This window comes from Electrona antarctica (genome assembly GCF_951216825.1).
Source record: "Electrona antarctica genome assembly, chromosome: 16".
In the NCBI taxonomy this organism is placed as follows: Eukaryota; Metazoa; Chordata; class Actinopteri; order Myctophiformes; family Myctophidae; genus Electrona; species Electrona antarctica.
The window spans coordinates 28,238,030-28,292,126 of NC_136797.1; the positions used below are offsets into that span (position 1 = coordinate 28,238,030).

At 43.1% G+C, this 54,097-nt stretch overlaps 2 protein-coding genes and 1 pseudogene across 3 annotated transcripts; 1 reads left to right on the top strand and 2 right to left on the bottom strand.

Annotated features, from left to right (window-relative positions):
- The first annotated feature begins 15,483 nt into the window (after nucleotides 1-15,483).
- On the top strand, nucleotides 15,484-24,977 carry LOC306939717 (alpha-methylacyl-CoA racemase-like). The gene is made up of 6 exons (XM_079524404.1): nucleotides 15,484-15,547; nucleotides 16,028-16,309; nucleotides 19,133-19,276; nucleotides 20,262-20,422; nucleotides 20,909-21,099; nucleotides 23,479-24,977. The coding sequence occupies exons 2-6, from the start codon at nucleotides 16,063-16,065 to the stop codon at nucleotides 23,876-23,878; spliced, it is 1,143 nt and encodes a 380-aa protein (XP_079380530.1). The 5' UTR covers nucleotides 15,484-15,547; nucleotides 16,028-16,062; the 3' UTR covers nucleotides 23,879-24,977.
- A 3,318-nt stretch (nucleotides 24,978-28,295) lies between these two features.
- Nucleotides 28,296-29,059, bottom strand: LOC306939382 (inhibitor of growth protein 4-like; annotated as a pseudogene). Its single transcript has one exon. The product of its transcript is annotated as an inhibitor of growth protein 4-like (transcript).
- Nucleotides 29,060-31,937: 2,878 nt separating this feature from the next.
- On the bottom strand, nucleotides 31,938-36,102 carry LOC306939383 (caprin-2-like; the record flags this gene model as incomplete). The annotated part of the gene is made up of 5 exons (XM_079523969.1): nucleotides 31,938-32,495; nucleotides 34,062-34,196; nucleotides 34,712-34,789; nucleotides 35,754-35,939; nucleotides 36,057-36,102. The coding sequence occupies 5 exons, from the start codon at nucleotides 36,100-36,102 to the stop codon at nucleotides 32,215-32,217; spliced, it is 726 nt and encodes a 241-aa protein (XP_079380095.1). The 3' UTR covers nucleotides 31,938-32,214.
- Nucleotides 36,103-54,097: the final 17,995 nt, after the last annotated feature.

The window sequence follows — 54,097 nt, forward strand, 5'->3', positions numbered from 1 at the left end:
GTACACTCCTTTAATTTGGATTTTAGCCACCCAGGAATTCCCAGTGTTAGCCTTGACCATGGTGGAAGGATGAAACATGATGGTACATATGGTACGGCAACCCGACCTCACAGCAATACCTAAATATGTACGGAATTGCAATTCCGTACATACACGCCTATAGAAAACCCTAAAATCCATACATATTACACGACTACTATTTTGACCGCGATGGAGGCGTGGCTTTCACTAGTAGCCTACGGAAGTGCTATTTTTTTTCTTATCCTTTATTTACCCAGGGTAGTAGCTGAGCACAAGTGCTCATTTTCAGCAACACCCTGCACATAGAAACACACACACACAGAAACACATTCAAACCTGGGAGCTGACCAGTACAACCACAGTCTTATACTGTTGGCCACTAAGCAGCTCCAGGGGGAGCAGTTGGGGGTTCAGTGCCTTGCTCAAGGGCACTTCAGCAGTGTTGGGTGAGTGATGACAATCACTTCCCCACCCAGATTTTCCTTGCCCGTCCGGGGAATCGAACCGGCAACCTTTCGACAACAAGGGCGCTCCTCTAACCCTTAGGCCACCGCTGCCCCACCGTGGCCACCGTGGCTGGGTCGGACTGGGTGAATTCGGGTTTGACATTATTTACTATTCTATCAGTTCAAGTTCGGTAGAGACGGCGCCCCTCCATCATTCTCTATGGGGAGGATTTCAGTGTCATATGTACGGATTAGAATTCCTGGAATTGCAATTCCGTACATATTTACGTATTTCTGTGAGATCGGGTTGGGTACAGATGGGCCAAACTGACCAGTTACTGGACACTTCACCAGTAAGAGACCAAACTTCTACTTAAGATTAACAGTTCATTGAAACGTAATGAGATGAATGTGGAACGGGATGAGAGGAACCCAAAATAGGGCGAGACAGGCGTGACAGACCTCTATTGATGCTCTACTGATCAGGGAGCAGTCGGTCGTCTCTGCTCCGCCACAGGCCCCCTGGATTCAGAGAGAAATACTATAGACAGAAGGAAGCAGAGTGAGAATGAGGAGGAAGGAGGAGGTTGGGGTGTAGAGGAATGACACAACTTGAAGCAATTAATAGCATAAATAGACGATCTACAAGCGCCGTACTCCACTCACAAGCCATGTTTGGTCTGTCGTTGAGCGGAACAAACAAGTTGGTTGAGATATCACACAGGTGTATTTATATTTTGGTGATTTCAACAAGGATTGGCTGAGGTGAGTGGAGGTACAGTAGGTGTAGCCCATAGAGTATATATATAATAGAGACTGAACTGGCGCGAAGCTCCGCCCCCTCCGCTATTCATGTCAGTGGAAGTTGCTCAGCGGCGTTTTGAAGCACCCGGAAGACTGCCGGAAGTACCGTCTCAGAACGTCTACTTCCGCATTTGACCACCAAATTTTGGTGGTCAAATGCGGAAGTGCAACCGAGCGCTCAATGTTAAAGCCCAGCTGCACGGGGTTTCCCGGTCATGAATCCACGGGTCCGCCTGTAGTCCCTCCTCCTACCACTAGGGAGGAGAGCTTCAACGTTGGAAAGCCTGCCTGCCCCCTTGGTGTAGCCACAGATGAGGGGACTGAGACAGGATATTATTAGCCTTAGGACATCAACATGGATACTATTACTGATGCTGGATGCTCTGATTGAAACACCTTGTGATTGGTAGGTAAGATTTCACTCTGTCTACCTTGTTAAGGAAGGGAGTATATAAGCAAGCAGAAACTACATGGATCGAAGCTTGATTGCTTGATTGCTATCTTAGCTTGTCTGATGACCTAGAACTAATTTGTTGTAAAATGTACTTTGTGCTGGATAATATAGTGAGATTCCACAACACAGGCAATTTAAGGTGAGCATGCTCCAAATTGTGATGGAAAGTCATCAGACTTGATTCATTCAAGATTCAAATTATTATTATTATTTTGTCACACTCATATACAGGTACAGTATGAGCAGTGAAATATTGGTGGAACAAATTGTAGTAGGCAATAAAAGGTAAGTTTATTGTGGTGACACGTACTGTCTCTTTATGTGACTTTCAGGGGGAAATTCAAGGTCCACCCAGCCAACCCAATCGCCAGAGAAGAAACATTACTTACCATTGTACATTTCTGCATTTTCTGGCGACAGGTTGTAGGCATTTAGGCTTTATCAACAACAAGGCAATAAACCAAGTTTCACATCTTAATCATAATCCAGAACCAGCTCATTCTTGGAACCTTACACAGCTAGCACAGGACAGAATAATATGTGATTATGTATGTCTATGTGTGTGGCATTAACATTTTATTTGTAGGTGCCAAAACACACTTTTTGTTAGCTTTATCTGTAAAGATGCTTCTCCAACAACATTAACCTCACTTCCTATTGTTATTCGTCCAGCTTGAGAATACACGATAGGCTCAGCCTATAGTAAACGTGCCGATGACTGATAAACTAAACAGCACCCAATGAAAACAAGGAAATGGTCTGTTGGAAATGGTCCAAGAAAACAACCAACTGAAGTGGTTTGCACATGGACATTTTGCCCTATGGGTAGTATGATATTTGATAGTAGAGTACGAGTAGGGTTCATCTTGCAGAGAGCATGAAGTAAACTCCAGCATGAAGTAAAGCATGAAGTAAACTCCATGACAATTCAGCCAGTACTTAATTTGTGAGATAAAAAACTTCTAAGACAAAGACACACTGATGATGTTTTCTAAAGGGAACATCATCCCTTCATAAGAACACAAATTATAACCAATTTCATTATATTTCAGTATCTTTCAATTAGTCTAGTGAAACAAATCTTTGTCCAGATAAACCTGTCTCTCACTGGCTTGGATGGATGATTAGATCAGAATTCCTAGTCAGGTGCAACCATTGTTCTAAACAATCTGTATTATACTTTTTTTTGGACACAGCTTTCATTAATTCTTAAAGACCTATTGTGTGATGTGACATGTACTGATAAACAAGAAGAATGCCATTGTCTGTCAAAACATGCTGGCTCTTCCCCTTGGCTGCCCATAAGTCTGGCCTCCTGTTAGTCCAACCTACGTGGCCAGTTAAGACTGAGGTTAGGGTTAGCGATCTACATGCAGGGCTGTCAACATTGGAGTGTCAGAAATCAGGAGATTTCTTTTGGGGGGGGGGGGGGGGGGGGGGGGTAGCCACACCTTCAAGCCACACCCCCAGCACCCTCACACAACATATACAAAAATTCAGGCAAGACTTTGAATTGAAAGTAAAAATGACTTTTTTGTAAGGCTATATTTGCCTATTTGGTGCTATAAGGTCGGAACAATGACATGCTACCGCTTTAACACAGGCTCAACACTGCTGTTGCCAAAAATCTATCATTAACAATGGCATTGGGTTACTTCAATGTTCGGGATGCCTATATGTTGCTGTGTTATAGTTGAATTTCAACCCTGCTAATCTTGGCTATCCTCCTATTTATGTAGTTGACTAATAACAGAGAGTACCAAGCGACAAAGTAAATAGTACAGCGGCTTATACCCCAATACAAGAGGTATTGTGCACTTTTTCAAAAAAGCATGAAACTTCTACCATAGTTAGATGATATCATGAGGTGTATTTTCAGATGTGGAGTCAAGTCAGATTTGACCCCTGAGGCCCGGTAGAGGTCAAATTCTAAATGGCTGCCGAAAATATTGAAAAATGCTTAACTTTGGAACCAAACACAGTAGAAGAACATTTAAGGTGTCATTTCCCACTAATGTTTGGGTGCCCAGTCAGTTGGTGATACTGAGATCAATAGAATTCAAGAAAATGCATTTATTTTAAGGTCAAGGTAAAAAATATCTAAAAAAAGACAATACATATTTATTTAATTGTATCCATGTTCCCCATAATGTTCTTCTATACCTTTGTAAAAAGGTAAGGATGCTTTTTGTCACAAATCTATAAAATAGAGCCATTATTGCCCTATCGAATGTGAAATTATCTATGTTTGCACATGAAGTGTAGCTGCTGTAGGCCGTTCTTATATATGACGTCTGTATTGGCATCCCAAGACTACTGTCAATAACAGTAGGCGGATATTTGTATTTGCGCTGGTTAGTCCTCAATATGGGAACTGGGAAGCATTGAAGGGGTGAATACCAACGGAGGGCCAAAGTGTTGCAACAGATGTGCATGGAAGCAGCTTGGAGAGGGTATAGCCCAAACCCTTATAGGAAGAATGTCCAACATCTGACACATTTTGTTAGCAAAGGAACCAAACCATGCACAAACAGTAGCCTACTGGTTTATAACTTTAACTCAGGGGTCAGAATCCCCTTTGTTGGGTGGCTTAATATCCCAATTTTTCTTATGTTCTGCATGACAGGGGTGTTAAACCTCATGGGGGGTCTATATGTGAAAAATATGAAATTTCGGCGGACTGCATGTCATTTGGACCCTGACAAAGTCACTTACAAATGCATCGCATTACAACATCTTTATTTTAACTACAGTGATATATAAATTATAAATAATACATTTTAGGACGGAAGTCACAGGCCATGTAAAACCCCCGGGCCATTGTATTGTTTTGAGTGGTGCTAACCGCTCCAACGCGTGGCTTTGTGTTTACACCCCCCCCCCCCCCCCCCCCCCACACACACACACACACACACACTGTGACACACACACACACACACACACACACACACACACACACACACACACACACACACACACACACACACACACACACACACACACACACACACACACACACACACACACACACACACACATACGTCATGTTGTTGACATCATCACTCATCAGACATCATCATCATGTTAAAAGGCATTGCTCACTTCACACAATACTTGGTGTGAATGCTGCAATCCACTTGACTTAGAACAATATATTTTATATTTTAAAACAATAGTTTTATAGTTACAGTGTTAGTGCTAATGTCATGCCCGACAAAACTCCCACATAGTAGCATGTTCAATGTGTTGCACTCGCCTCTCAAAATAGTTGCAATGCTAGCATGTGTGTTGTCAAAGTCAGAATGAATTATTACCAATGGCCAACACATAAGTCATGTGAGCTGCTCTGATTCTGAGTGGGATTCAACCCTTAAATCATTCCTACTACATAACTACACCTTTGACCTCTGCTAACCCTCCACTGTGCCACCCTGTGAAGTCATAGTATGCAAGACTAAAGCAATATATAGTCCAAGATTTGCACATCTTGGACTAAAGGGAAACATTATTTCTATCATATTATCACATGGTGAGTCATGTAATCCAATAAAAAGGATTCGAGTTCAAGAGATATTTTGTTTTTAATGAGAATGCCAACAAATTAAACAAAGAAGACAATTAAATAGTAGATATTTGCTGGCTTATCTTGACAACATTATAATCATGTATGCATATATCGCGTATCGGCAGGGTTTCAATATGTCCACAGACAAATGTATCCGTGGACTTAAATTTAATTGGCCTCGTCCGGGACTCCGGGGCAAATTCTACATTTGGTTTTCCAAATGTCCAAATGACTGAATGTCAAGTCTCCAGGTTTTATTCAGAATACTGTATGTAGGACACAGTATGTATGACTTACTAGGAGTCCACTATATACTGTAGGACAGTGGTTCTCAGACATTTTATTTCCAAGGACCCGTTACGGGTTAATTTGGTTCCATTTGAACACTGTCACAGTTACAGACCTTCAATGTCCGTTTAGGGCTGTGTTTGTGTACTAATTTTGTATGTCCGTTGCAAAAATATAATTTTTACAAAAATTGTCCAACACAAGCTAGCATGGCGTCCATAACATTAACACCTTTGTTTTAGAAATATGATCTTAATATAGCCTACTAAATGAGGGAATTTTGAATATTATGCTAGTCATCTGATGTTATACAAGACATGACAATAGTTTAATTTAACAGAAACATGAGCATATCCTTGGCCCAAGGCCACAGTGGCAATGGTAACTCTGTGTGAGGAGGACAAAACAAGCAAGTGTAGTTGATAAGAATTGTACTGATAACCTTTTTTAACAGAAACGAAACAAAGTTAAACTAGAAAAAGTGCCCTTCTGGGCACAGGTCTCCACCAGGAGGATAGGAGTGTGTGTGTGTGTGTTGTGTGTGTGTGTGTGTGTGTGTGTGTGTGTGTGTGTGTGTGTGTGTGTGTGTGTGTGTGTGTGTGTGTGTGTGTGTGTGTGTGTGTCGCGGCTTGGCCTGTTGTAGCGCCACCATGAGGCTGATTTGAAAACGGTCAAGTGGCATTTCTTCCAAAGCCTAGTGGGAATATGCATGTACAGTTTCACCACAATCGGACGCTGCGTTGAGTAGTTGTGGCGATTTGTACAAAACGGGTACAAAGCGGGCTACTCCTGAAAAGTTTAGGAGCCAATCGTAGCCAATATCGTAGAAATCAAACAAACCTGTCTTGATCACATGACTATGGAGAGCATGTGTACCGATTTGCGTGAAATTTGGATACAATCTGAAGGAGTAATATTAGAAAATGTGTTTTACATATGTCGGCCTCCTGGTGGCGCTATAAAGAGCAGATGTGAAACATTCCAGGCAAAGGTTTTTCCTTGGCCTCTAGGGAGTTGGCATACAAAGTTATTCACAGATCCGTGCAGTTAGAGGTAAAAACACTTTTCGGCCAGTTATAGCGCCACCATGAGGCTGAGTTGAAAATGTTCATGGGGCATTTCTTCCTCTGCCTAGTGGGAATGTGCGTGCACAATTTCACGGAAATCACATGATGTGTTCATGATTTGCAGCATTTTGTTTGAAACCGAGCACTCCTGCAAACTTTGGAAGCCAATCTTAGCCAATCAGGATGGAGTCTGAGAAATCTGAAAGACCCGTTTCGTTGAATGGCTCTAGAGAGACTGTGTACCAATTTGCGTGATGTTTGGACAAAATATGTAGGTGTACTGTCCAAAAACTTGTTTTGCACAAAGCGGCCTCCTGGTGGCGCTATAACAGGCCATTCTGGAAATTTTGGGGCAGAGGTTCATCGTTGGCATCCAGGGAGTGTGTGTGCAAAATTTGGCATCGACCGGGTTAACGGTGCCGGAGATTAGCTGTTCACAGACGGACGGACACACGGACGGACGGACACACGGACGGACGGACACACGGACGGACGGACGGAGTGCAAAACATACTCTCTCCCCATGCCTTCGGCCTGGTGGTGGAGACAATGAATAAAACCCTGTAATGCCGTTATGCCGATGTGAAACATGCAAAAAAAAACACTTCATGTGTAGCTACATGAGGAAGTAATAAAAATGTATCTGCAGGAGGAGGCTACTGTTCAATATTAAGTCAACATTTTAATTAATATAATTTTAATTTAATTATAACACATCAATCACTCAATCACTCAATCAATCAATCAATCAATCAATCAATCAATCAATCAATCAAACAAACAATCAAACAAACTGCTAAACTGTACAGTTATTGGGATAAAATAACAATATGAGTAGGGCAATGTCTTTATTTTGCTTTTGAAGAAATAGGTGGAACTGGAGGTGGTTATGCCAAAGTCAAATGAGAGAGTGGGGTCATGGTGGGTCAGAAGAACTTCAAAACGTCCTCCTGCAACTTCATTGACAATCTGCTTAGTGGCCACTGACCAGTGATGGAAGTAGTCACATGTACTCACATGTTGTAAAAGTATCAATACTGCAATGTAGATACTCAAGTAGAAGTCCTGTATTCAAAATACAAAAAATATACAATGCACATCAAAATATACTTAAAGCAGCAAAAGTAAAAGTAGTCATGCATTGTGCAGACTGTTCCATTTTACGAGATCAAAATGTATAACAAAAATCTTTTGAAAATAGCTGATCTACAACATTGTGAGCTTGTAGATCTGCTATTTTCAAATGGACAAAATATATATACGGCTGAAGTGGTTAATGTGTTTTTTAATAATAATAATCAAAATCTACAAAGTAGATTAGTAGGTGTGTTTTAACCAAAATCTACAAAGTAGATAAAAAAGCTACTCACGTGGAAGGGTTTTCAAATATGAATTTACTTATATTGATCCTATAAACAATTTAATGTAGGTATTGTTTTGCCCACTCAATTCATAATTAATTTTGGAGCTCTGGCTCTGACTAAGAACCAAAAAGAACTGAACCAGTTCAACCCCGGTGGAAATGGGCCTCTGACACATGGAGGATGTCCGTAATCGCATTCCATTGCTGGTGCAGATAAAACTAGAAAAAGTGCCCTTCTGGGCACAGGTCTCCACCAGGAGGATAGGAGTGTGTGTGATGTTTGGCAAAATGTTTAGGAGTAATATAAGTGTGTGTGTGTGTGTGGGTGTGTGTGTGTGTGTGTGTGTGTGTGTGTGTGTTTGTGTGTGTGTGTGTGTGTGTGTGTGTGTGTGTGTGTGTGTGTGTTTGTGTGTGTGTGTGTGTGTGTGTGTGTGTGTGTGTGTGTGTGACACGGCTTGGCCTGTTGTAGCGCCACCATGAGGCTGATTTGAAAACTGTCAAGTGGCATTTCTTCCTCAGCCTAGTGGGAATATGCATGCACAGTTTCACAGAACATACTCTCTCCCCATGCCTTCGGCCTGGTGGAGACAATAAAGAAAGGCTGTGTGGTAGGCTCCTACCAAAACACCAATAAAATTCAAAACAAACTTGAAGTGTAGTGTGACACCTACAGCAATCTGAGATCCCATCATCAAACAGCACCCTCTTTTGTCTGTCTCAAGAGACTACACCTACAGTAATGAAGCATGGCCCTCAGCATCACACTCCTCTCATAAAATCACACCCGTGTGAACTGAGTGGTGCAACTCTCCCCCTGCCTCTCTCGCTCTCTCGCTCTCTCTCTCTCTCTCTCTCTCTCTGTAATAGGTCTATCTCACAGCCCCCTTTCCACGCCCCCTTCCGGAGCTAGTGGTGTCATTTAACCATTAGCATTTACACTTTTTTTCTCTGGAGAATCTAAGTACATTTCCTAATGTTAAAATGTCAAAGACCGATAATAATATGAAGAAAACACAATGGTATAACAACTCAAATAAGTAGAATAAACCTTACCTTTACAAAACAGTAGTTTGTGGCTTGTGAAAATACCTCTTTTAACATGGAAGCCTATGGACCGCAGAAAAAATAACACCACTAGCTCCAAAAGGGGCGTGGAAAGGGGGCGGGGAAATGCTGTGAGATAGGCCTATTAGCCGGCAACACTATCTCTCTCTCTCTGTTTCTAGCACAACAGCGCCACTTTTGCCCCTACTGGTACTCTAAACATAGTCACATAGGTTAGGACGGACATTGAGGTTAGGACGGACATTGCTGTTCCTTGGAGTGGTTGCACCACTCAAAAACACCATCATCCTGTCACACAGCTGTTCCCTCCAGACTAGTCTGTATCTTTTGCGGAAGGCTTAAAATTGAAAGTGTTGGGAAAGACTGAACGATCAACATATCCTGCTATGGATGGACCTTTGCTAATCCATCCTGTTAAACTGTGGAAGTGAAACGATAGTGAGGATTGTGGGTGTGTGTTCCCTATCACAAATCAGTTGACTCAGTGGTCTGTTTCACTTCCACAGTTCACAGTTCGAGAACGGTAAATAAATAGAACGTGAGACATGCTAACTGTAATGTAATGTCATTTGTATGCTGGATTCAGGCACAAATTATAAGCCTATATTTCCCGGTAGAGGGGAGCGTCAAATGTGTCTGAATGTAGCAGACTAGCAGTCTGATTCTGAACCCTATAGCCCCATGCAGAAAATCCGGATTCAAAGTGTTTACACACACCATCCATGATCCAATTACCATGACACTCCAAAACCAGAGTCTTCTACCAGCAACAATCACAGCCTGTACTGGCCAGTGGCCACCACATATTCTTATATGTGTCCAAATGTCCTCCTACAATGACCATGCCAAATGCCACAATATGATCTTCTATACTCACTGGCCACAATAACATAACTGTTCAATAGCAGGTTTGGGTGGTAAGGTAAATTTGACCTGAGGCCAATTCTACAAATCCTACTAGTTTTCTGAAAAACAAAACAAAAACCGCCCACCCAAAGTGCACTCTGAGGAGTGCACTTTTATAGTTTATTTTTCCCCCCTGGACCCCCCTGGGGTTTAAGAGGTTAAAACTTTGAATGGTTTATTATGGCTGATTATCTGTTGACTGTTTTAATCCTTTCGGATTTACTATGATGTGTGGTGTGTGTGTGTGTGTGTGTGTGTGTGTGTGTGTGTGTGTGTGTGTGTGCGTGTGTGCGTGTGCGCGTGTGTGCATGTGTGCGTGCGTGTGTGTGTTGATTGAACCATATGCTGCAAACCAAGTTTCCCACAGTCAAGTCTAATGGGATTCTCTCATCACTGTGTAGTTTTTTCCTGATAAGACAAATACATTTCCCATAATAGGAAATGTATTTGTCTTATCAGCAAAAACCAAGGTTACTTGGAAAGAGACTGACACACCACAATGCATTTACTTTTGCTGAGAAAAATAATAAAGAAATTGAAATCTCATATGTGTAACATGGCATACCATACATGAAACTGGATCAAGTGCTTTCACTGCACAACAATGGTGAATGTAGGGAACTATACACTTAATGGCAAATCACAAAACATTTCACAACCCCTTTCTAACTGAGACTAGTGGACTGTTTTGGTTCAGCTTCTGAAATTCAGATTCTGGAACAGTGGGCCTCAGTTGACCCAATTTCCTAGAGCAGGGGTTTTCAACTGATTGTGAACCAGGAACCACAACCCTGGGGACCACTGGTGTGTTGGGTGGGGATATGTGGGTTTAAGATTATAAAGGTGGGTTGGGACTTGGGGTGGCCCTTGAAAATTGCTTGAAATATGCTCCAGAGCAAAAAAAAGAACCAACCACTGATCTATTCCTCTTACTTGATCCAACCTTCCATATTAAACTCATGGTAACTGATTGCGACCAGTCAGTCCGCCAGTCAGTCCGTCCATCACGCCACCATATATGGCCATCAGTCCGTCACGCCTCATGACATGTCACGCCACCATATGGCCATCAGTCCGTCACGCCTCATGACATGTCACGCCACCATATGGCCATCAGTCCGTCACGCCTCGTGGCACGCTCCATATGGCCGTCTCCATATATGAAGATCACAACACTGACCTCATCAAACCCTGGATAGCCATACACGGAGAAGACTGGATCATCACCTAGATCTGCATAGGAGCTGGCCAGCAACTCTACATCTGACCTAAAACCTCAAACCCTTATATCTCCATATATGAAGCTGACCGGTTCTGACATTCCATATGTTGATCCACCCCCACCCGTCCTTCCTCCTCGAGGTCTCCCTTTTGACTGATACCTACCTGACCTGTCCATTCAAACTCTAGACGGGCCCGCCCCAAAGTTATTAAGACAGCCACGCCCGGCAGCCGGCGAAAACTAGAGTTCTCAACAGGCCCGACAATTAAGGCCCGGCCCTAACTGGGCCCTCATCAAACCCTGTACACTCAAGACACTGCCCCCGCTGCCACCCTTAGATCTCCATATATGGAGCTGACCTGTTCTGATATTGCATATGTTGATCTGACCTCATCAAACCTGTACACTCAAGACACGCTCCATATATGGCCAGTACAGAATTCATTCCATATGTTGATCTGACCCCCCATGCCAAAGCGCCAGCGCTCGCCCAGCAGTCTGCCGTCACCAAGGCGGATGCATTTATGAGTAAGCAAACACAAACCATTAAATGGCCACATTTCCTAATAATGATGACACTTAATTTCCCTTGAAAAAACAACAGAAAACCACACTCGTGTGAAGTGAGCGGTGCCTTTGATCGAGTCGATCTGCCACAGACAACACACACAGCCACACGTTGGAGCGGTTAGCACCGCTCAAAAAGAGGAACAGCCTTTATTTAATTAAAAGGCAACTGCCAACATGTTTCGACCTTGGGAGATCTTCATCAGGGCGATAATTAATGAAATTCCCTCGTTGAGATTCTAACTCCCTTGGAATTTCTTGACCTCAGACTTCCCAAACAGTAACTGACTTCATTGACTCGTCAATCTTAGGTCACCAGGTCATTTAGTCATTTTAGTGCACTGCTTCTCAAGTAGGCTAGGAGTCCATGGACCACTATAATGGTTCATGGCATGATTACAGGTGGACCTTGTCTGTCTTTTCTTGGCTATAGTGGTGGTCAGTAGGGGGTTGCAGCACCTCACACTAAGTTCAAACCTAACCTAGTTATAGCTTAAATGGCTTTTAAGTCAAGATTTATGCATTAAAAGCCATTTAAGCTATAACTAGGCTAAGAACTTAGTGTGAGGTGCTGCAACCCCTACAGGGACAGTCTCATGTATTTGTTTGGCTCCAACCTTGCCCTGTACATAATACTGTTATGTTATTATACTAATATTCTTCAGGTATGCAAGTGTGGCAATACCTCTCTCGCAGTGATAGCCTAAAAGCTAAATGTAATTTACCTTTTGTAAAGATGTAGGCCCTACATTGATCATTACAAAAGGTCAATTACATTTAGCTTGCCTTTTACTGTCTGAAAAGTGATAAGCTGATTCTCTTCCCGTAGCTTTAAGTACTTTTGGAATTGAAACACAAGTCTCCAATCTCCCAAAACATAAATAAAAAACACTTCACTTTATACATGGCCAGGGACCACATGAAATACCATCATGGACCACCAGTGGTCCACCAACTGGACACAGTTTTATGGACATCATGTGAATTTATACAGCAGAGATATTGTAGCAATTATAAATTGAAATGGAGAAATAAATGTAAAGTTCACTTGCATGGAAAATATTATAGTGCCATCTAGTGGGATCTATTAGAATCCTTAACATCAGCAATGCAGACAGAATGAAAAAGTAAAGAAAATTCACCAGGAGATAAACAAAACCCTGATTTTGCAATATCTGTAAATATATGGCACATACCAGGAAAATGTGTAATAAGGATTTCTAATTATATTCGTCCTTAATATCCTCAGAAAAGTTTACAATATATTTACACAATATTTTATTTTATTGCCTTTCATTTAGCACTTGCATACATGCATACATGCATGCATACATACATACATACATACATACATACATACATACATACATACATACATACATACATACATACATACATACATACATACATACATACATGAAAAAGATGTTGATCATGTTGAAGTTTAATTATGCAAAATATGGACAATGTAATTTCATTCAACATGTTAACGCATAAAATAAAAACTACGGTATGTTGTTTTGGCTCTGAAAAATTTGAGCAATGCAGAGCAACACACCAACAAAGAGTGATTTATGTAGCATGCAAGATCCATTACCACTTCTTCCCTGTGACCGTCCAAAGTGCATGTTGGCAGGTGTTCTGCTGCAGCAGAGCACACAAACATTAGTGTGTTTCAACAGTGAAAATGAACTCCTCCAATGGACAAAGCAGCTGTTCCTCCTCACTCACATAAGCGTGGCCCCCTAAAGCATAATTTATACTTGTGTCGCACCCCAAAAATAGCCGATCTACAAGCTCACAACTTCAGGCTGAACTGAAACGCAGAAGTGGCTGAGAAACGTATGTTTATTGTAACAAATATACTATGTAATCCAGGATTTGATACATATACAGCCTAACTGCAAAAGGGGGATACCAATTTCGTTCAATCAGAAGAAAGAACCCCAAAAAGATCATCACTTTCAATAGAGGGTATGCGTGTGACATCATCATCATACCCGGAAGTTATGCGGGAACACAGCAAAAAACTACTTTAGGAAACAACGTTAAACAACGTTAAACTCACTTTGCCACTCACTCAATTTGCCACTCGATTTGCCATTCACTTTATGCATGCGCATACCCTCTATATTGACTTCTCTCTCCTGCCCTGATTGGATGAAATTGGTATCCTGACCTGAAAATGGATTCAGGTTTACTAAATAGACGTGGAGACCACAGCTATACGGAACACACACTTTATACAGTATGTGTACAGTATATGCAATGATTACTATCAGAACATAGAGCTATTTAACACTTATTCATATATTACCTACACCCCCTTTAAGACCATATGTACTACACATCATGGCTCTATAATTAGCTTGACACTCAGTCAAGAACAAAAATACTTCATAACGTTATTTATAGACCACGAAGAGCCACATATAAAGCTTGTACATGTGCCTGACCAACTGAACATTCCAGCAGCTATACCAGTAGGACTGGTTTTCATCTGGCATTGGAGTGGTTTATTTCTACATTCAGTTATTTTTCTTAAAAGTGTGGAACCGGTGCTTACTATCTCATGTCATTGATGATTCCATCTGAGCCACAGATAATGTTTTACAATACTCACATTAAAGATGTAACAATAAAAGATACCTTGACCTTTGAACTCGATTTGATAAAGACGCAACAGGACTATCTATGGCTGACACTCTAATGGTCTTCTTGTTGGCCTATATCATTGCATAGCCCAAAAATGTGTTCCTTTTCCATACAATATGAAGGTCGAAAAGTAGTATAATTTACATTCTCTTGTTTTTTTGTCTGTCTGTCTGTCCGTCCGTCCGTCCGTCCGTCCGTCCGTCCGTCCGTCAGCTCTATATCACACTCAAAATTTGGTCTGACTGAACAAGTGGGCACCCTGCACAACTTAAGTGACCAACTGGCCACCTGGATGAGTGGGCATCCGGACAACTGGCCACCTGGATGAGTGGGCACCCGGACAACTGGCCACCTGGATGAGTGGGCACCCGGACAACTGGCCACCTGGATGAGTGGGCACCCGGACAACTGGCCCTAACGAACCATCATGCAAAAAATGACGCTTTTATCCGCAATTGCACTATCCTTTCACTAAGCCTCCGAACTAATAGCCTCTCTCCATCGCACGCACGCACGCACGCACGCACGCACACACACACACACACACACACACACACACACACACACACACACACACACCTTAAGATGATAGCTGTCGGTAGACTTTATTGCCTACATTTACAACGACAGCTGTTGTAAAAAGATTTGTTGTTTATTTAGGCCTATTCATTTTAGGGTCATTTCCTGCTTGGTGTCTATGAAAGACTTTATCATGTTGTCCAACCAATATCCTACATTAGTTCCGATGCACAGAGGATGAACTGAAGAGTCCTGCAGACTAGAGAAATTGTTGTTTTAAGGGTGCACCACTCCCTGTATTTAAATATTAATACATACAGACATTATAACCTAATAAGTAATGGTTAAATTGCTGTGGAAGATGTAAGCTTCTTCTAAAAATCACAGGTTACATTTCTTACTTCAGAATGCTGTACATTTACAAAGCTGTGGACAAAAGCATGAGTCCTTGGTGTACATAGCTAGATTTAGCATCAAAGTTTGCCCATCCATTGATTTAGCTATGAAAACTTCATTTCCCAGAAATCTTGCAGCCTAGTCTGACATCACCAAGAAGCTACAGGAAAGCCAGAGTTGCTGTTCATTCATGTAGCCTGTACCTAAAGGTAAGCACCTGTCATTAACATTGCTTGATAGACCAGTTATATCATTTTGTAAACCTATGTCATTCACTGATATAGATATAATACTATATCAATATGCAGCAGGCAGCAGTCAACCCCAGCTCCTTGTATTGGGTGACTTGGGTCAATCTAACATTTTACTGTTGATTAAACAGCCAGTGTTTTATTAAGTGTTATATTAAATGCATTACAGCCTTGCCATGATTCAAGATGTAAAATTAAACTCTGGGTGGTTATGTTTAACACTGTCACGGTAAATCAGAGACAAGCTTGCACCACCTTTGGACTTTGCCTTCTTAAAGCACAGGCCAACTACAACTTTCAAGTTCGCTTTATTGGTCAAACATAGATCTATAAACAGAGTTTCAGGAAGCCCAAGTTATGCATGCGACAGCCCGACAGGCACACACACAGGTTTTCTGCTATGTAGGTATGCATTTATTATTGTCTGATTTCCCACAGCTCTGTCCCCTGCATCTGTATCTGTCTGTGTTGTTATGGCACTGGCTGGCGTGAGGGTCATTGAGCTGGCAGGCCTGGCTCCGGCACCGTTCTGTGGCATGATTCTGGCGGACTTTGGTGCCGAGGTGATCCGCGTGGACCGCACTCGGGTTGCCATGGCAATGGACACGTTGGCACGCGGCAAACGCTCCATAGCACTGAATCTGAAGACTTCCGAGGGCGTGGCCGTGCTCCGGAAACTCTGTGTCCAATCGGATGTGGTCTTGGAACCTTACCGAAAAGGTCAGAAGAACTCATTAACCACTTAAAACCCAGAGTCCCTCACGGCGCTATACTAGTGTTTTTTCTTTTCGCTCTACATGAATAAATATCTGATAGCTGATTTTCTGTGAAAGTTTTCCCAGAATACGGAAGCTTTGGTATAACTTAACACTTAAAGGCTATAAGTGACATTTCACTGTTAAAACTCTTAGCCTGCCGCCATTCATTAATCCCTCGATTGCGTATTGCCATGGTTTAATCACGCGTGACACTTACTTGGTCAGGCTCCTACTTGATCTAGCCCCCCGAACCCACCTCACCCCTGCCCACTTCGACAGGCTGGAATGGCTTAGGGTCGACGACAGAGTACAGCATCTTGCAATGGGTCTGGTCCACAAGATTCGATACACCACCAAGATACCCATGTACCTGTCTAGATACTTCCTTAATGTTAACGAAGTCCACACCCACAACACCAGAGGGAGTGCAACGAACCATGTACAACCCAGATTCGGCACAAACAAGGGACTAAATTCTTTTCGCTCCTATGCCACCAAAATGTGGAACGCCCTACCAACTGTCATTAAGACATGCGAATCCCTTGACTCCTTCAAAACCGCTCTCAAAGGGCACCTACGGATGGCTGCAATTCGAAACTGGCCCCCGTAAAATCTGAATCCCCCCCCCCGCCCCCCCCTTTTTTCCCCTCACTGTATATATTTCTTTTCCCTTTTTACCTCCTTTTTGATGAATTCTTTTGTGATGAATTCCTGTTCTGTCTATAGAAGTGTCTATTTGTACGTCTCTAAATGTTTTGATGATTTGAACATGGTGGACCCTGTTGGAAACAAGTGTAATGCTTAATTGGGTCGTCCACTCACAGTTAACAGCCTTTGTATTGAGTTTGTGCTTGAAATGTACTGTAATTCTGCAAACTGTTAATAAATTCTTCAATCAATCAAAAAAAAACTTTGAAGAGCCAAATATCCGTAATCGCATTTTACTATGAAACCATTCCGTGTGTGTTGACGAAGCTGGTGCTCGTTCTCTCGGTCGGTGGTGGAAAAAGTGGACCGCGAGTATCACAGCGCCTGCTACAGGCCGTTGAAAACGCTTGTCTGGGACAAAGCGTCCTCTGCAATGTCGCTTCTGTGAGATAAAGCCGTCTGAAAACAGAGCCGACAATGTTAGTGGATGCGCGCGCATTTTCAAAATGGCCGCGCCCATTGTGTCAGAAGCATAACAAAGCTAACTGACGGTAGATTTCGATACGATCGTATTAAAACATGCATTAATGAATACATCGCTGTTAAAACGGCTTTTCCGTTTGTGGCAGGCTACAAGATTCTACGTTTTAAAATTCCTATGTTCCTGGCGGGTAAACGATTAACATAAGAGTTAAATAGCTACATTCTGATGGTAATCATTGCAATTGAGTTTTCTTTTTCATTTTTTTCCAGTTACAGGAGTATCCCTGTCTCTCCAACTCATAGAAAATGTATACAGTAATCGTCAGGACCACTTTCATCATGCACTTTTGTTAAAACCACAAAATATCACTTACAGTACTTTTTGCACATTTTACTCATGATGGAAAACATTATTTGGCATTATATTATTATTTATTATTAATATTATTGTGTTACAATAACTCCTGACAAGTTAGAACCAAAGATTGACAACTGAAAACAGAAAAAGAGGTATTACAATATGCAGTAGTTCAGTAGTAGTAGAATACCTAACCTTACAAAGAGGAAGATGAAATGCTGATGGACATTTGTGTAGAGTTTTTGTTTGCTGCTCTAAAGTTATTGTAGTACAGCTCCAAATGTTCTCTCATTGACTTCATCGGAATCATACGAATTGAAGAGTCACGTCTGTGTCTGTCTGCATTTGAAAAGGAATGAGTGACCACCCTTGGGTCTTTACTGTCATTCAGTCATTAAAAGATGTTGGTTCTTCTAAAGAAACCAAAGTTTAGGCCCGGGTGGGTGGCTAGTGTGGCGGTCCGGGCACCTAGGCTGCTTAGTACGGCCTGACGGCGTGTCGCGGATTCGACTCCCGATCCAGACGACCTTTGCTGCATGTCGCTCATCTCTCTCTCCCCATTTACTGTCAGCTAATGTTCTCTATCAATAAAGGCAGAAAAATCACACCTGTGTGAAGTAAGTGGTGCAACTCTGTGTGAGCGTCCCCAGGGGGGTCCCCGAAACTTCCAGACCCACAGGAACACGCCCAGGGTGCCGGCCCGGTTCCGGTGAGCCGCCCGCGTCCAAAACGGTCGAGAAATGACAGTGTTACCATGTGGGGGTCCCTAGGGGTGGCCCGGGGGGTCCCCAGAACACCCAGACCCCCAGGAACCAGCCCAGGGGGCCGGGCCGGTTCCGGCGAGCCGGCCCGCGTCCGAAACAGTTGAGAAATGACAGAGTTACCGTGTGGGGGTCCCTCTACTGTACTGTACTGATACACCTGAAATCATCATATATACAGTTAATATGTATGTGTGTGTTAGGCTGCAGTAGACAACAGTGACACTTTGTTTTGAAAACCAACCAAATGGTTGGGAAAATAGTTGAAAAGAAAGCTGCTGCCATATTAATCTGGTTCCAACAGAATGTAGTTTACAGTGGTAGACAGTAGAGAACCTCCACTCTAAAGTGTTCTATGCAACGATGTACTGTAGCCAGCCCATGTTGTGCCCTGTTTTGAAACCTTTGGCACCATTTATGTAAACAGTTTCATAGGATTTTATTGAGGTACCAAAGTCCTGTGTGTGTGTGTGTGTGTGTGTGCGCGTGATCATAGAATGGTTTTGAATCATTCATCTTGTATTTTTCCATGCAGGCGTGATGGAGAAGCTGGGCCTCGGTCCAGACGATCTGTTAAAGGAGAATCCTCAGCTGATCTATGCTCGTCTGACAGGCTATGGACAGACTGGCTCCTATGCCACTGCTGCTGGCCATGATATCAACTACCTTGCCATGTCAGGTACAGACATATGTTGTGGACGTTTCTTTGGTTGATTGATACGTTTTGTAAATAATTTGTAAATAATACATCACATAACCACTTTCGATTAACCTACAGTACCTGGCGGCCCTCTTTTGGGCATGCCATTATAGGTACCTACTTATACCTGGTTATGGTAGGTAAGGGGGCACTATACGGTCAATGATACATTCATTAATTGCTCAGTTCAATAAATAACATGCCCGATATGGGTACGTCATGTTGAAAGTGGAACGCCAATGGCCGAGTGTTTAAGGCGTGTATGTACAACACATATAGGCCCTAAGGTCCCAGGTTCAATTCCCAAGCCCGGTGGATCCTGCTGCGTGTTGCACTCCCTGTTCCCCATCTCCTCCACTGTACTAAAACCAAAATTAAACAAAAAGTATCACTTTCTTGGGATTCCTCCATTTTGCGTCCTCTCTGTGTGCTACTCATCCATCCATCTCCATACAGGTTCTCTGTCTAAGGTACACTTAGGTACAATTTTGAGAATTTGTACTTTACTTGAGTATTTCCAATTTCCAATACTTTTACATCTACTCCACTACATCTCAGAGGCAAAATATTGTACTTTTACTACACTACATTTATTTTAAAACTTTAGTTGCTAGTTACTTTTTTTTGGGATTATTATTACAAAACATTACAAAACAAAAACATACATTAAAACAGTTCAGCCCTACAGTATATACATTTCGGCTATTTGAAAATAGCCGCTCTGCAAGCTCACAATGTGTCACGATGCGACACATTGTGAGCTTGTAGATCTGCTATTTTCAAAAGTTTTTTATATACATTTAAAAACTTGAAATGGGATTCTGCACGAGTACTTTAAGCACATTTTGATACTAAAACTTGTGTACTTTCACTCAAGTGAGTACTTCTACATTACAGTATGGATACTTTTGCTTAAGTAAGAAGTGTGGGTACTTTTTTCCACCACTGCTTTCTTCTGCCCTAGGGCTTTTATCTAGGCTTGGTCGTGGTGGCGACAGACCCTACGCACCGCTCAACCTGCTTGCAGACTTCGCAGGAGGTGGTCTGGCCTGTGCACTGGGTGTGGCCCTGGCGCTGCTGGAGAGGACGTCGTCAGGGAAGGGACAGGTTATAGACGCTAGCATGGTAAGCTTTATCATTATGACCACTCCATGAGTGCACGTCTGCACGATACCTTTGTTTCTATAGGCTAAATGTCTTTGCACGGTTTTTGAAGATTACGTCACGTGGCAGCCAAGTCTATGGACTTTCATGTTTGTTAGGGCAGTAAATGACGACGTAAGATGTCAAGTGGCCAATATAAATACATCTTGTGACTCATTCCGCTGCATTCATGTCTCGTGGAGGACGATGAGGATGATGATAGCAGCCACTGTGGGTGCCCCTCATTTCACATGAGTGTGTGTGTGTGTTTCTTCCTGGCTTTGGTCTTTATCTAACTATCAAATTATCACTGTCCAAAGCTTGACATTGTCATGCGACAGTGTCGTGTGCCAAAAATAGTCAATCTACAATAGCTTGTAGATCTGCAATTTCTGGCTTAAACATAACTTTTTTGTGTGTGTGTGTGTGTGTGTGTGTGTGTGTGTGTGTGTGTGTGTGTGTCTACAGGTGGAGGGAGCAGCATACACAGGTTCCTTCATATGGAAGTCCCGTCACATCGGTATGTGGGACCAACCCAGGGGAGAGAACATGCTGGACGGTGGAGCTCCATTCTATGAAACCTACAAGACCTCTGATGGAAAACATGTGGCTGTAGGCGCCATGGAACCACAGTTCTACAAGCAGTTCCTTCACGGTTCGTGGGTGGAACACACTATCGGAGAAGTGGGATGAATGAATGTTTTGTGTGGGCATTAGCATTTAGCAGTCACCACCATAGAGTAGGCCATTGGCATTTAGCAGTCACCACACACAGTTGGGTAATCTTGTCTCTGCTGACCCCTACTGGTTGGTCTTGGGACTGTTGGTCCTAGGGATGGGTTTGGAGTGAGGAGCTAAACCAGGAGGACATAGCGTTTGCATCCACTGACCAGCATCATATTTCTTGTATGCAGGCAGCAGGCCCAAGAGGACCTCAATTCTCTTGTAATATTGTAATAGCCTACTGGTAATTTTAGAAAGTTATAATGGAATAGCAATCATCCCTCCAGGATATGGGAAAAGTGGGACAATAAAGTCTATTATTAAACGTCCCACCACTCAATGGAGAGAGACAGAGAGAGAGTGTGTTTTCAGTACTATGTCAGACAGTATGAGGCTGCTGCTTTCATGTCGGCTTAATCTAGTTTTCAGTGAGAGGATGTACATGGATCACATGTGTACGTCATGTGCCTTTTGGTAGTTTTCTCCAGAGGGAGTTCATACGGGCCTGCTGTTTAAGATTCCTACATGAGCTACAAGTTGCGAGGAGACAAAAGAAACTCATTATGCCACCAAACTACAACTTGTATTGATTAATTTCTGCTGTAGGCCTACTGTACTGTTACTGTGCTTTTAACAAAAGGGTCATTATTGCGGCTAGCTGTTAGCATAAATCCCAGTTCCAGGTGCCACCATACGCGTTCACTTTAAGAGTCAGAGTTTTCCCCCCACACACACTCACTACACACACGTTAGTATCATTGGCACAAGCACACACTGTTTAGTGTTTACCTTTCGTCAGAAGCTTTTACATGGTGGGCCAGGCGGGAGCGTTGTGGTACAAAGGCACATATTAAATCCGAAATTTGGATGGCAGAAGATCCACAAAGGACAGCTCTCCTGGATTACGATTTATGGACGTTTGAAAATCCTCCTAGTGTCAACTGCTTTAAATGGTGATTATATTTTCATCCCATAGCTGGAGTGGTGGGGCGTTGCCATAGCAACCGGACCAATGTTAAAAGCTAAGAGTATACATTGGGGTCCGTATATATACAGACCTGGGATATGACGTCCCCTAGCGGCAGGGTCCGTATATATACGGACCTGGGATATGACGTCCCCTAGCGGCAGGGTCCGTATATATACGGACCTGGGATATGACGTCCCCTAGCGGCAGGGTCCGTATATATACGGACCTGGGATATGACGTCCCCTAGCGGCAGGGTCCGTGTATATACAGACCTGGGATATGACGTCCCCTAGCGGCAGGGTCCGTATATATACGGACCTGGGATATGACGTCCCCTAGCGGCAGGGTCCGTATATATACAGACCTGGGATATGACGTCCCCTAGCGGCAGGGTCCGTATATATACAGACCTGGGATATGACGTCCCCTAGCGGCAGGGTCCGTATATATACAGACCTGGGATATGACGTCCCCTAGCGGCAGGGTCCGTATATATACGGACCTGGGATATGACGTCCCCTAGCGGCAGGGTCCGTATATATACAGACCTGGGATATGACGTCCCCTAGCGGCAGGGTCCGTATATATACAGACCTGGGATATGACGTCCCCTAGCGGCAGGGTCCGTATATATAGACCTGGGATATGACGTCCCCTAGCGGCAGGGTCCGTATATATACGGACCTGGGATATGACGTCCCCTAGCGGCAGGGTCCGTATATATACGGACCTGGGATATGACGTCCCCTAGCGGCAGGGTCCGTATATATACAGACCCGGCACAAAAATAATTAACGATCATAATCACAACACACCACTTTGTGTAGCATCCAGATGACCAACCTTTCGGACTTTATCTTACTGCATTATTTGTTTAAGTGGCACTTCGTAATGGGGAACTTAAAACGACAGTATGTCCAACAGCACATCACAGCCTTATGTTCCACTGTATTTTACAATTTGTCCTAGAGAGGGAGCCAGAGAAAGAGACAAGATCAGTTTGACCTAATGTTACTTCATCAGACTATATTAGTATTATTAGTATTAACCACTTGAACCCTAGGGACCTTATTCTGGACATAATATCATTAGAACATTTGGCAAAAATATTGTAGGTGAGTATTTGGCAAAAACAAATCAGGCAATCTACAAGCTCACAATGCATTGCGACATATTGTGAACTTTTAGATAGACTATTCTTGACTATTCTTGATATTGGGCGTATAGGGGGCAAAAAGGAGTACAGACCTCTTGGCCCCAGTCAACAAAGTAAATTATATGGGTTTACATGAATGCCTCCTGATATAGATTTGAGCTCTACTAAGCACACCTTTCTAGTTTTTAGTTCCTCTTACTTTTTGCCTCCTCAGATGAGCTCTGGCAATTGGCCTGAGCTCAGGCGGATCTTCACAGAGCGTTTTGCCTCTAAATCCCAGGCCCATTGGTTGAGTGTTTTTGAGGGGACAGATGCCTGTGTTACACCTGTGCTGTCTTTCGACGAAGTGAGCTCCCATCCCCACAACCGGGAAAGAGGTTCTTTCATTAAGGACCCTGCGGGTGAGGAGAGCCCCCGACCAGCTCCGCTCCTCTCCCGAACTCCTGCAGAACCTTGCTTGGCACGTGACCCTCTTATCGGAGAACATACATGTCAGGTCCTACAGGAGTATGGTTTTAGTCCAGTAGAAATAGAGCGGATGCTAACAGCTGGAGTGATAGAGTCTAACACTGTCAAGGCTAAATTGTAGAGACCTGGACACAGTGGAACAAGCCATACTGTATATTGTTCCATTTTGTAGCTGTCGGACAGAAACCTCAGATCTCCATATTTTTGTTGTTGTTGTAAATGAATGCCTTATTTCATCGTGCGATGGTGTCACATGACAGTAGCAGAAATAGCCAATCTACAAGCTCACAACAACAGTCTTGCAAGCTGCGGGCCCTGGAGCCTAACCTCCACTAAATTCCATTGTTAATGCGGGCCTGAGTGCCTTTTGCACTATGCAGCCGCTTTTTGGTAATTTCTCATAGGTTTTAATGTAAAAAGGCTGTGTCAATTTAGTGGTTCAAGGCGGACATTGTGAACATACAACCACTTTGCCAATGTGATTCTTAGTCATCAATAGAACATGTTCTGGGGAAGAATAAAGCTCTTCTGCAGGCCAATCAGCAGTGGACATTTACCACCTGGTGAGATTCATTGTGAGACATTTACTCCCAAGGACATGATTACATCACAATGATTAGTAGTTTGACACTCCACATATTAAAAATCCGTCCTCATGCAATTAGCAATCATGATTTTTCCAGTTATAATGATTCATCCGCCCCTAATGCATGTGCAGCGCAGTGGTATATTAGTATCGCAATGCAAGGCTAAATGATGTCTCCTTTCACAGGCACAACAGCTTGGTGCCACAAACGCGTAGACATATTGTTGTGTGAAACCAAGTGCACCTCCTTGTGTGACAGTATACATTAGCCATGGTGTGCTTGTTTGGTGTTCACATTGTTACGGTGCAGAATGTAGGTATGTGTGGAATGTCTGTGGCATGACTCCAAACACAGCACATCTGTGTCTCACCATGTAGGCCAACCAACAATAACAACATGGTTCATATACTGAAAGAGTGGAGTTCCGTTTTATTTTATTTTATTTTGATTGCATAAAACCCAAAATCATGTTGGTTAAAAACAACATATTCCCATTGTTGTTCTCTCACAAACAAACAAAAAAGGTGACAACAACCTTTGTTGTATGGCTGTCATAGCTATAATAAATACAACCAATTTACATAACAAAGATGCACTAGTCTGAACTCTGAATTCCATAGCTGGTTTATTAAATGCACCGCAAATAATGCAACAAATAAAAATTACTATTTTGTGGCACAATTAAAGATCGACCCGAACAATATGATGTACCTAAATGATGTGTCCGTTTCATGTACACTTTATTTCTTATGTATGGGTATTCTTTTCTTTTTTCTCTCTTTTTGAGTGGTGCAACCACTCCAACGAACAGCAATGTCCGTGTTCAACTATGTGTGTTTGTGTGTGTGTGACTATGTGTGTGACTAGTACCAAAAGTGGCGCTGTTGTGCCAGAAACGGAGAGAGAGAGATAGTGCACCACTCAGTTCACACGGGTGTGATTTTTTAGTTATTGTTTGGCATGTTCCGATCAGTGGTTCTCAGATGTTTTCATGTCAAGGACTGATTTGGATGCTTCATAAACACATTTAGCTGGGGACCCCCTGTAAAAGACCTCTGGGGACCCCCTGTAAAAGACCTCTGGGGGTCCCGGGACCACACTTTGAGATAGTAGATGCTTTACATTTTAATCGTGTAAAAGGCTGTACTTAGGCCAACGATTCCTAAAGCAATGATTTAATAAACCGTGCGCTGTGTATTATGAATTAAAAGTTAGATTTGCTGAGGTCCAGGCTTCTTTTGCTAGACAAAATCATTGTGATTGTGAGGGTACGTAGTGCAGCTCCTTTATCATAATACTTGGAGGCCAGTCTGTGACATCAGTAGATTACATCATATTGATGACATCAGGGATAAAGATGGTAAATGGTGCATTTATATAGCCTTTACATAGATTGTGCATTACATTCTCACATTCCCACACACATTCATACACTGATGGCATCAGAAACCATGCAAGGCACCAACCAGCACATCAGGAGCAATTAGGGGTTCAGTGTCTTGCTCAAGGACACTTCAACACTAACTCTGGGGGAGCCCGGGTTTGAACTGGCAACCTTGCGGTTGCCATCCAGCCACTCTACCCCTGAGCCACCGCCGCCCCGGGATCTCCATACATGAGCATAAAAGGACGCACGCACGCACTTATCGTTCCTGACAACCGCCAGGCTGACCGAATCCCCCAGGCAGTAACCCATCCATGGGTCCTCGGCAAGAGAGCATACTCGGGTTCCTTCAGCCCTATGTTACCAGATCCCAAATTAGACCCCATGTTCAGCTGAGGGAACATCAGGGACGTTACCCCCTCTGGGGGATAGGCCTACACATACCATGTCAATCGATTGGTCAGGCGGTTCTTTCGATATGCGGGAGGTTACACGTGATTTTGTGTATTTATAGAATGATTATTGTCTCCACCAGGCCGAAGGCATGGGGAGAGAGTATGTTTTGCACTCCGTCCGTCCGTGTGTCCGTGTGTCCGTCCGTCCGTCCGTCTGTGACCAGCTAATCTCCGGCACCGTTAACCCGGTCGTTGCCAAATTTTGCACACACACTCCCAACGATGCCAACGATGAACCTCTGCCCCAAAATGTCCAGAACGGCCTGTTATAGCGCCACCAGGAGGCCGCTTTGTGCAAAACAAGTTTTTGGACAGTACACCTACAGATTTTGTCTATCACGCAAATTGGTACATAGTCTCTCTAGAGCAAGGGTTTTCAACTGATTATGAACCAGCCAACCAGGGACCACCACCCTGACTGAGAATCAACCTGGGGACCACCACCCTGACTGAGAATCAACCTGGGGACCACTATACCCTGACTGAGAATTAACCTGGGGACCATTGTTGTGTTGGGAGGGGGGATATGGGCGTGGTGTGGGGGAAAGAAATTAAACTTCCATATTAAACTCATGTTGCTGTTCATTGTAACTTACTCTATGAGTAAGCAGACACTTGCGATTGATTATGGGCACATTTCCTTATAATGGTGACTCAACCAGGCAAACCGGTACGGTTTCCCTTGAGATTCTAACTCACCTTTCTGTGGAAGTTCTTGACATCCGACTTCCCAGTAACTGACAACATCGACGCGTCATCGTTTGTCACCAGATAATTTACTGCATTGTTTCTTAACTTGTGGTCAATGCAATAAATCTTCACTTTCCTACATTACTAAATGCATGGTCAGGGACCACATGCAACACCTTCATGGACCACCAGTGGTCCACGGACCACCTGTTGAAAACCCATGCTCTAGAGCCATTCAACGAAACGGGTCTTTCAGATCAAGACGGGTTTGTTTGATTTCTCATAATCCACCCTCATTGGCTACGATTGGCTTCTAAACTTTTCAGGAGTAGCCCGTTTTGTACAGATCGCCACAACTACTCAACGCAGCGTCTGATTGTGGTGAAACTGCATGCATATTCCCACTAGGCTTTGGAAGAAATGCCACTTGACCGTTTTCAAATCAGCCTCATGGTGGCGCTACAACAGGCCAAGCCGCGACACACACACACACACACACACACACACACACACACACACACACACACACACACACACACACACACACACACACACACACACACACACACACACACACAGGTCACCTGGTGGAGACCTGTGCCCAGAAGGGCACTTTTTCTAGTTATTATTGTATTGTAGTACACCCAACTCATGATGGACACTTCTTTTATGTTTGGTATAATTTGATTATTCTGCATGCAGGCCTAGTCTGAGTGCTTGTCTCAATTGACCTGGTGGGTGACCGGTGAGTCGGTGACCAGATTGAGTTGTGCTTTTATTCAGACAGGGCAGTGAGAAACACAAACTAAACTACCACAGACTTTGCAGTTACTATGGCCAGTGCATTAACTAGTTTAGCCAGCAGGGGGCCCCTGCAAACTAGGTTTTTGACAGAAAACAAAAACTTACTTTTAATGAAGGGACCTGCATACATCGAGTTGGTACAAGCAGAAATAATGGAAAACACAATCATCCAACCCATTCTAGAATTCTAGAATCGTCAAGCTGTTATAAAAAGTGTAGTGTTAATTTATAAAATGAAATGTAAAACAAAATAAAATCACACCCATGTGAAGTGAGGGGCACTCTTATCATCATATATCATCTCATTCCGGCCAATGAGAATTTGTGTCCTCATCTTCAATGTTTGTGTTTACACAAACACTCTAAACTGTCCATTCATTGTCGATGGCATTTAATGTTTGTGTTGGGACAATGTTTGTGTTTACACACACCCTCAAAGCTGGACATAGGAGGAGCTAGCGCTCCTCCTGATGAAACTCATGGTCGAGAGCACAAAAGTAACAAAAAACATATGCAAACCAAAAGAAAACACACCACATGTTAAGAAAGATAAGAAAGCTAAATAGTTGAAACATGTAGAAAGCAAAATAGTTGTAGTAGTGTAGTGTAGTGAATATACTATTTTCTGATTTGTTTCAGGTATCCAGGTGACTTTTTCCTCTTTCTGTCTTGTGAGCATTGTGGACAATACCATTTGCCTCTTGGTGTCCGTGTGGTTTCCAGGCCCACGCAGGCAAAATGGAACCATTCAATGGAACAGCCGGTGTTGTCACAGCCTATCATCTTGCCATAGGAGACCTGGTGACACAGACAATAGGTGGGCTCGTTGAGGTCCACTGGCATTTCCAAAACACCAGAGAGGTGCACATTCCCAAAGTTGGCAGTGTTGATGTTGATCTCTCCTGGTTGAAGGAGTTTGACTTTCTTCTGTTTGCTCATGGGGCTGCCACCTTCATCTGAACTCCTCACTTTCGACTTGGTTTTAGCCACCTTCTTCTTCTGCGAGGAATCATAGTCGGTACGGCTCTCATTCTGCTTCTCCTTCAGGTCAGCCTGGAGCCGTGCCAGGTCTGTGTCCAGACGATTGATGTGCTTGTCAAGTCAACCATCTCATAGGTCTGCGTGGCCAGTTGTACTTTATCATCTCCAAACTCTTTGCATTTGCTGTAGGACTGCTGAATCTGCCCGAGTATGGAGAGTCTCTGTTCAGAGGACAGAGTCCAAGCATTGGACGTGTACTCTTTAGCCAGGGAGTCTATCTGGCTCTTTAAATCCTCTGTGTGTTGATCCAGGTCCCTCATAACGTTTAAGTTTTGCTGCAGTTCAAATGGCATATTCTCAATGCTATGTAAATAATGCTCCAAATACGTTCCCGCTGGCATCTTGGAAATTCAAAAACAAACTAACAAGACAATTAGACCCTTATGTTGTCCTGTCATACATTATGATAGATTGTCCGGAAATCCTACAAGATTATGGGGTGTCAGAGTACCCAGATTATGCCCAGATGTGGACAAGCCTCAGCACATGGACATGCCTGACATCAGCACAAATCGGTTTGTGTAGCGTGTGATGTCAGACCAGAGCTCGATCAGCAAGAAAAGAGATGGAGAGAGAGAGAGAGAGAGAGAGAGAGAGAGAGAGAGGACGGGGAGAGGGGGGACGGGGGGAGAGACACTGAAGAAATAAAGGTCCTGTACCTGCATCAGTAATTCTTTATACTGTAACCAAACTTTATTGCAGACTAAAAGGAAAACAAAATTGCAATATGTTTGCACGCTCCTAAGCACAGCTTTGTGTCTGTCCGTATGAGCACGGAATGTGCTCAGCTGATTGGCTGAGCACGGAATGTGATGTATGATGATGTCATCATCATATAGTTCTTAAAAGGTAATCCAAAAGTTATTAAACCAAAAATTGTAGATCTTCTATTCTGTCAAGTAATCCATATAAAATCAGCAAATAAAAGCTCTGAATGAAATGGATTCAGAGCTAACCCTCCTTGGCCAAACTTTCCTTCTTCAGATCGCAAAGGTTTCTGGCCCCACTACTCAATTTCTCAGTTTATCAAGTTCTGATTCTGGTTTAGTATTGGTCTTTAAACAGTCTCTTTGACAAACCACCACCAAACACTCTTTTTGATACCTAAAATGGAACCCCAGGTCGCCTCACTCCCTTTACTTTTATAGCTGTTCCTGGTACCTCACTTCCTGGAACTATTGCTAACATGCTTTTTCCCCACATCTCCCCCAATGATCAAACCTTGTCAACAGAAAATAAATGACCATGTTGTAACTACACAAAACATGACTTTTTTTTCCTTCCGTACACTACATTTCGGGGTTAAATATTCAACCATATTTTAACCCTTGTTATCACCCAGTATGTTATTTGTTTCATTTTCTTTCAATACTCATACCAGTACAGAAAATACATTTCTTCACACATATTTATGGCAGTGTCATTTACTGAGCAGAGCACCAAACTTAAGCTGATCCATGCATGGTGAAGATCAGAGTAGGATCAGTGAGGGGCCGGGGAGGGAGGTAGAGAGGGGCTAATTCATCGAGGCAACGATCCAGAAATGTAGAGACAACCTATGGTATTTCATCCATGCAATAGCCAACTGAACCTCAACAAGCTGAGTGATCGACATGTTTCAATCAAAGTTTCAGTCTCAGAGTTGTATTTTTGAGGGGCGATTAAATCCCATTGACAATGAATTGACAATTTTGAGTGTTCGTGTTAACACAAACATTGCACAATCATTGAAGACGAAGGTGAGGCCGCTGATTGGCCGCAATGAGATGATGTGTATGATGATAAGATCGCCCCTCACTTCACACAGGTGTGATTTCTTTTATGGATGCAAGAACAATGGCTTCTATTTCAACATGGAAAAGAATAAATTAACGCTCACACACCAAAACAATCTGTGCACAAGGCTCTTTTCCTCACCGAGTGATCCTTGAAAGTGCAAGCGTTTACTGTATTCGTCGCTCAGCACCTGCCCAAACTTGTTGGGGATGTTCATGCCCATTCTCTTTTCTATTTCAACATGTTAACGTTCCAGGAAGAGGAAGGCTGTCGTTTCTATTAGCTTGAAATCCAGGGCTGGATTGGCACCTCTGAGGGCCCCTGGGCACTGAAGCTCGAAAGGCCCCCCTGCACATGCGAACCTGTGTGCGTGCATGAAGCGCGCGCACAACATTTTGGCCGTTTTGGGGCATTTGGGGGTGGTTTTATGGCATTATTCACAACACGAAAAAAATAAATGCTTTTCTATATAAACAAGTTTTATTTTGTCACAATGGCCAAACGTTGTGCAGCAGTAGGCTGTAATAATAATTAATACAAATATTTCGGGGGAAAAGCAAACCACATCTATCTAGCACCTCTATTGAAACAGCAGTTCCTGTTTTGCAGGTTGATGGTACACACACACACACACACACACACACACACACACACACACGCATGCGGACAGAGTGGTGCATTTATAGTTAGACTAGACCTGTACGTGCCCGTCACAGTTGGCCACCAGTCTACTTGGGAACGATGCAACTTGGGAACCTAATGATATACGTTGTCATAGCACCCGTCAGCCGGTGTCCCACATGGAGAACTGTGTATGTGCCTATGTGCCTGTGTGTGTGAAGACTGCAAACTGAAAGCTGAGGCAGAGGCTGGAAATTGCACAGGTGAAAGGAGTTGGCCCCATTAGGCCCACTGGCAGAGCCTGGCCCAGGTGAAAGGAGTTGGCCTCATTAGGCCCACTGGCAGAGCCTGACCAGAGCCTTTTGTGATGGTTCTGGAGAACTGTGGGTCTGACCGACTCGACACCTGGCACTGCACTCCCTGTGGGGGTGTGGAACGCTTGTGTCGAATGTGAAGTCGGTGGGTCAAACGGTTCTCGAGTTACGTGCATTACAACCGTACACGCACACACAGACGCACATACGCACACAGAGACGTGGCACATATTTAGTAGGATTATAGAAGAAAGGCGAGAAAGGCTTCAATACTTGTTGGAAGGTGTTTTATTTTATCCGCACACGAAAAGCATTCTTTGATATACACTTCCTCCTGTGTTCACCTGCACACACACCAGTGGTTCTACACTCCTTCATATCAAGGACCCCAAAATAAACATGACCCCCATCTGAAAATACACATGAGTTGTGTTGTTAAAACTGAGCTTGTAGATCAGCTATTTTCATATACCCCATTCATACATGGTATGGGTTTGAAGATCTTGATTTACTCATTTTGCTTGGGGGGGGGGGGTGTCACTAGTTCAAATATGGTTATTTTGTGTGGTCCCCAGTTCAAATATGGTTATTTTGTGTGGCCCCCAGTTCAAATATGGTTATTTTGTGTGGCCCCCAGTTCAAATATGGTTATTTTGTGTGGCCCCCAGTTCAAATATGGTTATTTTGTGTGGCCCCCAGTTCAAATATGGTTATTGTAGGTGGTGCCCAGTTCAAATATGATTATTTTTGCGGGGGGAGACCACTGGGGCTACAGTACAGAATGTCTACAGTGAGAAGAGCAGAAAGCCACTGAAAGTAGAGTAGCGGTACTGATTGTCGAATAGTTGATCATTCGACGCCCAAGTGACCAAATTCACTGTGTCTCCGGCATCGAGTGGCAGAATCACTGCCTGGGTGGCGGTGTCACGGCCGCTTCCCTTGGGTCGCCAGGTGCTGACTTGACGCTCGCCGTTCTTCGCCAGATAGGCCCCCGAATTGTAATCACATAGGCCGATCGTTTTGAAGATGAACTGGAACGCTCCCTTACACGGAGCAGTGAAGATACCTGCAAGTCAGCAATATGGAATCATTAGGGCCCGTCCCCGTAGGGACGGGTGTTTTCGATGAATCTGTCATGGTTAAGATGGAGTTTGAGTTAAGTTACATTGGGTTTGTTTGGGAAGGGGGCGGGGCAGCTAAAATGTATATCAAATAGCTAAATATTGAATCAAGCAAATTCTGGGGTGTTCAGTTCACATAAGCCTTAGTTGACGTTATAAAATGACCAAAGGGTTATTTTTTCCCTTTATGTGGTTAAATGTCTGAAAATACACATTAACATGAAACCATTAGAAATGATACTGCTGTCAAACAAGACTGATGCTATCTATGAAAAAGTTTAATCTGCAACACAATTTTACACATGTGGGGGTCCCTGCTTCATTTCTCACTCAGCTAAGGGGTCCCTGCTTCATTTCTCACTCAGCTAAGGGGTCCCTACTTCATCTCTCTCAGCTAAGGGGTCCCTGCTTCATTTCTCACTCAGCTAAGGGGTCCCTGCTTCATTTCTCACTCAGCTAAGGGGTCCCTGCTTCATCTCTCTCAGCTAAGTGGTCCCTACTTCATCTCTCTCAGCTAAGGGGTCCCTGCTTCATCTATCTCAGCTAAGGGGTCCCTGCTTCATCTCTCTCAGCTAAGGGGTCCCTGCTTCATCTCTCTCAGCTAAGGGGTCCCTGCTTCATCTATCTCAGCTAAGGGGTCCCTGCTTCATCTCTCTCAGCTAAGGGGTCCCTGCTTCATCTCTCTCAGCTAAGGGGTCCCTGCTTCATCTCTCTGCAGTGGCGTGCACAGACATTTAGAGGGGCAGGTAATCAAAAATACTGTACAAAAAATAAAAAGGGCACATTGCTGTCCAGAGGGCAAAGGACAGGTGCTCTAGCATCACCTAGTGTCTATCTCATAGACTGTAGTCTATCTGTGCACGCCACTCCTTTGGAGTAAAAAACATAAAATAAAAACAACATCCGGAGCGGACCGCAGCTCAGGTGTGCGTCCGAAGTGGTCGAGAAATGACAGAGTTACATGTGCCGGTCCTCGGGGGGTCCCCGGAACAATCAGACCCCCAGGAACGCCCCCAGGGGGCCGGTCCAGTTTCTGGCGAGCTGCCGTGTGTCCGAAGCGGTCGAGAAATGACAGTTACCATGTGGTGGTCTCCGGGGGGGTCCGTGTGGGGGTCCCCGGGGTCCCCGGAACATCCAGATCCCCAGGAACGGGCCAGGGCTCGTACTGTAGTGTACTCTGTGCCACTTTACTCTGTGCTGTACTCTACTGGCCACTTTAGGTGTTGCAGCTTTCCGTGCTCGGACATACAGAGACAGACATACATACATACAGACACACATAGCTCCGTAATGGAGCGGAGGCACCACTCAAAAATAAGTTTGCGATCAAAATAAGGGATTTAGCCTAAGACCCAGCACATGTGGTCGGAGCTGCACTGCGCTCTGGATGTTATGTAATTTTCCTACTCTCTCTATACCACTCTATTGGATATAATAACATCAGATTAAGGTAATACAATGGTTAATCCAGCATTCTCCTTTAAAAACCCGTTCTCTGAGGCTCTCAGTACCTGTGCAAGCGTTGTAGGCGTTGCCGTTGTTGAAGAAGACATTCTTGAACACGACAGTTTGCTCTTCACACGTAGGTCCAATACGCACTAGTCCATCATCTCCCAGCGATGCTGAAAAGCCCACTTTCTGACCGACTGAGGACAGAAGAGAAAGAGAGCAGGGAGAAAACATTACACTTTCTCACCGTTTCATTACATTTTCTGTGACATTTGACATAATTTCAAGCTTGGATTTTCCATTCTGTCTAATTCATATAATTTGTTTAAAGGACCACTTTGCCACTTTTCAACCTATACCTTCATATAATTGGTCCTGGCTAATGTTCGTGATAAAATGCCTCGGTCTGCGTCTCATAGGAAGGCTGTGGGCAGTTCAGAAACCCGTCCACCAGTGACATCATTGATGGGAAATCCAAGCTAATAGAAACTCACGATAATATAAATATTACATTTTTTTAAATCTTTCAAAACAAAATCTGCCTAACGATTATGTCACTGGTGGATGGGTTTCTGAACTGCCCAAAGCCTGACACAGACTGAGTAGGAAGAAAAGGTGGTATTTTTATCATGAACATGAGGACCAATTATATGAAGATAAGTTGAAAAGTGGTCCTTTAATTAGTTGTAACAAATGCATCACTTTAACTTACCCTCTCTCTTGAGGTTTTCCACATCTTTGTTCAAGGTGGTCAGTTGTGCATCAGTTATTTGCTGCTTAGACGTGAGCTCTGTGAACACATTAAGACATTTAGACGTGAGCTCTGTGAACACATTAAGACATTTAGACGTGAGCTCTGTGAACACATTAAGACATTTAGACGTGAGCTCTGTGAACACATTAAGACATTTAGACGTGAGCTCTGTGAACACATTAAGACATTTAGACGTGAGCTCTGTGAACACATTAAGACATTTAGACGTGAGCTCTGTGAACACATTAAGACATTTAGACGTGAGCTCTGTGAACACATTAAGACATTTAGACGTGAGCTCTGTGAACACATTAAGACATTTAGACGTGAGCTCTGTGAACACATTAAGACATTTAGACGTGAGCTCTGTGAACACATTAAGACATTTAGACGTGAGCTCTGTGAACACATTAAGACATTTAGACGTGAGCTCTGTGAACACATTAAGACATTTCCAGTAAAAAGGCTTCACTCAATGCTTTTCGTTAACCCATTAAGACCTGAGACCAGATTCTACAAATGTCTTCTGAATCATGACAGTTTTCTGAAAAACGTATATGTCAGTGCTTCTCAAAAATTAGGACCCCAAAAATTATGTAATTGGCCCCTGTCTGAAAATATGTTGTTCCAGGGAACCCCCAGAAGGAAAGATATGAGTTAAAAACGTTTGCTGTGAACGAATATATTCAAAGATTTGGACTCATTTTTAGGATTTTTCAAAAATATACGAGTGCTGCGCTACGAGCTTGTAGATCTGCTATTTTTCAACCACTAAAGTTTAAAATAATGGTTAAAGTGGTTAACCTGATCCACAGCTGAGCATTAACATTGGCTGTGGTAAAATGATAATGCCCTGAGCCCCTGACACATTGGTTCCCCAACATTTTAGAGATATTGAATTGAACAGTGAAGATGTGCTAATATTGTGTTATGGGGAACTGCATTCAGGATTCTTATCAATAAAGCAAATCAATCTAGTTATCTGATTGACAGAGCTTACCTGCATTCTGCTTCTTCAGAAAGTCCACTGCAGCCTCCAGCTCGGCCAACTTAGTGTCCAACACTTGTCCAACACTCAGAGATTCGCACATGTTGGCGTTGTCGCACGGCGTGACTGTCTTGTCTATGCCTGTCTGTTTTCTATGCACCTGTTGGGTAGAGCTGCTTACACTGACACAGAGGAGGCCTTTTTATAAGCAGAGCCAGAGCTGTAACATGATAACTATTATCCGGTGGCCTATGCCACGTCAACATTGGCATTTACCGGGAAGTCGGAGGTGAAGAAATGTATGCGTAGGTGTACCTGATTGTCTGGGCTGATAACGTGGGTATCGGATGAGTTGCTTCATCCTTACTAGGAAATGTGCCCATACTGTATAATTGCATGCTCACTCATGCACGATATATATCACATTGATGCCTGAGGCCGAATCTGGAAATGCCTTCTAGGTTACCTAAGGTTTCTGAAAACCTTCAAATTCTGATTCTCTCTCTTTTTCTTAAATAGTTATGTTGCTACATGTATAGCAATAGCTGATGAGACACAGAGAGCGTGCCAGCATCAAAGGTAGAACAACATATAGGTTGCACCAGGCGTCAATAACATGAGTTTAATAAAATATGGAATAAGGGTAATCGTGGGATCAGAGGCATAGGCCTATCTACCATAAAGGCAGCTGCCTCCCCAACTCCCTTTGAAAAACACTGAATGAGAAAAAAACACCAAACCAGAGAACTACTAGTGCATGGGCAGTGCATAAAGTTAGCTCCTCGCCCATTCAGGGGCTTGTCCATTCCGTAGCGTGACCCTTGCCCATAGGAATGCAAATGTATGCATTTGTCTCATGGAGTGCGAGTTGTGGGGGTTTGGACCATCACCTGTAGCCTACTCACCTGGCAGGTACAATCTCTTTGAAAACCTGTTTAGTGTTTCTGATTGTGCAATTTAAAGCTTCTTCCTGGGAAAGCGAACAAGAGTCAATTGTGACACTGATTTGATATACGCATCATGTTAAACCGGATAGACTGACAATGGCCGCTCGCCTAAATAGTCTGTTTCCTAGGGTTTGAGAGAGATTTAACTCAAGTTCTTGAACTACGATTAATATACCTATTGTCAAGTGCAACCCCCGTCCTCTCATGTTTTGAGACATCATTACATGCTTGAACACGATTTTGCTATCTATCTTTCCCCCCCTCTGCCACTCAGGTGGAAGAGCGCATCACTGCATGCCTGGCTGACATCTCACAGTGGATGTCCTCCAACCACCTCAAGCTGAACCCAGACAAGACTGAGCTTCTCTTCTTCCCAGCTAAGTCCTGCCCTATGCGGGAGACAGCTCCTAATCCAGACAACAGTCTTGTAAAAACTCGACTATTGTAACTCCCTCCTTACTGGCCTACCGGCATGTGCACTTAAGCCTCTCCAACTGATCCAAAATGCCGCAGCTCGCTTGGTCTTCAACCAGCCAAAATTCTCACATGTCTCCCGCCTATAATCATGTCCCAACATACATGTTAGCCTTGAATTGTCTGCCAGGTGAGTAGGCTACAGGTGATGGCCCAAACCCCCACACCTCACATCCCATGAGACAAAGGAAGACATTTGCATTCCTATGGGCGAAGGTCACGCTACGGAATCGACAAGCCCCTGAATGGGCGAAGAGCTAATGCGCTGCCCACTAATAGTTCTCGGTTTTGTTTTGTTTTTTTGTTTGTGGTGCAACCACTCCATTACGGAGCTATATGTGTGTCCTTGGGTCTCTGCCTGTTTCTTCTTTTTCTGAGGTCAGATACATTAGTTAACAATGAATGGCATGACATCACACAGACATGCCAACATCTATTGTGTTATTTTGACATGCATGTCATCTGTTTTGTGTGACCTTGCCTTGTGCTATCCCGATTCCTGACATGACTTTGCCTTGTGCTACACAGTATCCTGTCTTGACCTTGCGCTATCCTGATTCTTGACATTACCTTGCCTTGTGCTATCCTGACATTACCTTGCCTTGGCTAAAATGTGTAAAATATGTAGGCTATGCGTGATTTATTTACAGAAGGAATGTGTCCAACCCGGTATTGCAGTCTCTGTACCGCACTGTTGTGACGAAAAGAGAGCTGAGCCAGAAGGTAAAGCTCTCTGTCTACCGAGCAGTCTTCGTTCCTACTCTCACCTATAATATAGTCATGAAGTGTGGGTCATGACCGAAAGAATAAGGTCGCGAATACAAGCGGCTGAAATTAGTTTTCTTTGACGGGTGGCTGGCATCTCCCTTAAGCCCAAACCACAAAAAGGGTCGGGTTGGGACAAAACGGTTTTTAAGGTAAACCACGCCAATGCAAGTCACTGAGTTGCAATGAGTTGCATTGGTGTGGTCTACTTTAAAAACCGTTTTGTCCCAACCCGACCCTTTGGTGTGGTTTGGGCTTTAGAGATAGAGTAGAGTCGCTGCTTCTTCGCTTGGAAAGGAGGGAGCTTAGGTGGTTCGACCTCCCTAGGGACCTCCCTAGCGAGGCACGTCTCATGGGAGGAGACCCCGTGGAAGACCAAGGTGCAGTTGGAGGTATCGCATCGACTCAGTGGCCTTGGAACGCCAAGTGTATTGATAACTGCCAACCAGCACTGCCCGTTTATTTATTTATTTTTATTTGTTCCTACTTCTCCAGTTCTGGTTATCAGACGCACCTGTCCTCTGTAGGTGTGCATAAGGACGTTATTCTTTCAGAAACACGAACATTTCGATGTTGGCGTGTTCATTTTCATTAGGTGTGAAACTATACTGTACACATAGTTGTTCACATTATGTTGTTTAAACAGCATGTGTTTGATTACAACACATGGTGTACATTTACTTAAGTACTGTACAATGTGTACAGTACACATGGTGTACTTTACTTGAGTATTTCCAATTTCCAATACTTTTACTTCTACTCCACTACATCTCAGAGCCAAAAATTGTACTTTTAATCTACTAGGGCTAGGCTACAATTATTTGAAAAGTTTAGTTACTAGTTACTTTGGAGATTTAAATTTTGATTAGAGAAACATACATTAACCACCTCAACCCTATATACATTTCGGCCATTTGAAAATAGCCGATCTACAAGCTCAGACTGCATTGCATCGATTTTCAAAATATTTTGTACACATTTTGAACTTGTGCTATCCTGACATTACCTTACCTTACATTTCGGCCATTTGAAAATAGCTGACGCATTCTTGTGCAAAATATTTTGTACACATTTTGAACTTGTGAAATGGGACATTCTGCAACATGAGTACTTTTACTTTTAGTACTTTAAGTATCGATGCCGATACTTTTGTACTGTTGTACCACCACTATATACCGGTAATATGACGCAAGGAGTTTGAATCAGCAAACTGTAAAATGACCACATGTTAAAGCTGCAGCCTGGGGGTGGGGCTATAGGGTTGGGATCCAGACCCAGAGGAACCAGAGGAACTGAATCACGTTTGGAACCGTTTGTTTTTCTTCCCGGAATCAGGAGTTGATCACTGGTCAGCATATGTGCACTTCACGTCTGCTATACAATTACAAATAATACCAGTTTCAAGGACCACCAATTCACCATAACTCTGAGAGTGTACAAATGGAAGCAAATGGACCCCCTTACAGGTCCATTTTCTTAGTTACAGTTACAGACCTGTATGAGTCTATTTGAACCCCCCTAGCTCCCCCTACCCCCAAGTAACCTAGAGTGTCCCTGGCACTATAATATGTACGCAATAATACTGTATGCATGAGAGAATTTGTGTTCATAAAAAGTTATAATGAAGGCCGAAATGGATTATAGGATTATAGGAATGGTTGAAGGGAACCGTTAAGATGAATCCTTAAGGAACCGGAATCGTTAGCATACTATAAAAGGATCGCTTGCTCGTTTTGAACAGGTTTTTTTTTAGAAGAGTCGTCACCATAGAGTTATACACAAGAGAGTGGACAACCGCGGCCAGCTATCAATTTCAATGGAAGTTGCTCACTAGTGCTTGAAGCACCTGGAAAAAAGCTCTACTTCCGCATTTTGTCTTGAGTTCAAAATGCAGGAGTGCTGACCTCCATGAACACGTCTGAGTCAATTCATGAACGAGCGCTCCGTGTTAAACCCCAGTTGCCATTTTTGAATCGATCTCTGGTGACTCGTCTCATTGTCTCTCGTTGGATCACCTGGATCAACGACAGGTCTGTTCTGCTCAAGAGGGGTGCGACAAAGCAAGCGTCAATAAAGATAAACAGAATCCAGGTCTGGTCAGTCGCGGGCGTGTGCACGTAACGAGCACGTGCGCGACAATTTCATGGGACCGCGCCCACGTAAATACGCTTGCGTTACGTTGTCGCCCCTCGACTTCTCTGCGCACACAGAAAGAAAGCACAGGTCTCATTGAAAATTAATAGGCGTGTTAATCGCTGCTTATTTGACACCTGTTGAGCCCCTATTTCATCACACCTGGGCCAGATGACATCACAACAGGTAAACACACACCTGCATTTGCTTGCGGGCAGGTGTTTAATTAGTACCCACCTGTGCTTGCCCAGCTCACGTGTAATTTGTAGCCACCTGGGTTTAGTGTGTTACTGCCAGGCGATCAGAGATGTTTGCCAATGCCTACCGATACATCTGGGCACTTCTGAATGCAAGGCAGTTGCAAGAACGCTGCCGAGAACACAAAGCTACACCCACTGCTTTGCAAACCAATGATATCACCTTGGGACTGGTTCTGCAATGCAGTTTATTTTTTGCCTTAGTGCAATGTAAGCTGAGAGATTGCATCATTCTCTACTACGGTAGTTAATCTGTTCCTCCTCCCTCCTACACCCACTATGAACTGCATGACATCATAGTCCTTATATTTTGCCATTGACTTGGCCTGAAAAGTTCAGATGGAATACAAAGTTCCGTAAAAAGTCTGCGGCTAGCACCGCTCAAAAAACAAAGTCAAGATCTAACATATTCACACATAAACCACATCAATTTTGTTCAAAACGGGCCACACCTGCAAACTTTAGATGTCAATCTTAGCCAACCACGATAGAATATAAGAATCACATGATTATAAAAAACGTACTTGATTGATATAAAAAAGGGCCTGTCAGCTCAAACCCACAATGTAAAACGTTGTTTTCAAGAGTGTTGTGCACAAACGTCAGTACAAAGTTATATACAAAAATATATATAAGCGCTGCAATTTTCAGCAATGGGATAATAATGTTTTGGTGGGTAGATCTTACAGTCTATGGGGTAGATCTTGTTGAGCTGGTCATTTTGAAAGTAGCTCTCAAGTCAAAATAGTATAGGCACCCCTGAATTAGACCCTTCCTCACCCAGGAGTCAGCCCAGCTCCTTATCCAGACATCAGTCATGTCAAAACTTCCTCCTTACTGGCCTACCGGCAGATTTTACGGGGGCCAGTTTCGAATTGCAGCCATCCGTAGGTGCCCTTTGAGAGCGGTTTTGAAGGAGTCAAGGGATTCGCATGTCTTAATGACTGTTGGTAGGGCGTTCCACATTTTGGTGGCATAGGAGCGAAAAGAATGTAGTCCCTTGTTTGTGCCGAATCTGGGTTGTACATGGTTCGTTGCACTCCCTCTGGTGTTGTGGGTGTGGACTTCGTTAACATTAAGGAAGTATCTAGACAGGTACATGGGTAATTTGGGTATCTTGGTGGTGTATCGAATCTTGTGGACCAGACCCATTGCAATTGATTGATTGATTGATTGAAAACATTATTAACAGTTTGCAGAATTACAGTACATTTCAAGCACAAACTCAATACAAAGGCTGTTAACTGTGAGTGGACGACCCAATTAAGCATTACACTTGTTTCCAATAGGGTCCACAATGTTCAATTCATCAAAAACATTTAGAGACGTACAAATAGACACTTCTATATAGACAAAGGACAGAACAGGAATTCATCATAAAGGAGGTAAAAAGGGAAAAGAAACATATACAGTGAGGGAAAAAAAGGGGTGGGCGGTGGGGGGGATTCACGTTCAGCTCCGTTCATTTGTTTGTTTTTCTTGGAGGAGCTGCGTTGGGTCCCCAAGTCGGCTCCGTGGCCGTACCTTGAGTTGGCTGTGTGGCCGTGACCATCTCTTGTGTTGTCCTTGTGTTGGGTCCCCAAGTCGGCTCAGTGGCCGTACCTTGAGTTGGCTGTGTGGCCGTGACCAAGATGCTGTACTCTGTCGTCGACCCTAAGCCATTCCAGCCTGTCAAAGTGGGCAGGGGTGAGGTGGGTTCGGGGGGTGAGGCCAAGTAGGAGCCTGACCAGTTTGTTTTGGGAAGTCTGGAGCCTAGTTTTAAGGGCCTTTGAGGTGCTGTGGTACCAGGAGGTGCATGCATAGTCAAAGAAACCTTGTACGAGGGCTCCTGTTAAGGTCTTCACTGTGTTTTTGTTGACCAGTGAGGAGATCCTGTAAAGGAATCTTGTTCTTTGGTTGACTTTTTTGATTACTTAATATGTTTACATTAATATGCTCCGGAGCGCTGTTTATATTCCTGACCTTTATTTCGAACTCCATTACCCAGAATTCCCGTGTCACGTGACACACGTGTATGTTTTCCTATAGGAACTGACGCCCACCCCCCCCACAGTAAATAGGGGGGGTGTCGGGGTGACTCCTCCTAGCCGGAGGAAGGGTCTGTTCAGCCAGTTTTGCAGTCCCCGCGCCTCCAGCAAAAAATGTTTTTTATTTGAGTGAGTTTTAGTGAGTAGCGATAATAGTAATGATCCATCCGTGTCCAGTGGCCTGGGACCACCGTGAGATGACTCAGCACTGCTGGTCTCGGACAGGGACAAACTGCAGGTTGAAAATGCCCTCAGCTCTGAACTCGGTAGAATCTGCACCTGGGTCGCTGATAACAAACTATCTTTACACCTGGGAAAAACTGAATCCATTCTCTTTGGCTCTATTAGTAATCTCAGCAAGGCAAATGGCTTCTTGGTTAGAGTGGGTGACAATGTTATCACACGTAAAGATGAAATTACCTACCTAGGTTCCATCCTGGAGGCTAATCTTTCCGGTGATAAAATGGCCACCAACGTAATCAAAAAAGTCAACCATAGAACAAGATTCCTCTACAGGATCTCCTCACTGGTCAACAAAAACACCTTGAAGACCTTAACAGGAGCCCTTGTACAGGGTTTCTTTGACTATGCATGCACCTCCTGGTACCACAGCACCTCAAAGGCCCTTAAAACCAGGCTCCAGACTTCCCAAAACAAACTGGTCAGGCTCCTACTTGATCTAGCCCCCCGAACCCACCTCACCCCTGCCCACTTCGACAGGCTGGAATGGCTTAGGGTCGACGACAGAGTACAGCATCTTGCAATGGGTCTGGTCCACAAGATTCGATACACCACCAAGATACCCATGTACCTGTCTAGATACTTCCTTAATGTTAACGAAGTCCACACCCACAACACCAGAGGGAGTGCAACGAACCATGTACAACCCAGATTTGGCACAAACAAGGGACTAAATTCTTTTCGCTCCTATGCCACCAAAATGTGGAACGCCCTACCAACTGTCATTAAGACATGCGAATCCCTTGACTCCTTCAAAACCGCTCTCAAAGGGCACCTACGGATGGCTGCAATTCGAAACTGGCCCCCGTAAAATCTGAATCCCCCCCCCCCGCCCCCCCCTTTTTTCCCCTCACTGTATATATTTCTTTTCCCTTTTTACCTCCTTTTTGATGAATTCTTTTTTGATGAATTCCTGTTCTGTCTATAGAAGTGTCTATTTGTACGTCTCTAAATGTTTTGATGATTTGAACATGGTGGACCCTGTTGGAAACAAGTGTAATGCTTAATTGGGTCGTCCACTCACAGTTAACAGCCTTTGTATTGAGTTTGTGCTTGAAATGTACTGTAATTCTGCAAACTGTTAATAAATTCTTCAATCAATCAATCAATCAAGCCAGATCTCCCAGCCTGTCGCTCCCCAGCCGGCTGCTGTCTCCTGCAACAATCACCCTCGCGGATTACACGTGTGCCAAGGTTTTGTTACCACCAACGATGATGCCTTCGCTAATTGTATTGTATTCGAAAATGCCCTAATATGACATGACATGTCTAGTATGACGATCCCTATATTTGGCCCGAGCCGACCGAGTGCTGATATCAGATAGATGTGGTAGAACCATATATGGATAGATCTAACTGGCTTAGTCATCGTGACAGGCATAGTCGGAGAATATATAACCATGGTCGGTACTATGTAAAAACATCTGATCAAATTCATTTATTGTGCAGTGTCTTTGTGGGCCGAGTCGTGGCATGATCGCTACAAATAGATGCTTGTATAATTAGTATCACGATAAAATAATATGGCAACGTTAGAATGACACACCAATGAGTGATCGCGGGTAATATACTAAATGTAGCTGCCCAGGGTATATCCAGCACCACTGCGTCGCCATCATCGCGTCGCAGTCTAGTGGGAAGAGGGGGGTATCATGCACCCCCCGGAAATATACTTCTAATCAGTGTTTTCTTATTGGAAAAAATGTGCTGAAAATGATGAGATATGATAAAAAGTTGTCAAAATGTCCCACCTACCCCAAAACCCCATTTTTGGTATATGGCTCTGGCGAAATTGTGTAAAGGCAAATATTAATTCACTAAAATTACATAAATAGACATGGAAGTCTGACATTTGTCATGGAGTATCCTGACACATAGGGGTAAGTAGAAGAATAGGATTTGGGGGGTTGCTACCATTATATTCTTAAATATGACCCACATCATCCTCAGAAACATAAAAAATATGCTGTCCGCTTGACTAATAACAACAAAGATGGTTATTTTCCAACACATCACTGCCTCATTTGTATATAGAAAACTTCCCATATCCCTAAGCTTCATTTTGAGCCCAAGATAACCTTTCTATCTTGAGAATTACTCTTTCTGTAGCCAAAACTCTGAACTATACCTCAAATCTGTGAAAATTGTATATTCAGTCAGTATCAGCTACAGGGCTCCAGACTAACTTTTTCACAGGTAGCACTGGTGCCACCTACCTTTTCATTTGGTAGCGCCACCACAAATTAGGTAGCACCATTTTTTTCTTTGTATAGCGTGGTATTAATACATGATCTTATCATGCCCCCACATCGGGCGCCATTTATTTATGTAGTGGTTTCCACCATTAAAGGTTTGAATCATAAAACCCCCTACAAAGGTCACTGTGTAAAAAACAGCAACCTACCTGGTTATACTTCAAAACACTGTAGATGGTTTCAACCCACCACAAAGTCACTCAGTCAATAAAGGCAATATTTATATTCCACACACAGAAAGTCAGTTCAAGGTTTTGTGTTGAAAATTAAATGCAGTCCAAACCTTTTGGATTAATAAAGTGACAATTTGTACAATATCTCCATTACCATTATCCAAATTATTCCTTATTATAATATTTTTACATTTTGGAAAAAATCTTTTGCAATGTGAAATGCCACCAAATTCTTAATCCGTTTCCTTGTCTTTATGGGCCAACTTGTGAAAGCTGCATGCTTTTATTGTGAAGGCAAAAGTTTCTCAATGCTCTCAGAGCCTGCATATCTCCGCGTGCTGAAAATAGCTGATCTACAAGCTCACAACGCGTCGTGGACGCGACGCGTTGTGAGCTTGTAGATCAGCTATTTTCAGCACGGAACACGAAGAATAAATCAGGCATCAGTGCTCTTCACTCACTGGGAGGGAGATTAATGTATTTTGTTGGCCGATCATCATGTATGGACCTATGGTAGCCCAAACTTAGACTCTCGTAGAGGTTTTTTTCGATTCTGACTAATCTCTCAACGAGAGTCTAAAAGACTTGGTCCCCTTTAAGAGGGCTCGTGTTTACGTTTGTTCCTCAAAATCACTCTTACCTTGTACAAATGCAAAATCTAAAATATAATCCAGGTTGCCCCACATGTCCGGCGGGTGTTCGGAAAACAATTACTTCCGTAGCGACCGTAGTTTTCAATAAAAAAAATATTTTAATCCACTCCGTCCATATTCCTCCATTGTAAATGCGCAACAGAACATTGGCCGCGCTCCTAGTGGCCAGGTTCTGTTGCGCATTTACAATGGAGAGAAAACCAAGATGGCCGCCAGATTCCGAGACAGAGTATGGACCTTAGTATGGACGGAGTGGATTAAAATATTTTTTTTATTGAAAACTACGGTCGCTATGGAAGTAATTGTTTTCCGAACACCCGCCGGACATGTGGGGCAATCTGGATTATATTTTAGATTTTGCATTTGTACAAGGTAAGAGTGATTTTGAGGAACAAACGTAAACACGAGCCCTCTTAAAGGGGACCAAGTCTTTTAGACTCTCGTTGAGAGATTCGTCAGAATCGAAAAAAACCTCTATAAGAGTCTAAATGTTTGGGCTAGACCTATGGTATGGACACAGGCTACCTCCTCGATGCAAACATAACAAGCTTTGGAAGCTATTTTTCGTGGCACATTTCGTGGCACATGTTTAATCAAACAACACGTTTACTAAGTTTCACTCAGTGTTTGGGTCGGGAGTCGGCTGTCTGTGTAGATCATGACTGATCATCCAGTGAAATTGTACAGCTGAGAAAGATTAGTTAATTTGTGTCGGATAAACTGCGTTCAGACCTGAATATATATTCGCCTCGGTTCGTCCAGTGTGTACCGCGGCAGTTTGCGCCGCGCCCGTTTGCGCAATTCTCGTCTTTGACGCCGCTCTGACCATCCAAGTCTGAAGGGCTTATTTGTGGGTTTTCGTGAACGATCGTTCTTTGAACACTGGGCGTCAGGCGAACGTCCAATGTTTTCAATCAATGGAACGGGCAAGCACTGCGGGATGTTTTTTTTCCCCTCCACTCATCCTTCCAGCAAGTCGCACCTGTGCGACCTCATTACATTTTAAGTATCACCCTTAATAAATTAAGTCGCATATGCGACCTAATAGGTCGCACGCTGGAGCCCTGATCAGCTATACATTTGGAATGAATGAATTAATGACTGAGTTTGAACTGACTCCACATTGTGGAATATTTCTTACTTGAATAAGCTATGTTAAAAAGTTGGCAATGTGTCCAATCTACCATTGTTATGTAAATGAGTGTCGCGGCCATTATCAAAACAATCGATGTTTACTATATCTCAGCCAATATTGCACTTAAATTAACAAATACGTTGTCTAGACCTATGTTTTGCGGGTCAAGGATCTCAGTGAAACTATTCTTAAAGTGACCACATGTGCCCGTGGCATGCTGGTGTAAAAATCAGTGCTGCCATTACAATATATTCACATTTATACCAAGTAAGAGATACCAATATTGCATATAACTTTACAAATAAAGTATCTAGACAGGTGCTGTGTTTTTATGCTAGCTTTATAATTTATAATATATACACTGTAGCATAACATCACACACAAAAAACATCCTCAGTATGAACAATAGTAGGCGGCAGTATACACACTATAGAATGGCCTGCACTATGCAGTACAAAATACAAACAGTCACACAATCCAAACAGTATTCCATCATATACACACTCAAAGGCAAAAATGTAAGCAACAGTGACCACCCTGTTGGTTGATAGTGTTATGGTGCACTAGCCTGCACCATAAAGAACAAAATGCACAGTCACATTAATCAGTCATCGTGTTAGAACTCGTCAGAGTCTTCTTCGTCTTCTTGTCCATGGTCTCCAATGACAAGGAGTCAAGGAGATCAAAGGTTGGTAGGACTGGACCGCAGGACCACACTGGATTCAAAAACCCTTCGATTTTCAACCATCCCTGCCCTTCATAGGGTTTTGTTTTTCCACAATAGCTTCATCAGCTCGCTTGTATAAGGCAACACAGTGGTTCTCTTCAGAGCAGAGTAGCATGGAGGAAGACGAGCCAGGTCAACTTTAGATTTAAGAAGTGAGTTTGTCATGTGCCCCCACCATTGTCACCAGCAACTTGCCACTGGGGCAGCAGTGGCTCAGGGGTAGAGTGGCCGGATGGCAACCGCAAGGTTGCCAGTTCAAACCCGGGCTCCCCCAGAGTTAGTGTCAAAGTGTCCTTGTGCAAGACACTGAACCCCTAATTGCTCCTGATGTGCTGGTTGGTGCCTTACATGGTTTCCTCCGCCATCGGTGTATGAATGGGTGAATGTAATGCACAATCTATGTAAAGCTCCTTGGATAAAGGTGCTATATAAATGCACCATTTACCATACTGAAGACTCGCAACTCTGTCCATACAGCAGACAGATGAATTGCTGCAACTATACTAATTAAGGATCTGTTCCATATAGACCGATTCAGAAACGGGTCTCATGGTCACAAGCAACGTATTTCCTGTGGACGGAGACGACATATCTGCGGTGCGGCTCTTCTACTACATTGAATGGAGTGCTCAAACGTTACTCTTTTACCTGCTTTTTAATAACACTAACTTTACAAAGATGCCCAGAACATCAGGATGAACCTGTGTAGTGTATGGCTGCTCCAACAGTGGTGGCAACGTTCAACTTTGGAAAGAAATACGTTGCCTGCGACCATGAGACCCGTTTCTGAATCGGTCTATAGTGTAGCACAAGGCACATTTCAAGGACCCCCAGTCCCCCATACCCTTACGGGTCCATTTGGTTCCATTTTGTACGTTCAGAATTGCACACCAGTAAGATATCAACAGCTCAGTGGCCTTGTAGTCAGAGTGTTCGCCCTGAGACTGGGAGGTCAGGGTTCGATCCCCGGCCGGGTCATACCAAAGACTCAGTCGGTAAGTCAGACATATCCCTGCTACATACTAGTGTCATGTCCAGGGGGTGTACTTGTACATCAAGCTGCCTCATACTACAGAAACAGGAGATAGGCTTCTGCCCTATGGGCCTCATGGCTACACAAGGCTTACTTAGGCTTACCTTGGATAAAGGCGCTATATAAATGCACCATTTACCATTTACTTACAGGTCAATTTGGTTCCATTTTTTACACTCGAGTCTAGAGTTACACACCCGTAAGAAGCTCTGGATATCATCAACAGCTCAGTGGCCTTGTAGTTAGAGCGTCCGCCCTGAGACTGGATGGTCAGGGGTTCGATCCCCAGCTGGGGAATACCAAAGGGTTGGATTGGAGTAAGTCCCTGCGACATACTAGTCATGCCAGGGAGTGTACTTGTTAGGCTCCTGCCCTATGGGCCATATGGCTTGGCTAGGCTCAGAATATATGCTATTTAAATTGTGAGTCTTCAGTGAAAGAGTGGTGGGGGCAGATGACAAACTAATTTCTAAATCTAAAGTTGACCTGGCTCGCCTTCCTACATGCTACTCTGCTCTGAAGAGAGCCACCGTTGCCTTATACAAGCAAGCTGATGAAGCTATGGTGGAAAAACCAAAACCCTATGATGAAGGGCAGGGATGGTTGAAAACCAAATAGTTTTTGAATCCAGTGTGTCCTGTGGTGCAGTCCTATACCAACCTCACTGCTTGATCTCCTTGACACTGGAAAGCATGGACAAGAAGCCGACGAGATAGAGAAATTGATTTAATCTGCACTGATTTGCACACCAGCATGCCATGGGCACATGTGGTCACTTTAAGAATAGTTTCACTGAGATCCTCGACCCTCAAAACATAGGTCTATACACCTTATTTGTTCATTTAAGTGCAGTATTGACACTTTTCCAACTTTTTAACATAGCTTATTCAAGTAAGAAATATTCCATAATGTGGAGTCATTAATTTCATTAATCATTAATCATTAATTTATTCCAAATGTATAGCTGATACTGACTGAATATACAATTTTCACAGATTTGAGGTATAGTTCAGAGTTTTGGCTACAGAAAGAGTCATTTTCAAGATAGAAAGGTTATCTTGGGCTTAAATTGAAGCTTAGGGATATGGGAAGTTTTCTATATACAAGTGAGGCAGTGATTTTCACCATAATGTGTTGGAAAATAACCATCTTTGTTATTGTTAGTCAAGCGGACAGCATCTTTTTTTGTTTTTCTGGGGATAATGTAGGTCATATTTAAAAGTATAATGGTAGCAACCCCCCAAATCCTATTCTTCTACTTACCCCTATGTGTCAGGATACTCCATGACAAATTTCAGACTTCCATGTCTATTTATGTAATTCTAGTGAATTAATATTTGCCTTTACACAATTTCGCCAGAGCCATATACCAAAAAGGGGGTTTTGAGGTAGGTGGGACATTTTGACAACTTTTTATCATAGCTCATCATTTTCAGCACATCTTTTCCAATAAGAAAACACTGATTAGAAGTATATTTCCGGGGGGTGCATGATACCCCCCTCTTCCCACTGTACAAACACTGCACAAATGGTACTGGCTATTGGCCGGGCCACAAGCCAATGGTGCTGGATAATGGCGACGCAATGGTGCTGGATATACCCTGGGCAGCTACATTACCCGCGATCACTCATTGGTGTTTCATTCTAACGTTAATGAATTGCATGCCACGACTCGGCCCACAAAGACACTGCACAATAAAATAATTTGATCGCTAGCAGCCGGGTAAAAACACCATGTAATGGTAGCGTGCAGTTGCACTGACTACAGCTAAATGTTTATTTATTATATTTAGAACTGGCATCAGATGAGGAGGAGGATGGTGAAGACTGCGACGGAGTTCTCCGATACTGAACCGGATTCATTCATTCATTTCAGGGTGTTTTTTTAATTTAGCTTACACACACACACACACACCGTCACCGGGGACACTGGGCTAACTGTTTTGTATGTAGGCCTATTTATTTTCTGTAATATTTATTATAATTTTATTATGTTAGTAGTCATAAAAAATAAAAGACGCTTTTCCAATTTGAGATACCTGTCATGGCTATTTTTACACTATTCTGAGGTTTATGGTTTGACTAAGTGAGTTTCAACTGTGATTTACTCTGTAACGGTAGATGGTAAGAACCCAATTTTTTTTAAATAATACAGTATACATTCAAGTCTATATTTTGATACATATCATGGGCACCAAGTCATGTCCAACAATGTCCTTGGATGTGTTTTTATCAAAACTGTTTTTCTTCACAACATGTTTTTGAGATACATGCATGAATAGACAAGGTACTGGTAAGACTATGTATATATCAAAATGTGCGTTAGAATGTCTAATTTTATCCCCAAAAAATGGAGTTTAGCTGGATTGGTAAGATTGTTCATGACTGACCATGCTATTTATAGATGGCAAAATATCTACAGTGGTACATGTGAGAAGATTTAAAACATTTAACTAGACAACTCACCCTGTAAAATGAGATATGGCATGCCTCCCCCTTCTCCGCTGCATTGGCTTCCGGTCGCTGAGTACAAAACTCTGATGCTGGCATTCAAAGCAACCAAAGGTATAGGCACCCCCATATCTTGCAAGTCTGATGGAACCCTACAAACTCAGATCAGCCGAGGTCCAAAGACGAAGACGACTCCACTGCTTCACCTGCTGGAAAAGAAAAAGCATGAACTGTTCTGACATCTGAAAAGAAAGAAAGGAAATATTATTATTTGTCGCACCATTATAATTTTGCATTCAATTCTGTCTGCTGGGTTATGTGTACCAGTCGCCACAATATATATATATATATATATATATATATATATATACATACATTTTAGCTAAAAATAATAATAAAAAGACAAGCACTTTATCTTCATAATCAAACAGGTACTGTTCAATAAAGATACTTGTAGCCTTTTTCCCGTTTGGAACCTGGTGTGTGTGAGAATGCAGAAACAAGTCGCTCTACATCATGGAAGCGCATTTGCGGCAGATTCCATGATCTGAAGAGAGCAACAATAATAATCGACATGGAAATGGTTTAGATTAAGATTTAACGAACAATCTTTCCAGTGATACAATGGCAACTAAAGTAAACAAGAAAGTTAAACAAAAAATGCACTTATATATATATAATGTCATTTTTTTCCCTGCATGCTTTGTGTTTAAATGTGAATTTAAACATAGGACTACAATGGAAACAAGCCTTCCAGGCTTTTTTGTGTTCATTTTCTTTTAAGCTTCAATGTATAACGGTATCGCTGTACTATTTGCAAAATGTTAATCAAGTATTCAATGAATCAACATTAGGTGGGTGATTACATTCATATACCTGACCTGTACAGTTGATGCAAAGTCCTATGGATAGGCTGGCTCGCAGTGCTGCTGGGACAAGCACCTGTCAATCAATCAAGAGATTAAGATTCAGTACATTGTTGGAAAATTATACATAAACAATCTATAGGCTATGCAGTATCCACTGAGGATTTGTGTTTCTTTATTAGTGGTTAATCAAATTATTAATTTACCTGTGTAGTAGGACCCAACGCCAAAAACTGAGTCCTGACAGTGCCTGCATCAAAGTTATCAGTTGTAAATATATGGCATGCAGGCAGCCATTTGGTTACAGATGAGATACGCTGATCACAGTTCCGCCCCTTTCATGACGGACGCGGACGCCGTCCGTCATGAAAGGGGCGGGACTGCGATAGACGACAAGCCACAGGTAATGATAAGATAAATATCTGATTCAAGCCGCTTCAATCGCTTAAATTTCGTTGCGCGTTGGTTAAAAAACGGAAAAAAAGACCCGACCGGTAAACATGTCCACACAAACAATTAGTCACTATCCACAGTTTATGTTCATCTGGGGGAGAGCGAGAGAGGGAGAGGAGAAACCGCGTGGTGCTAGCTAGAGACGCCATACGGATCATTTGAGTCCGCCCTGGCCGCAAGTGTGCAATTCTGAGCCACCTCATTCTAGGCTACTTTCTTATAGCGTTATCAAAGTTTAGACCTTGATAAGGTCTCAAAGATCGTAGTTTGCTGTTGATGCTGTCTAACAGCAAAACGTATATTCGTTTTAATGGATTAAATTACATTAAAGACACCGATGTTTCAGATCTTCCACAGGCGGGAGGCGGATAATAAAACGGAATTCCAAGTACTTTTAGCCCAAGATTTAGACTCGTAGCGTTTTACACTTAAACAAGTGTAATGCTTTATGAGTTTATGGTGTGTCGTCCACTCACTGTATTTGTGTTTTTGTATTGAGTTGTAGGCCTACTTGAAATGTACTGTAATTCTGCAAACTGTAAATAAATATTTTTTTTCGATTCTGAGAGAGTGATATCGTCAGAATCGAAAAAAACCCTACGAGTCTAAATCTTGGGCTGGCTTACTTTATTATTTTGATATTAAAAGCTAAAAGCCAGAAGAAGCTGCGTCAAAGATACGTTTTGAGGGGGAAAAGCGTGCTAAAAGATATTGATTCCAAGCTTCAAAATGAAAACTAGTATGCATAGAGATAACATGGAAGCTAGAAGCAGCTTCTTGCTTTTAGCTTCCTCTGTGTGAATTAGTCATGATCCCTTCTGCCCGGGCATAACTTGGATCTTTACGTTCCCTGTCTGTCCGAGACCACCAGCGCTCCAAAATAGCTAGCGGTTATCACAATTTAAATAAATAAGCATCAATAAACTATTCCACATTGATTAACTCCATTCCTCTACCTTTTTATCCTTCTCATTCCATTAATTCGAGCTACATTAATTCTATTGGTTATATTTATATATATTTAATTACATCATTTTACTAGTAGTATACTCCTGACTGTTGTAATCTAAGTACGGGACCCTCGTCTGGGTTGACAGACAGGTAGTGTGTGCAGGCTGGGTGGTGTGTGACAATCCTGTTGAAGTATTACTTTGGTACGGCGACTGCGGCGGCGGCCGGCGGGTACCTGGGAGAACAAATTAACGAGACACGAGACAGTATCACGCTAAGGTTCACAAAGTTTATTACACAAACATGAAACATATATAGTGCTGGATCATAATGACGTAACAATAAGATATGAGACAGAAGAACGTGCCTACTGCAGCAAGGCTGACCTTGCTGTCGCCTAGATGTCTCTCGTAGCCTATCTAAAGTATGCTACAGTACCGGCAGTACACAATACATATCAAGTACACTGTATCTCAAGTTCAAGTACATAGACTAAGATGTACTGTGCATGGGCTAATATCACAACACTGACTACCATACATATATTACACAATGCAAGTCAAGAACTAGTAGCCTAATCTGTGATATATTGCACATTAGATTAGCAAAAATAAAACGGTCTGTAGCAGCTAGTTTAAAAGATCGGTTTCTCCGAATTGGGTAAATTGCAGATGACCGATAGACATTTTGAGTGAAAATGGCTTGAAAGTGGCTTATATGTGACAGGTGGGACATTAGGACCTGGGAGCTGCCTGCCCAGAGCAGAGCGGTAGCTTGACAGAGCCTCTATATTAAACTCCCGTGAGATCAATGAAG

Bases quoted from the DNA above. Each gene is read 5' to 3' on its own strand.
- LOC306939717 (XM_079524404.1), top strand. From the start codon at position 16,063: ATGGCACTGGCTGGCGTGAGGGTCATTGAGCTGGCAGGCCTGGCTCCG. The intron at 16,310-19,132 runs GTCAGAAGAACT...TTTTCCATGCAG, and splicing joins CTTGGAACCTTACCGAAAAG to GCGTGATGGAGAAGCTGGGC. The intron at 20,423-20,908 runs GTAAGCTTTATC...GTGTGTCTACAG, and splicing joins AGGTTATAGACGCTAGCATG to GTGGAGGGAGCAGCATACAC.